The sequence below is a fragment of the Procambarus clarkii genome, chromosome 22 (assembly GCF_040958095.1).
Source record: "Procambarus clarkii isolate CNS0578487 chromosome 22, FALCON_Pclarkii_2.0, whole genome shotgun sequence".
NCBI classification, from domain to species: domain Eukaryota; kingdom Metazoa; phylum Arthropoda; class Malacostraca; order Decapoda; family Cambaridae; genus Procambarus; species Procambarus clarkii.
Window position 1 is genome coordinate 41,282,781 of NC_091171.1, and position 72,089 is coordinate 41,354,869.

At 50.2% G+C, this 72,089-nt stretch overlaps 4 protein-coding genes and 1 non-coding gene across 5 annotated transcripts; 3 read left to right on the forward strand and 2 right to left on the reverse strand.

Moving 5' to 3' along the window:
* Nucleotides 1–3,607: 3,607 nt before the first annotated feature.
* LOC138367544 (filaggrin-like) lies at nucleotides 3,608–18,605 on the reverse strand. The gene is made up of 2 exons (XM_069329237.1): nucleotides 18,586–18,605; nucleotides 3,608–5,144 (listed from the first exon to the last, which is right to left on the reverse strand). The coding sequence occupies exons 1-2, from the start codon at nucleotides 18,603–18,605 to the stop codon at nucleotides 3,608–3,610; spliced, it is 1,557 nt and encodes a 518-aa protein (XP_069185338.1).
* A 5,219-nt stretch (nucleotides 18,606–23,824) lies between these two features.
* Nucleotides 23,825–24,457, forward strand: LOC123761404 (A-kinase anchor protein 5-like). The gene has a single exon (XM_045747426.2). It carries the CDS (start codon nucleotides 23,825–23,827, stop codon nucleotides 24,455–24,457), a length of 633 nt encoding a protein of 210 aa, XP_045603382.2.
* A 28,102-nt stretch (nucleotides 24,458–52,559) lies between these two features.
* On the forward strand, nucleotides 52,560–53,933 carry LOC138367545 (uncharacterized). Its single transcript, XM_069329238.1, has one exon. The coding sequence runs from the start codon at nucleotides 52,560–52,562 to the stop codon at nucleotides 53,931–53,933; it is 1,374 nt and encodes a 457-aa protein (XP_069185339.1).
* A 909-nt stretch (nucleotides 53,934–54,842) lies between these two features.
* Nucleotides 54,843–57,834, reverse strand: LOC138367546 (serine-rich adhesin for platelets-like). The gene is made up of 2 exons (XM_069329239.1): nucleotides 57,782–57,834; nucleotides 54,843–57,486 (listed from the first exon to the last, which is right to left on the reverse strand). Exons 1-2 carry the CDS (start codon nucleotides 57,832–57,834, stop codon nucleotides 54,843–54,845), a joined length of 2,697 nt encoding a protein of 898 aa, XP_069185340.1.
* Nucleotides 57,835–59,873: 2,039 nt separating this feature from the next.
* On the forward strand, nucleotides 59,874–70,039 carry LOC123761396 (uncharacterized). The gene is made up of 5 exons (XR_011229378.1): nucleotides 59,874–60,052; nucleotides 63,465–64,823; nucleotides 67,204–67,314; nucleotides 68,551–68,635; nucleotides 68,792–70,039. It is a non-coding gene; the product is annotated as an uncharacterized protein (transcript).
* Nucleotides 70,040–72,089: the final 2,050 nt, after the last annotated feature.

Sequence of the window (72,089 nt, forward strand, 5' to 3'; positions counted from 1 at the left end):
CAGGAACCTGTACACCTGTTGATTGACGGTTGAGAGGCGGGACCAAAGAGCCAGAGCTCAACCCCCGCAAACACAACTAGGTGAGTACACACCTAGGCGTCAGACCAACTAGGTAACTAGGTAAGGACACCCACTTCCTCAAGGACTTATTAGACACGGGCGGACAATTAAGAGGAAACACGGCCAGATACACACACTGTGGGACCCACTAGGTATCTGAAACCTGTCCTGACGGGCGTAAAGTTGCCTCCTGCCAACTCCTATTATATATATATATATATATATATATATATATGCGCTTCAACCTTAATGTCTATTAGATGTCCATTAGATCATTAGTTGTGAAGATTGTATATAAGATAATTACAAATTATATATATATGTGTGTGATGTCTGACATGTTAAGGTCACCTTGATGCTCACCTGTTCTGAGGGGCGTCTTATGCTCATCACAAACTCTCACAATCAATGCTCATCATTCTCACCTCAACAACCACTCATAATACTCATCATTCTCACCTCAACAACCACTCATAATACTCATCATTCTCACCTCAACAACCACTGATAATACTCATCATTCTCACCTCAACAACCACTGATAATACTCATCATTCTCACCTCAACAACCACTCATAATACTCATCATTCTCAACAATATAGTCATTGACAAGTATTTCTCAGTCTTCCTTCTCTCCCTCTCACTTTCACACCTAAATTTCTCTCCTCCTCCTCCCTCCCTCTCTCTCTCTCTCTCTCTCTCTCTCTCTCTCTCTCTCTCTCTCTCTCTCTCTCTCTCTCTCTCTCTCTCTCTCTCTCTCTCCTGGTTTTTCCTGGTTAAGGAAAAACGTAAACAAACGCACCTTGACGTAGATCAACGCAGGAAGAGACGAGAGTGAAGACACAGACACAGACGTTGAGGAAGAAGGAAGATTTTCTAGTATCAGGAGACTCGGGTATACTGACTCGGGTATACTGAGAGGAGCGAAAATCCTGAGCCGCAGCCAAATAGGACAGAAATTGGACGGGTTGGCAGATAACCCGCAGGAAATGTGGTCAATAATGTCTAAGGGGAGGTAATCCTCCCTACCCCTCCCCCCCCGGGGAGTTTATCTAGCCGAGCGGAAGAGTCTGATAAACTCATTGACAGTGATCACCATTCTCCAGTCAGAGATGTAAGGGAGATGGAGGAGGATGGTGTGGGTATAGTGACACCACCCCCCAGAATCGAGGGTTGTGAGGGGAGGGAGGGATAGTGATATCCTCAGAGTTAAGAGAGGTGAGAGAGAGAGATAGTGATAACCTCAGAGTTAAGAGAGGTGAGAGAGAGAGATAGTGATAACCTCAGAGTTAAGAGAGGTGAGAGAGAGAGATAGTGATAACCTCAGAGTTAAGAGAGGTGAGAGAGAGAGATAGTGATAACCTCAGAGTTAAGAGAGGTGAGAGAGATAGTGATAACCTCAGAGTTAAGAGAGGTGAGAGAGAGAGATAGTGATAACCTCAGAGTTAAGAGAGGTGAGAGAGATAGTGATAACCTCAGAGTTAAGAGAGGTGAGAGAGATAGTGATAACCTCAGAGTTAAGAGAGGTGAGAGAGAGAGATAGTGATAACCTCAGAGTTAAGAGAGGTGAGAGATAGTGATAACCTCAGAGTTAAGAGAGGTGAGAGATAGTGATAACCTCAGAGTTAAGAGAGGTGAGAGATAGTGATAACCTCAGAGTTATAAGTCATGTGGGAAAGTCTTTGCTATAACCAACATTGTTCAAGATAACCCAAAACATTTCTAACCATTTTTACGTATTAGAATAAAACTGCCCAGCTCCTGCGCCATGTAAGCTACGGGCTCACCATAGCCCGTGCTACTTGCAACTTGTTGCGAGTAGCTGAATCTATAACAACAACAACAACGTATTGTAATATAGTTCCTCATTATTATTGCCATCGGCGTCTTGAGACGGAGATGAATAACTGGGCGCCTGATAGCTGAGTGGACAGCGCTTTGGATTCGTAGTCCTGAGGTTCCGGGTTCGATCCCTGTTGGAGGCGGAGACAAATGGGCAAAATGTTTCTTTCACCCTGATGCACTTGTTCCCTAGGAGTAAATAGGTACCTGGGAGTTAGACAGCTGCTACGGGCTGCTTCCTTGGGGGGGGGGGGGGGGGGGTTGTAACAAAAAAGGAGGGCGTGTCGAGGACCGGGCCGCAGGGACGCTAAGCCCCGAAATCATCTCAAGATAAGGTCGCTCAGATACAGATAGAGATGAGCATCCACCTGATAAGAGCATGTTACATGCAGCATCCATTGAATACTAAAGCAAAGTAGGCGGACAGACAAGGGCTGACAGACAAGGGCTGACAGACAAGGGCTGAACAGATCACAGGCAGGTTTTCTCCCTAAAAAAAAAAAGGCTTCCACCCACCCCAAAAAATCTTTCAATCAAATATATATGTTTACCCAAGAAAGCATTCTTCCAAGAATGTCTACAACCAAGAAAGTTACCATGCAAGAGGAGGGAATATCCACACAAGAAGATTTACACATAAAATTTCCCACCCCAAAAAAGGCCTCCTCCCCCCCCCTCCCCCCCCACGAAACACTTCCACGCGAAGCTATTCACCTCCACATCGAACTGGGCTGCAAGTTTCACTTTACACACAAGCACCAGAAAGCCAGCCGGAGCGGAGTGCATTCAAGATAAAAATAATGTCGTGTAATTGTTTGCGAGAGAAAATAAGCCGTGTATAATGGCTTAAGTTCCCCTCCCCCCCCTCCCCCCCCCCTCCAACGTTCCCCTGCACGGTGCCGGGTCGCAACAGCAGAAGACCAAGGGGCCAGATTCACGAAAGCACTTACGCAAGCACTTACGAACGTGTACATCTTTCCTCAATCTTTGACGGCTTTGGTTACATTTATTAAACAGTTTACAAGCATGAAAACTTCCCAATCAACTGTTGTTATTGGTATAAGCAGCCTCCTGGTGCTTCGGAGCTCATTAACTGTTTAATAATTGTAAACAAAGCCGCCAAAGATTGAGAAAAGATGTACAGGTTCGTAAGTGCTTTGGTGAATCTGGCCCCTGGAGCCTCGTGACACTAGTATCTTATATCTCTACGCCCAAAGGAGATAATTCGCAACTAGAGACAGCATATACTCCAAGCTTGAGAAGACACAGAGACCCTGGGGCATTATCTTCAGTAATCATTCAAAACTAAACCTTTACAAACATGTGACTACGAACCTTTGGGAGCCAGATATATATACCTGATACACTGGGAACTCGATTGAATAGAATGGGAGGGAGGGAATTATCAGGGGGGAAAGCGCCAAGCCAACCACTCACCACACACTGACAGGGGAAGATTGTGAACGCCTGTACCATACAGTGACTGGAGGTGTTTAAGATTCGCTACTTGAAACAAAAAGTTCCAAGTAGCACGGGCTATGGTGAGCCCGTAGTGGACTTGAGGTGTCACCGCCACACACATTAAGAATCAATGAACTAATCCACAATGACCTTGATGAGCAGGAGCCGAACCTGTGTACTGGAAGTTCCCAGATGAAGTTGTTCATTGATATAACACGTTATTGGGAGTTCTGTGGATAAGAATCAAGATACTGAACGGGACGGGGAAAGACTCAGGCAGTAAAGAAATACCTGAGTGAGTCTGATACTTGAGCGAGTCTGACACCTGAGTGTGTCTGACAGCTGAGTGAGTCTGACACCCGAGTGAGTCTGACACCTGAGTGAGTCTGACACCTGAGTGTGTCTGACACCTGAGCGAGTCTGACACCTGAGTGAGTCTGACACCTGAGTGTGTCTGTCACCTGAGTGAGTCTGACACCTGAGTGAGTCTGTCACCTGAGTGAGTCTGACACCTGAGTGAGTCTGATACTTGAGTGTGTCTGACACCTGAGTGTGTCTGACACCTGAGCGAGTCTGACACCTGAGTGAGTCTGACACCTGAGTGTGTCTGACACCTGAGTGAGTCTGACACCTGAGTGAGTCTGTCACCTGAGTGAGTCTGACACCTGAGTGAGTCTGACACCTGAGTGAGTCTGACACCTGAGCGAGTCTGACACCTGAGCGAGTCTGACACCTGAGTGAGTCTGACACCTGAGTGAGTCTGTCACCTGAGTGAGTCTGACACCCGAGTGAGTCTGACACCTGAGTGAGTCTGACACCTGAGTGAGTCTGACACCTAAGTGAGTCTGACACCTGAGTGAGTCTGACAGCTGAGTGAGTCTGACACCTGAGTGAGTCTGACACCTGAGTGAGTCTGACACCTGAGTGAGTCTGACACCTGAGTGAGTCTGACACCTGAGCGAGTCTGACACCTGAGTGTGTCTGACACCTGAGTGAGTCTGACACCTGAGTGAGTCTGACACCTGAGTGTGTCTGACACCTGAGTGAGTCTGACACCTGAGTGAGTCTGACACCTGAGTGAGTCTGACACCTGAGCGAGTCTGACACCTGAGTGTGTCTGACACCTGAGTGAGTCTGACACCTGAGTGTGTCTGACACCTGAGTGAGTCTGTCACCTGAGTGTGTCTGACACCTGAGTGAGTCTGACACCTGAGTGAGTCTGACACCTGAGTGAGTCTGACACCTGAGTGAGTCTGACACCTGAGCGAGTCTGACACCTGAGTGAGTCTGACACCCGAGTGAGTCTGACACCTGAGTGAGTCTGACACCTGAGTGAGTCTGACACCTGAGTGAGTCTGTCACCTGAGTGAGTCTGACACCTGAGCGAGTCTGATACCTGAGTGAGTCTGTCACCTGAGTGTGTCTGACACCTGAGTGAGTCTGACACCTGAGTGAGTCTGACACCTGAGTGAGTCTGTCACCTGAGTGAGTCTGACACCTGAGTGTGTCTGACACCTGAGTGAGTCTGACACCTGAGTGAATCTGACACCTGAGTGAGTCTGACACCTGAGTGAGTCTGACACCTGAGTGAGTCTGACACCTGAGTGAGTCTGACACCTGAGTGAGTCTGACACCTGAGTGAGTCTGACACCTGAGTGAGTCTGACACCTGAGTGAGTCTGACACCTGAGTGAGTCTGACACCTGAGTGAGTCTGACACCCGAGTGAGTCTGACACCTGAGTGAGTCTGACACCTGAGTGAGTCTGACACCTGAGTGAGTCTGACACGTGGAAGGTGTCACCCAGATACACATAAACAGTCTCAGACAATCTTTACCAAATGTTTACACAACACAGCCTCACCACTCACAAGTCAGGAGAGTTGCTACACTCGAGGAGAACTACAAATTTAAACCCAACATAAATTGTACCAGAATGAATAAGTAAGAGACTTTAAACTTAACTCCAACGTCACAGCCACCCATTCCTTGGAAGATACCGGGACAAAACAAAACAAAATAAGAAACAGCTTAGTGGAAACATACAGAAGATAAACAACCAATTATAAAATCAAAGCCGGATAGAGAAGGATAGTCAGTCCTGTTTAACTAACCTAAGTGACTTGCACGACCGGATACCGCTAGCAAGGCTAGATAAACACGTTTGGGCGATCTACACCTTTATCTATACCCCCTCGAGTCCTCCGCCCGCCGCCCAAACTCCAGCATTAAACCTAGATCTATGCTACTGAGAGGTGTATGCTAAGGAACGGTAATCTAGTAGATATTCTAGGATATAGAGCAGCAGGAAGGAGGCGGGGGGGGGGGGGGACGAATGGAAAGTTGACGTTAGGAGTTACTGGTATACATAAAGGTATATACGCATCCACAGAGTCACTTGTTTAGCAGGTGTGATAGGCACACACGTGGCGCCGTCCTCCTGCCACAGCTTGTACAGTATGACGGGGTGGTAGGTGGAGCAGGAGGGGGGGGGGGGTAGGGGTGCGGTAGTGGTAGTAATTGGTCACTGCTGTGGCGGGGCCCAAGGGTTTAAACTCATCTCTGTAGAAACAAATTGGTAAGCAAATATACGTGAACATGTACACGCGCGGACACACACACACACACACACATTTGATAGGGAAATAGGACAGGAGTCATTGCTGTAAACAACCGATGGCTGGAAAGGCGGGATCCAAGAGTCAATGCTCGATCCTGCAAGCACAAATAGGTGAGTACAAATAGGTGAGTACACACACACACACACACACACATGCAAGTTGATGGAGAAGATTGTGCGAAGAAAGCTAGTGGAACATCTGGAGCGAAAGAACTTTGTAACACAGCATCAACATGGATTCAGGGATGGCAGGTCCTGCCTCACAGGGTTACTTGAATTCTACGACCAGGCAACAAAAATAAGGCAAGAAAGAGAAGGGTGGGCAGACTGCATATTTTTGGATTGTCAGAAAGCCTTTGACACAGTGCCACACAAGAGGCTAGTGAAAAAACTGGAGATGCAGGCTGGAGTGAAAGGGAAGGTACTCCGTTGGATACAGGAGTACCTAAGTAACAGGAGACAACGAGTCAGTGTGAGGGGTGAGGTCTCAGATTGGCGAGACGTTACGAGTGGAGTACCGCAGGGGTCAGTCCTTGGACCTATACTGTTTCTGATATATGTAAATGATCTTCCAGAGGGTATAGAATCGTTTCTCTCAATGTTTGCCGATGATGCAAAAATTATGAGGAGGATTGAAACTGAGGACGATAGTAGGAGGCTGCAAGATGACCTAGACAGACTGAGTGAATGGTCCAACAAATGGCTGTTGAAGTTCAACCCGAGTAAATGCAAAGTAATGAAACTAGGTGGTGGAAATAGGAGGCCAAACACAGGATACAGAATAGGAGATGAAGTACTTAATGAAACGAACAGAGAGAAAGATCTAGGAGTTGATATCACACCAAACCTGTCTCCTGAAGCCCACATAAAAAGAATAACGTCTGCGGCATATGCGAGGCTGGCTAACATCAGAACAGCGTTCAGGAACCTGTGTAAGGAATCATTCAGAATCTTGTACACCACATATGTAAGACCAATCCTGGAGTATGCGGCCCCAGCATGGAGCCCGTACCTTGTCAAGCACAAGACGAAGCTGGAAAAAGTCCAAAGGTATGCCACTAGACTAGTCCCAGAACTAAGAGGCATGAGTTACGAGGAAAGGCTGCGGGAAATGCACCTTACGACACTGGAAGACAGAAGAGTAAGGGGAGACATGATCACAACCTACAAAATCCTCAGAGGAATCGACCGGGTAAACAAGGATAAACTATTCAACACTGGTGGGACGCGAACAAGGGGACACAGGTGGAAACTGAGTACTCACATGAGCCACAGAGACGTTAGAAGGAACATTTTTAGTGTCAGAGTAGTTAACGGATGGAATGCATTAGACAGTGATGTGGTGGAGGCTGACTCCATACACAGTTTTAAATGTAGATATGATAGAGCCCAGAAGGCTCAGGAATCTGTACACCAGTTGATTGACAGTTGAGAGGCGGGACCAAAGAGCCAAAGCTCAACCCCCGCAAGCACAAATAGGTGAGTACAAATAGGTGAGTACACACACACACACACACACACACACACACACACACACACACACACACACACACACACACACACACACACACAGACACATACACACACACACACACACACACACACAGACACACACACACACAGACACAGACACACACACACACACACACACACACACACACACACACACACACACACACACACACACACACACACACACACACACACACACACACACACACACACACACACACACACACACAGACACACACACACACACCATATACAGTAAAGGTGTGATCCCCACACTTGAACATGTAGCCCCAGCATGGAACCTCTCCCAGAAACAAGACAAACTCCACCTACCAGAAACTACTCCTCCAAGGACACGAGGACACGCCAGAACATATACAAAGTCATTCAACGGGCCTCGTTCCTGAGCTGAAGGTATTAACCTCTGTTAAAAGACTGACAGACAAGACCTTATCACGCTGGAGGACTGGACAGATGGATAAGGGGAAGGGGGGACATGATAACAACATAAAAGATTCTAAGGGAAATTGACAAGGTAGGCAAAGCAGCATTTTTCAGAGCTGGGAGCAGCAGCACGAGGGGTCATAGATGAAAATTCCATAATGAAGTGAGTTATAGAAAGTTATAGAAAGTTATAGAAACGTCAGAAAGAACGTTTCCAGTGTTAGAGGTGTCAGTAAGTGTTGCAGATTAGACGTACAAGTCGCGGAAGATAATTTGATTCAAAGTTTGAAATGTAAATATGATCAAAACGTGAGAAATGTGTCACTGCATTAATCTAAGAATGTTCTAAAGGCGGGGCCAGGAGCCTAGCTCGACCCTGAAAGCATATTATATTTATATGTAAGTACATATAAATGAGTACACACACACACATTTTACATATATACAACGTACTTATAGGAGGTGAAATCCTTTAAGAATAAGGGAGACCTAAAGACCTGGGGGTTGATATCCCACCAGACCTGTCCCCTGAAGCCCACATCAAGAGGATAACATCAGCGGCATATGCCAGGTTGGCCAACATAAGAACGGTCTTTAGAAACTTGTGTAAGGAATCATTCAGAATTTTGTATACCACATACTTCAGACCAGTCATGAAGTATGCAGCTCCAGCATGAATTAAGTTCTAGTCAAACACAAGACTAAAGTGAAAAAAGTTCAAGGGTATGCCACCAGACTAGTACTCGAAGTGAGGGATATGAGCTACGAGGAAAGACTACAAGAACTAAACCTTATGCCGCTGGAAGACAGAGTTAGGGGGAGACATGATCATCACATTCAAAATTCTCATGAATTGATAGAGTAGATAAAGACAGATTATTTATCACAGGGGGCACACGAATAAGGGGACTTAGGTTAGGTTATCTTGAGGTTATCTTGAGATGATTTCGGGGCTTTTTAGTGTCCCCGCGGCCCGGTCCTCGACCAGGCCTCCACCCCCAGGAAGCAGCCCGTGACAGCTGACTAACACCCAGGTACCTATTTTACTGCTAGGTAACAGGGGCATAGGGTGAAAGAAACTCTGCCCGTTGTTTCTCGCCGGTGCCTGGGATCGAACCCAGGACCACAGGATCACAAGTCCAGTGTGCTGTCCGCTCGGTCGACCGGCTCCCTGTCGTGGAGACAGAGGTGGAGGTGGAGACAGAGTACCCACATGAGCCACAGGGACGTTAGAAAGAACTTTTTCAGTGTCAGAGTAGTTAACAAATGGAATGCATTAGGCAGTGATGTGGTGGAGGCTGACTCCATACACAGTTTCAATAGTAGATATGATAGAGCCCAGTAAGCTCAGTAACCTGTACACCAGTTGATTGACAGTTGAGAGGCGGGACCAAAGAGCCAGAGCTCAACCTTCGCAAGCACAATGAGGTGAGTACACACGTGTCTGCTCACCTCACTGAGCATATATATGTGTGTACACACACACATTATATTATACATATATATATATATATATATGTGTGTGTATATATATATATATATATATATATATATATATATATATATATATATATATATATATGTGTGTGTATATATATATATATATATATATATATATATATATGTGTGTGTATATATATATATATATATATATATATATATATATATATATATATATATATATATATATATATATAAAGGCTGAGTAAGTTTAGTATGGAGCCAGACTTCGTGAGCTCCTGCCGCCGACTCATCACTTTCCTGCAGTTTACTATGAAAAAGTTTCACTCTACCTCCAGGAAAGAAAAGCGAAAACATTCGCTTGAACAAACACCGAGATTTCATGGGACGATATTTTCTTGTTATCTCGACCAGCTCCTTCCAGCTTACACCAGGCAGCCGGGCCCCTGGTGTGTGTGGGGCCCCTGGTGTGTGTGGGGCCCCTGGTGTGTGTGGCCCTGGTGTGTGTGGCCCCCTGGTGTGTGTGGGGCCCCTGGTGTGTGTGGGGCTCCTGGTGTATGTGGGGCCCCTGGTGTGTGTGGGGCCCCTGGTGTGTGTGGGGGCCCTGGTGTGTGTGTGGGGCCCCTGGTGTGTGTGGGGCCCTGGTGTGTGTGGGGCCCTGGTGTGTGTGGGGCCCTGGTGTATGTGGGGCCCTGGTGTGTGTGGCCCCCTGGTGTGTGTGGGGCCCCTGGTGTGTGTGGGGCCCCTGGTGTGTGTGGGGCCCCTGGTGTGTGTGGGGCCCCTGGTGTGTGTGGGGCCCTGGTGTGTCTGGGGCCCCTGGTGTGTGTGGGGGCCCTGGTGTGTGTGTGGGGCCCCCTGGTGTGTGTGGGGCCCTGGTGTGTGTGGGGCCCTGGTGTGTGTGGGGCCCTGGTGTATGTGGGGCCCTGGTGTGTGTGGCCCCCTGGTGTGTGTGGGGCCCCTGGTGTGTGTGGGGCCCCTGGTGTGTGTGGGGCCCTGGTGTATGTGGGGCCCTGGTGTGTGTGGGGCCCTGGTGTGTGTGGGCCCCTGGTGTATGAGGCATCTCTCATGAACCACTCACTACCCAGAGAGATAGTGAAATATGGGTAGTGGCTCCCGTAGACATTTTGACCGTCTCGGCCAAAGTTCACCAGTGCCGGATACAACTGACCACACGCTTCTCTAGTGTTGTAGAGGAGCTCCTCTAGTGTTGTAGAGGAGCTCCTCTAGTGTTGTAAAGGAGCTCCTCTAGTGTTGTAGTGGAGCTCCTCTAGTGTTGTAGAGGAGCGTCTATAACTAACTTCTGTAAGAAGGGGGACTTTGTGTATCACACAGGTAGCTCACGATAAACAACACTCCCTTAATATAGTCTACCGCAGCTGCAAACATGCCCACGAAACCAGTTTTAATAACAATTATTTTATTTTTTGCCTGTGAATTTTTTTGTGTATTGACCGTACTTTTGCTGTATTTTTTTTTAATCAACATATTAGGCTTTCGATATTGAATGATCACTTGATTATTTAATATCGGTTGATGTTGACAAAAGTGTCGGGGAGATGTAGATCTATTTAGGCGAGTTGAGGATGTTACGTTAGTGTGTGGCGTCTCCCCACCACCAGAAGACCACCACAACCCCTCCCCACCACCACAAGACCACCACAACCCCTCCCCACCACCACAACCCCTCCCCACCACCACAAGACCACCACAACCCCTCCCCACCACCACAAGACCACCACAACCCCTCCCCACCACCACAAGACCACCACAACCCCTCCCCACCACCACAAGACCACCACAACCCCTCCCCACCACCACAAGACCACCACAACCCCTCCCCACCACCACAAGACCACCACAACCCCTCCCCACCACCACAAGACCACCACAACCCCTCCCCACCACCACAAGACCACCACAACCCCTCCCCACCACCACAAGACCACCACAACCCCTCCCCACCACCACAAGACCACCACAACCCCTCCCCACCACCACAAGACCACCACAACCCCTCCCCACCACCACAAGACCACCACAACCCCTCCCCACCACCACAAGTCCACCACAACCCCTCCCCACCACCACAAGACCACCACAACCCCTCCCCACCACCACAAGACCACCACAACCCCTCCCCACCACCACAAGACCACCACAACCCCTCCCCACCACCACAAGACCACCACAACCCCTCCCCACCACCACAAGACCACCACAACCCCTCCCCACCACCACAAGACCACCACAACCCCTCCCCACCACCACAAGACCACCACAACCCCTCCCCACCACCACAAGACCACCACAACCCCTCCCCACCACCACAAGACCACCACAACCCCTCCCCACCACCACAAGACCACCACAACCCCTCCCCACCACCACAAGACCACCACAACCCCTCCCCACCACCACAAGACCACCACAACCCCTCCCCACCACCACAAGACCACCACAACCCCTCCCCACCACCACAAGACCACCACAACCCCTCCCCACCACCACAAGTCCACCACAACCCCTCCCCACCACCACAAGACCACCACAACCCCTCCCCACCACCACAAGACCACCACAACCCCTCCCCACCACCACAAGACCACCACAACCCCTCCCCACCACCACAAGACCACCACAACCCCTCCCCACCACCACAAGACCACCACAACCCCTCCCCACCACCACAAGACCACCACAACCCCTCCCCACCACCACAAGACCACCACAACCCCTCCCCACCACCACAAGACCACCACAACCCCTCCCCACCACCACAAGACCACCACAACCCCTCCCCACCACCACAAGACCACCACAACCCCTCCCCACCACCACAAGACCACCACAACCCCTCCCCACCACCACAAGACCACCACAACCCCTCCCCGTTCACAATCACTCCCCACCATCTCCAGACTCGCACAGTATCTCGTCTCGTCAAACCACTGTAGCAACAACACCAACACCCACAAACTCCCCCACATAAACCCCCACAATCACAAACCCCCCCCCACATCAGCTCCAGCAATCACCAAACACCAACGATTAATCCCAAGATCCAGAACCCATCCCGTCAGCACGTCCAGTCACAATCACCCGAAGAACCACAGCCAACCCCCCAGCAACTCCGCACTGTAACCCCCCTCCAACCATAACTACCCCAGCAAGCCCTCCCCCCACCACCGAACCGCTGGTCCCCAGCAAGAGGGAGACAGAGGAACCAATAATAAGATGTTAACCAAATACATTATCTTTCAGTAGGGGACTAAACGTTCCTTTTTTCCTGTTATCGAGTCGTTGGTCAACGACTTGTCGCGTCGATTACTGCCGCGCTGCGACAGTGTCCTGGTGGACCACGCTTGGGGAGCCGGTGGCTGAGCGGACAGAACACTGGACGCGTGATCCTGTGTGTCCCGGGTTCGATCCCGGGCGTCGGCGAGAAACAATGGGCAGAGTTTCTTTCACCCCTGATGCCCCTGTTACCTAGCAGTAAAATAGGTACCTGGGAGTTAGTGAGCTGTCACGGGCTGCTTCCTGGGGGTGGAGGCCTGGTCGAGGACCGGGCCGCGGGGACACTAAGCCCCGAAATCATCTCAAGAAAACCTCAAGATTGCATTTCTCTTGTATTGCTCTAACACATTTCTGACTGTATATGCAAAGGATGTTATACTCTACAAGTAACTGAAGATTACAGATAGACAAAATTACCGGCCGAGTAGTTACACCGGATACATCACCTCAAACCATTGACCAGAAGCACACACACACACACGAACAGGCTAACATCAGCAGCGTATGCAAACGAAGCTAACACAAAAATCGCCCTTTTGGAAAATAAACATGTGATATCCTTCACAACACACAGCTATCAACCTACACAAGACCATTTCCTTGAACATGCATCGCCTGGCCTGCAGCCACACATTAATCAGAAGAGAATATTGGGAAGGGTAATGAGAAACATCACTAGATCATCATCATTTCGACAGCTTAACGCTAAGGAAAGACCTAAAAACACTATCTTGAGATGAGGTTATCTTGAGATGATTTCGGGGCTTTAGTGTCCCCGCGGCCCGGTCCTTGACCAGGCCTCCACCCCCAGGAATCAGCCCGTGACAGCTGACTAACACCCAGGTACCTATTTTACTGCTAGGTAACAGGGGCATAGGGTGAAAGAAACTCTGCCCTTTGTTTCTATCCGGCGCCCGGGATCGAACCCGGGACCACAGGATCACAAGTCCAGCGTGCTGTCCGCTCGGCCGACCGGCTCCCTCACTAAGAACAATATGAAAGTTGATAAGGACCGAGTGAGGACAAGATAAACAGGAAGAGAAAGAAAAGCAACTGTCAGGAGAAAGCGCAAAGCCATTAAGACTATATAGCACTTGGAAGGAGTCAGGATAAGGATTTGGGATGGGACGGAGGGAAAGGAATGGTGCCCCAACCACTTGAGGACAGTCGGGGATTGAACGCCGACCTGCATGAAGCGAGACCGTCGCACTACCGTCCAGGCCAAGTGGTTGGGTTTAGATAGAGAGGTTAGGAGTGGAAGCTGGAGATACAGATGACACTTAAGATCTTTGGAGACTTACCTTGAGGTTACCTTGAGGTGCTTCCGGGGCTTAGCGTCCCCGCGGCCCGGTCGTCGACTAGGCCTCCTGGTTGCCTGACTGATCAACCAGGCTGTTAGACGTGGCTGCTCGCAGCCTGACGTATGAGTCACAGCCTGGTTGATCAGGTATCCTTTGGAGGTGCTTCCTTAGACTTAGGAAAATACATTATATTGTTTTTGTTGTTGTTGTTTAAGATTCGCTACCAGGAACAAAAAGTTCCAAGTAGCACGGGCTATGGTGACCCCGTACTGGACTATCACCAAATCATAGATCTACTACGAGTAAAGTTGAATTAGTTACTAGAGTCTCTAGGTTAATGCTTTCCAAAAATAAATTTGTGCTATAACCTGGAAACACAAACCGAAACTGTCTCTATTTTCCGCTTGTTACAACTTGTAATAAAGTTGTTACATCTTGGCTTAACGTGTTTATGACGTATTAGAACGTTGTTATAACTTGTACTAAAGTTGTTACATCTTGGCTTAACGTGTTTATGACGTATTAGAACGTTGTTACAACTTGCTATATTGGTTGTTATAACTAGTTAGGAGGTGTTAAAACTTGTTCGAACGTTGTACCAACGTCGTAGTTTCGGTGTGTGTTTTGCGGGATATATCCCGCGGGGAGAACTGTATTTTGTATCGCGACTGAGTGCGTCTGTCTGTAACAACTCACACACACAAACTGTGAATTTTGCTCCTTTATATACTATTATAAATGCATATTTATAGATGAAACTAATTCATTTAACTTACATATTTATATTTTTAGGAAGAATATACAAAAATATAGAAAATCCTTTTGCATGAAGTTCTAGGAAAAAAAAAAACCAGTAAACAACATTAAAACAAAAACAGAGCTCCTTTAGGGATGTGCTTGTTTGTCTGTAAGTAGTTGTTTTGTTTGCCACTTGGAACAAGACAGGAAGATAATGCTACACTACACTACACTACACTACGCTACACTACGCTACACTACACTACACTACACTACACTACACCACACTACACTACACTACACTACACTACACTACGCTACACTACACCACACTACACCACGCTACACTACGCTACACTACACTACGCTACACTACGCTACACTACACTACACTACACTACACTACACTACGCTACACTACGCTACGCTACACTACGCTACACTACGCTACACTACGCTACACTACGCTACACTACGCTACACTACGCTACACTACGCTACACTACGCTACACTACACTACACTACACTACACCACACTACACCACACTACACCACACTACACCACACTACACCACACTACACCACACTACACCACACTACACCACACTACACCACACTACACCACACCACACCACACCACACTACACTACACTACACTACACTACACCACACTACGCCACACTACACTACACTACACTACACTACACTACACCACACTACACTACACTACACTACACTACACTACACTACACTACACTACACTACACCACACCACACCACACCACACTACACTACACTACACTACACTACACCACACTACACTACACTACACTACACTACACTACACTACACCACACCACACTACACTACACTACACTACAAGTCTGGGACAGTGTTGAGCTTGGTTCTAGCATTCGTGTTTAATTGACTTGACGTGAACAACCCTAGCACACACACACAAGTATAGGTAGTATACTTGGTATACTAGTATACCAAGTATACTAGTATATATTAGTATATACTTGGTAGTATAGGTAGTGGTTAGCTTAGCATTTTAAAAGCACCGAATCACCTTCTGTGGTTGATTGTTCAATAAACCCTTGAACTATATGTTTAACACATCTCTAACCCTGTCCATGGAGGACAGAAGAAAATGTATATATGTTGGTTAGCATTGTAAATGTCTGGCCACGTCTGTGGTAGACAAATAATAATAATAATAATAATAAAGTATAAGTAGTGGTGAACGATGATTGTACCCAGATAGCCCCTTATACTTAAAAGTGAAAATGGTGACATATTGAATTGCTCAGAATCATTCTTCAGAATAAATGAGACGTATTAAGAGGCATTAAAGTATTATTAAATGAAGTATGTGGAGTATTATTATTAAAAATCCATAATTATTAATAAATAAAATGTTATTAAATGCCATATGCAGAGAGGAATTAAAAACCAGTCGATTGACTGACAGTTGAGAGGCGGGACCAAAGAGCCAGAGCTCAACCCCCGCAAACACAATATACAAACATCTTCTCCCAGGAGACGAAGACATACAAGCACATGACCGGGATATTTGTTGTTAGAATTTAGCAAGGGAAAAAAAAATTGGAGAAAAGGTGAGATTTATGTTTCGAAAATAATTGAAAAGGTAAGAGAAAAAAAAACAGTGGGACATCATTTTTTTTTCTTTTGGTGCAAGAAATAAGTTGGTGTTGGAGAGAGGCGGAAATAAATATGGCTGGTGAAGAGTATGGGATTGACGGGAGGGAGGGAGGGAGGGGGAGAGAGAGAGAGAGAGAGAGAGGGAGGGAGAGAGAGAGAGAGAGGGAGGGAGAGAGAGAGAGAGTGAGAGAGAGAGAGAGAGTGAGTGAGTTTAAGCATACGCGTGAGCCCACGCACGCACACACACACACACACACACGCACACACACACACACACACACACACACACACACACACACACACACACACACACACAGTAGTTTTAAAGGGAGTGTCTGGAAGCAAAGCAAAAGAGCATGAAAGAATTATAGATAACACAGAACAGTAGGAACTCACAATGTATACAAAGAGGTCAGAAACGAGAACACAGAAACTACGAGCGTGACAAACAGAGCGAGACTTACACTGCGTGCCAGGCTAAATCTGAGCCTAAACTGTTCCGCAGTCATCTCAGTCGCAGCAAGATGACTGTGAGCCTAAACTGTTCCGCAGTCATCTCAGTCGCAGCAAGATGACTGTGAGCCTAAACTGTTCCGCAGTCATCTCAGTCGCAGGAAGATGACTGTGAGCCTGAACTGTTCCGCAGTCATCTCAGTCGCAGGAAGATGACTGTGAGCCTGAACTGTTCCGCAGTCATCTCAGTCGCAGCAAGATGACTGTGAGCCTGAACTGTTCCGCAGTCATCTCAGTCGCAGCAAGATGACTGTGAATGAGTTGGTTATCAGATTTGACAAAAGTGAGGGAGGACACACAGAGAATGATAAGGAGGTGTGTGATGAACTTAACAAAAGCTTGCAGGAAGTATTTAAGCTGAAACCTGACTTGCCACTAGATCTTACCTGGTTGATACCTGGTGATGGGGTTCTGGGAGTTCTTCTACTCCCCAAGCCCGGCCCGAGGCCAGGCTTGACTTGTGAGAGCTTGGTCCACCAGGCTGTTGCTTGGAGCGGCCCGCAGGCCCACATACCCACCACAGCCCGGTTGGTGCGGCACTCCTTGGAGAAAACTATCTAGGTGTTTGAAGATGTCCACGGTTGTTCCGGTAAAATTTCTTATGCTCGCTGGGAGGATGTTGAACAACATTGGACCTCTGATGTTTATACAGTGTTCCCTGATTGTGCCTATGGCCCCTTTGCTCTTCACTGGTTCTATTCTGCATTTTCTTTCATATCGTTCACTCCAGTACTTGTTATTTTACTGTGCAAATTTACTGAGCAGATATTTCTCTCGTCTCCTTTCTAGTGAGTACATTTGGAGAGCTTTCAGACGATCCCAATAATTTAGGTGCTTTATCTCGTCTATGCGTGCAGTATATGTTCTCTGTATTCCCTCTATTTCAGCAATCTCTCCTACTCTGAAGGGGGAAGTGAGTACTGAGCAGTACTCAAGACGGGACAGCACCAGTAATATGAATAGTACAACCATTGTGATGGGATCACTGGATTTGAAAGTTCTTGCAATTCATCCTATATTTTTTCTAACTGACGCAATACTTGCTTGGTTATGCTCCCTAAACGTTAGATCGTCAGACATCATTATTCCCAAATAAAATCATACTGACCTTATAGCTCAAATCGGACGGGCAATTCGACAGAAAAGCCTCAATGAAATAGCAGTGACGCCAGAAGAAGTAAAGAAGGAACTGCAGGAACTGGACGCGTGAAAAGTCGTGGGCCAAGACAAAATATCGTCATGAATACTGAAAAGAAGCAGGTGAAGCCTCCTGCAGCCCGAGTGTCGTAACATGTATCTCCTATTAAGAAACGGGAGAACTTCCTGAAAGCCGGAAGAGGGCTAATGTGGTGCTAAAATACTAGAAAGAAGGAATGACAGCAACTTTAAACTACCGACGACACGCGTTACTAACAAGCACCACTAGCTAGTTACAACAGCGTAACAGGTTCGTGTTGTACAGGTTCGAATCGGATCCCGAGTCGAACCTGTACAGCACGACCCATTTCCTAACCAGGCTACAAAAGCACGACTATAGGCAAAGAAAATCTTGCTTGGGGGTGATGTCACGAGGACATCAGTGAAGGGGTGATGATGACTGTAGGGGCATCGAAGTCGAGTGACATCACTCTGTGACGTCCTACATGCAAATGAGAGCCCTCTAGACCCACTCACCGGTGGGCCCAGTCACTCATGACGTCATGGGTTGTCTCCCATTCACCCACACACACACACATTAGGTCACGTGATCCTTACAGTGACGTCCATGGATGTGACGTCAGAGTTTCACTTGAGGGGGCCATCTTATCTGGCCATAATAATGCATTACAATACAAAAAACAATCCGTCATTACCCTCATTATATAAGTTTCGGTCCGTTCTAGACCATTATCAAGTGACAACATTTCGGCCTGCCCTGGCCATTCATCAAACTGTGCAACAAGGCTTGCCGCCAGACCTTAAGGGACTCGACTACAACAAGCGCCTGGTAGCAGTGTGCAGGTTAAGAGTAGACATGTGTATGTGTGTGTTGGTGGGATGATTGGCGTGTCTTGAGGCGCAGCGCACGACGCAGCGCGCTGACAACACTTGCCGCCCCCCCCCCTCCCACACCTGTACACTGACCAAGCCTCACCTGGCTTAGGTACTGACGTGTTGGGAGGCGTCGCTCAACAAGGTCCTCATGACGAGGTTGAGGGCGGGGCGGGGGTCGAACCCTCACACACAGCCAGTTATCGATTCCTTGTCCACGAACAGTCTGTGGTTGACAACAATGCTGAGAAGAACAGGTAGAGAGGGCTGTGAGGAGATGTGTTGAGGACAATGAGTAAAGGAAGAGAGGGCTGTGAGGAGATGTGTTGAGGACAATGAGTAAAGGAAGAGAGGGCTGTGAGGAGATGTGTTGAGGACAATGAGTAAAGGAAGAGAGGGCTGTGAGGAGATGTGTTGAGGACAATGAGTAAAGGAAGAGAGGGCTGTGAGGAGATGTGTTGAGGACAATGAGTAAAGGAAGAGAGGGCTGTGAGGAGATGTGTTGAGGACAATGAGTAAAGGAAGAGAGGGCTGTGAGGAGATGTGTTGAGGACAATGAGTAAAGGAAGAGAGGCTGTGAGATGTGCTTGAACATCTTCAACACGTTGCAGAGCTGATCCGACAAATGGGTGCTAGAGTTCAACACCAGCAAGTGAACAGCCCCAGCGTAAGGTGATGGAGATGGGCTCAGGAGCCAGGAGACCAAAAGGTCAATTCATGATGAAGGGAAACTACCTTGCTATAACGACTAGATAACAAGACCTGGGCGTGGACATAATCCAGGAGTTCTTCACACACTTCCCTGTCATTCTCTGTGTACCTGTTCTCCCATATTTTTTTTTAAGTTTCATAACTTATTTCCTTATTGCTAATGAAGAACTAAATAGTTCTACCTCAGACGCCCTTATTTCAATACACACATATTTGATTGACAGAGCCCGAGTACATAGGAAGGGGGGGGGGGGGAAAGGGAGATTATGTGAAACCCTGTGTAGGCTTCAGTGGAAGCCTCGGGACCCTCGTGGGGGCAGTAGCACTCCAGGTTGCAATTCTTTTGACCATGTTGTGGTACAGTTCACTAGAGCGCGTCTGGGAACACTCAGCACATAGGTTCGAACCCTCATCAAGACCCTTGTGGAAACAGAACGTCGACAGGATAACAGGTATATGTCTACCATCGAGTGCCGGACCAACCGGGCTGTGATGGGAATGTGGGCCTGCGGGCCGCTCCAAGCAACAGCCTGGTGGACCAAGTCAAGTCTGGTCTCGGGCCGGGCTTGGGGAGTAGAAGAACTCCCAGAACCCCATCAACCAGGTATCAACCAGGTAACCAGGTATCGACATGCTTGACATTCGAAGTCATTTATGGCTGCTATCAACAGTATACACGACACTGATGACACAGGCAGACAGATGTCAACATTGCATACAGTGTATGTACCGAGAGTATCAACAGTTATATCCAGGATACAAGAGTTATCCTTCCCACACACTCCAGGATACAAGAGTTATCCTCCCCTCACACTCCAGGATACAAGAGTTATCCTCCCCTCACACTCCAGGATACAAGAGTTATCCTCCCCTCACACTCCAGGATACAAGAGTTATCCTCCCCTCACACTCCAGGATACAAGAGTTATCCTTCCCACACACTCCAGGATACAAGAGTTATCCTCCCCTCACACTCCAGGATACAAGAGTTATCCTTCCCACACACTCCAGGATACAAGAGTTATCCTCCCCTCACACTCCAGGATACAAGAGTTATCCTCCCCTCACACTCCAGGATACAAGAGTTATCCTTCCCTCACACTCCAGGATACAAGAGTTACCCATCCTTCACACTCCAGGATACAAGAGTTACCCATCCTTCACACTCCAGGATACACGAGTTACCCATCCTTCACACTCCAGGATACAAGAGTTACCCATCTTTCACACTCCAGGATACAAGAGTTACCCATCCTTCACACTCCAGGATACAAGAGTTACCCATCCTTCACACTCCAGGATACAAGAGTTACCCATCCTTCACACTCCAGGATACAAGAGTTACCCTTCCTTCACACTCCAGGATACAAGAGTTACCCTTCCTTCACACACCAGAATACAAGAGTTACCCTTCCTTCACACTCCAGGATACAAGAGTTACCCATCCTTCACACTCCAGGATACAAGAGTTACCCATCCTTCACACTCCAGGATACAAGAGTTACCCATCCTTCACACTCCAGGATACAAGAGTTACCCTTCCTTCACACTCCAGGATACAAGAGTTACCCATCCTTCACACTCCAGGATACAAGAGTTACCCTTCCCACACACTCCAGGATACAAGAGTTACCCTTCCCACACACTCCAGGATACAAGAGTTATCCTTCCCACACACTCCAGGATACAAGAGTTATCCTTCCCACACACTCCAGGATACAAGAGTTATCCTTCCCTCACACTCCAGGATACAAGAGTTATCCTTCCCACACACTCCAGGATACAAGAGTTATCCTTCCCACACACTCCAGGATACAAGAGTTATCCTTCCCACACACTCCAGGATACAAGAGTTATCCTTCCCTCACACTCCAGGATACAAGAGTTATCCTTCCCTCACACTCCAGGATACAAGAGTTATCCTTCCCTCACACTCCAGGATACAAGAGTTATCCTTCCTTCACACTCCAGGATACAAGAGTTATCCTTCCCTCACACTCCAGGATACAAGAGTTATCCTTCCTTCACACTCCAGGATACAAGAGTTATCCTTCCCTCACACTCCAGGATACAAGAGTTATCCTTCCCACACACTCCAGGATACAAGAGTTACCCATCCTTCACACTCCAGGATACAAGAGTTACCCATCCTTCACACTCCAGGATACAAGAGTTACCCTTCCCACACACTCCAGGATACAAGAGTTACCCTTCCCACACACTCCAGGATACAAGAGTTATCCTTCCCACACACTCCAGGATACAAGAGTTACCCTTCCCACACACTCCAGGATACAAGAGTTATCCTTCCCACACACTCCAGGATACAAGAGTTATCCTTCCTTCACACTCCAGGATACAAGAGTTATCCTTCCCTCACACTCCAGGATACAAGAGTTACCCTTCCCTCACACTCCAGGATACAAGAGTTACCCTTCCCACACACTCCAGGATACAAGAGTTATCCTTCCCACACACTCCAGGATACAAGAGTTATCCTTCCCACACACTCCAGGATACAAGAGTTACCCTTCCCACACACTCCAGGATACAAGAGTTATCCTTCCCACACACTCCAGGATACAAGACTTACCCTTCCCACACACTCCAGGATACAAGAGTTATCTTTCCCTCACACTCCAGGATACAAGAGTTACCCTTCCCTCACACTCCAGGATACAAGAGTTATCCTTCCCTCACACTCCAGGATACAAGAGTTATCTTTCCCTCACACTCCAGGATGCAAGAGTTATCTTTCCCTCACACTCCAGGATACAAGAGTTATCCTTCCCTCACACTCCAGGATACAAGAGTTATCCTCCCCTCACACTCCAGGATACAAGAGTTATCCTTCCCTCACACTCCAGGATACAAGAGTTATCCTTCCCTCACACTCCAGGATACAAGAGTTATCCTCCCCTCACACTCCAGGATACAAGAGTTATCCTCCCCTCACACTCCAGGATACAAGAGTTATCCTCCCCTCACACTCCAGGATACAAGAGTTATCTTCCCACACACTTAAACTCTCAACTCTTAATACATGATAATAATCTGACGATTTTGCATATGATCTATTGCACTAATCTCTATGCAAAGTGTAAGAAAACTTGTAACCTAAAAAAACAGGATATCTAATCTTAAACAACAGCCCAATTTTTCCTAGTACATTCTAGCATAGGCCTATAATAGAATTGGCATACACTATTCCAAATGAAAAACTGACACGTCGATCTGTAAACAGGTCAATATGTCTAATTATTTTCATGGTACCTAACTACATATCAGCATATGCTCAAGGAGAAATCAGCATACCTGTTCGCGCTACACAGTATAGAATAAGCGACACAAATAATTATGCTTGGGTATATTATATAAATATGCTGAGGATAAAAGCGTAGTCATTTTTTTCAGGGATATTCTAGGGCGGGTCCTAAGGCTTTAGCTGGCCCACTAAGTGTTTAATAATGCCAAATTGGCATGGGTAGTGGAGACTGAGGATGGCACTTGGCACTACTTGGTACTGACGGCATTATAGAGTTGCCTGTCCCTTAGTACTACCCCAGGGCACTCAGAGCCTCTGTAATCATACCCTGTAGAGCGCTCAGAGAACCACCCCTCTACAGCTCTATCTAAATGCTCAGGAATTATCTTATTAATTCTTGTTCATACGGTATTTAGACAGATTTATCAAGAATTATTACCATGTATACAACTGGGTGAGAAACTCTGCAATTTTACTAGTTTGGAAGTTTTAGCTATTAATTCATAGACGCGGTGCCGCTAGGTTGTTTCAAGTGAAGGCTACACACGGCTATGAATAAGTTTGAGTGGGCAGGAACTGATTCTCATGGGCCAATAGCCCTTCTGCGTAGCTCACTTTGTTCCAGTGTTCTTAATCGCTCTAATGCCTTTATCTTTAATATCAAAATATTAAAATAATTGTTTTTACGAATATTAGGCACAAAGGTCACAGGTTATAAAACATTTATTTCTTCTTTCCAGATTTTTTGTCGGGAAAAGGTCGGACCTTCTCTCTCTCGTCTTGTCCACCCTCTATTTTCTTCGCCACGAGAGGGGGACATGAGCCTCCACTCTCCAGCGCCACGATGCTTCTAATCACTTACTCCCGAGCTAGACCATTGTTACACTCACCCTTCAGGTCATAACAATGATTAGCACCTCCACAGACCAGCCTGGCCCCAGCCCGTACCACAGATCGTCGGTAAAGCCTGAAAGGAGAGAACGTCGCCACAGACAGACAGACAAGGCCACAGCTGGCACCACAGACGAAGTCACAGCTGGCACCACAGACGAAGCCACAGCTGGCACCACAGACGAAGTCACAGCTGGCACCATAGACAAAGCCACAGCTGGCACCAAAGACGTGGCCACAGCTGGCACCACAGACGAAGTCACAGCTGGCACCATAGACGAGGCCACAGCTGGCACCATAGACGAAGCCACAGCTGGCACCACAGACAGAGCCACAGCTGGCACCACAGACGAAGCCACAGCTGGCACCACAGACGAAGCCACAGCTGGCACCACAGACGAAGCCACAGCTGGCACCACAGACGAAGCCACAGCTGGCACCACAGACGAAGCCACAGCTGGCACCACAGACGAAGCCACAGCTGGCACCACAGACGAGGCCACAGCTGGCACCACAGACGAAGCCACAGCTGGCACCACAGACGAAGCCACAGCTGGCACCACAAACGAAGCCACAGACGCAGCCACAGACGGGGCCACAGCCGGCACCGCGGGCCACCGCCAAGCCAGACAATGCCCAGCAGGGTGAAGTAATCTACAACCTGCCACAGTGTCTCCTTCTGCCACACACATGGCGGCGAAAACTTCTCACGCGAAGTCTAAGTTTAAATCTCCAGTGATTTCTTCTCTCCAAGAATGTTTTCACTCCTAATGCCGCGCTGACTAAGTGAAATAGCACATGACGAACCGCCCCAGAAAGACAACGTCTTGGGACGTCGTCACATTCACTTAGCATCTTCGTGAAAAATTTTTTTCTGTAAAAGATGCCCAATAACACAATAGAGAGATCCTTAAGTAGTAGAAAACTTAGATATATGGCTTGAGGGACACTGGAGTGCCAGTTTCAAAGACACTGGAGTGCCAGTTTGAGAGACACTAGAGTGCCAGCTTCAGAGACACTGGAGTGCCAGCTTTAGAGACACTGGAGTGCCAGCCTAAGAGTCACTGGAGTGCTAGCTTGAGTGTCACTGAAGTGCCAGCTTGAGAAACACTGAAGGACTGCCATCTGAACAGGCACTATAGGAGGGCCAGTTTGAGAGGCGCGATCCATGTAGAGGGAAATGAGAAGCGAGTAAGGAGGAGAGGCAAGAGCGAAGAGGAAGAGCAAGGTCCTGGAGGAGGAAGACAAGGCCGTGGAAGGAGGAGGAGGAGGAGGTATAACGGTGGCAGGAGTAAGCAAAGCCCTGGACGATAAGGGAAGGGTCCTTGAAGAAGCCAGCGGCACCCTGGGAGGAGGCGACGCGGCCCTAAGACAAGCAGGAAGAAGTTTTTTGTTTAAAGGAGGAAGTTGGACTGCTGGAGGCGGGAGCATGGGGCTCCACCACCACCACGACTACCACCATCTTCACTACCACGGTAAGTACGGCACGACCACCACGACTACCACCACCATCATCACCTCAGTAACCATAGTACCACCGCAATTACCACCACGAACACCACCTCAACCACAGCACAATCACAACTACCACCACCACCACCTCAACCACAGCCCAACCACCACCACCACCTCAACCACAGCCCAACCACCACCACCACCTCAACCACAGCCCAACCACCACCACCACCTCAACCACAGCCCAACCACCACCACCACCTCCGTCACAGAATAACAACAATCTCCAGTGCTCACTGAATGACAGAGAACACCTTAGACACGCGGCACTAAATTAACATCAAATTTTCCGGAATCCTGAATGAAAAAAAAAATATCTCATCTCTCAAAACATTCAAGTTCGATATCATTTTGAGGGCTTAATTATACCAGCGTCTTCTCAATTTCCTCTAAATTAAAATATGCACATTTAGGAACATGTATATGTATGTAGCAGCCCTAGACTACATGCAGGGGCTACATAGGGAGTCCAGAGCCGAGTCCGTGAGGCTAAACCCTGCCCATCTCATAGGATATATATAGACCACATGGTCTACAGACCACATGGCTATGTGGTCTGTAGCTCGGATGCAGTATGAGGACAACATAAAAGTATATGAGGCAGTATTGATACGAGAAAAAAGGCCACTATTTCGAAGGAATGGTTATCCATACCGGGGTATTGACCAACGCAACAGCCTGTCCTTGTGGGTGTATTATGAGGATATCCTCCATGACCACGAGAGGTAATAAAGTGATTGAAAAGTTCCCGGTTCGTCATGCCTGTGAAAATAACTCCACGGGGATCACCCTTCACATTTCACTTACCCGTCAAACGTCCTGCTCGTGGTGCAACTATAGTGCACAGCTACTATTTTTATCAATTATAAATAACTCCCTGATTTGTAAATATATTTACCACTCTCTCAGTATAATAAGTTACAGGGAGATCGTTCCAGAACATCGGCAAAATTTTGTTTGATCAGCTCTGAATACAACAATATATATATATATATATACTCTCTACCCTCCAGTCATTAGGTACACGCGATTCTATCACTATATATATATATATATATATATATATATATATATATATATATATATATATATATATATATAGATAGAATCGCGTGTACCTAATGACTGGAGGGTAGAGAGCCGTGATATGACTGACGAGTGAAAAAGCAGGAGAGTGAGGGAGGCCGGAGAGGGAGGGAGGCCAGAGAGGGAGGGAGGCCGGAGAAAGTGACCAGTACAATGTGTGTGGACAAAGAGCGGGGACGCAAGCCGAGGAGTTATGTAATGATGCCAGAGCTGATGTAAGACAACAGCTCTTGCTTGCATTTTCGCTAAGAACTTTAATGACATACCTAATGAACTCTAGTGTTAGTTCAAGAGAGAGAGAGAGAGAGAGAGAGAGAGAGAGAGAGAGAGAGAGAGAGAGAGAGAGAGAGAGAGAGAGAGAGAGAGAGAGAGAGAGAGAGAGAGAGAGAGAGAGAGAGAGAGAGAGAGAGAGAGAGAGAGAGAGAGAGAGAGAGAGAGAGCGAGAGAGCGAGAGAGCGAGAGAGCGAGAGAGAGAGAGAGAGAGAGAGAGAGAGAGAGAGAGAGAGAGAGAGAGAGAGAGAGAGAGCGAGAGCGAGAGCGAGAGAGAGAGAGAGAGAGACAGAGAGAGCAGAAGAGATATACCTAAGATCATCAACTACTATCAGTTCCACTGCAACAGATCTGGGCAAGCCAAATGACATTTGACTGATCTCTTGGCCAGTTGACGGCAGGGAGGGTCCGGGCCAGCCAAAGATAACCACCTCAATCAATGAACAGGGACCAAATTTCCCTGCAGTAATTACAGTCTAGTAATTCCTCTTAGAACAGGTGGCGAGGGAAGGGCAAGCTGGGATCAAGTATATTAATTTCATTAGATATATAATTATTGTCATTAGTATAATTATTAAAAATATTATTATTATTTGACATTCGTCAATGTATGTATGGCTGGGCCATCAAAAGGCTCAAGATAAAATATTAGAACAAATATGTATCTAGTTTAATGTATGGGTTACTTATGAGTAATTAGAGTATACAGAATTTGATGTATGTTCACCATACAATACGTATGATAGAGCGGGAGAGATTTACGGGGACTCGTTGAGACTATTGTGTATGAGAGACAAGAATGATAACACTGAAGGTGGACAGGAGTAATGTTATGGTGGGGAGAGACGGATGTTGTGATGCTGGAAGATGTCGCACCTCCAACATCACACATCCCAGGATCTAAGACGTGTGGGGTGCGGGAGAGAGGCGTCGTGTCAGCACATCCCAGGATCTAAGACGTGTGGGGTGCGGGAGAGAGGCGTCGTGTCAGCACATCCCAGGATCTAAGACGTGTGGGGTGCGGGAGAGAGGCGTCGTGTCAGCATACCTTAAGGGTAAGGCAAGAACAGTACCTGGGGACAAGGAAAGCTAGGCTAAACAAAATACTTCATTAGTAATATAAATAAATAGGTAGAGAGGTGAGCATTGAGTGGCGGTGTCAACCATGAATGTGATGGTTGCCATGATGCAGGATGAGAGGGAACAATCAAGAAATACAGCAGTATACATACACTATCTAAGAAGCAAGTGCGCTGTAAAAAAAAAGGAATATATAATGAAATGAAAACAAATGGTAGTGAGAGATAAAGTGCGCAATAAGTCGATAAATCACAAGATTGGGCGGCGCTTACAGAGATCGTTTGGCCACGTTGAACGACTGAACGATGATAGACTGACATAGAGAGTATATTCGAGCGTTATGCGCGGGAGAGGAAGGTGTGTGTCGACACAGTGTGTGTGGTTACAGCAGCGTGTACAACACCCGGGATACGGGGGGTACAAACACAATCTTCTGAAAGCAGTTTAGGCGGGTACAGAATCTCTTCCGTAACCCCTAAACTGGGAGTGAATATGTTCCTCAGTACTATCAGGCGAGGGTGAATATGTTTATCTGGGAGAATGTGTTGATAACTGAGCTGAATGTGATCATGTCTCCGAATCTGTTGTGAGTTGTGTGTGATATAATGTTCCTGTTTCTCTCCGGAGTGACGTCTACCCGCCTCATGCAAGTGTGAGGGACCAACTACTGTTGACCATGTGGATAAGTACTATTGGCATAAATGCTTGTATTTGCTGTAGCAAAGAGACACAAAAGCGATTATGCTGCAGCAGAATTGTTATTGTGATTATGCAGCATAGACAAGGTTAAATGCAGATTTGTGATAGCAAGACCCGGGTCATAGATGACAGGACCACGATTATAGTCCTTACTGAATAGTGGTAGCACACAGGCCCCGCTCCTCGCGTACGATGACGTCTGGTTGACCAGACCACACACTAGAAGGTGAAGGGACGTCGACGTTTCGGTCCGTCCTGGGACCATTCTCAAGTCGATTGTGAGACGTCTGACAATCGTCCCAGATGACGTCTGGGTTCGAGCCCCTAGCCAAGGAGGAGTGATTGGGCGTGCCAATCAATAACTAATGCGTGTCAAAGAAACAGTTTTTTTATATAACGATTCAAATATTACACATGAATTGTCAAAGAAAACTTGACCAAAGAAAAACATGCGATCTTACCAAGTAATAAGCAACTGTGTCCAAAAATGTTTAAAACTTTGTTAAAAAGAATTCTGCCATAGATTGTACCAAATGTAACAATACTGGAAAGAACAATTGCGTCAAACAGAAATTCGTAATGGTAATTGTCCCAAAGGCCTGCCAAACAGGATTGTGTCAAACAGGACTGTGTCAAACATGGACTGTGTCAAACAGGACTGTGTCGAACAGGACTGTGTCAAACATGGACTGTGTCAAACAGGACTGTATCAAACAGGACTGTGTCAAACAGGACTGTGTCAAACAGGACTGTGTCGAACAGGACTGTGTCGAACAGGACTGTATCAAACAGGACTGTATGAACAGGACTGTGCCAAACAGGACTGTATCAAACAGGACTGTGTCGGGGGTAGGAGGGGGGTAGGGAGTGGGACGGGGGATGGTGAGGGGGGGGGTAGGGAGGAAGGTGGGGAGGAGGGGGGAAGGGAAAGGTGCTGTGGTGGGGTGGTGGAGTTGAAATTGAAATTGAAATAAGTTTATTGAGGTAAAATACACACAAAGGGATGAGGTAGCTCAAGCTATTCTCACCCCGTTCAGTACATCGTGTTAATACATACATACACACACATCACAAACAATAAACATATTACCAAACATTCTGAGAGATAAACATATACATTTCCTCCTTTACACAAGTAGTATGGTACCAGACGTACACACAAATACTTTTATGACCTAGGTATACTGTATACACAACTTGCAAGAGTCATGCAGATAATTCAACAAATACAGTGGAGTTGAGGTGTTGTGGTGGAGTACTGGAGGCGGAGTAGAGGGTGGTGTGGTGTCGTTATGATGGGGGGGGGGGAAGGATTCAGGTGTGGTAAATATGGAGGAGGGAAGTAGTTAGTTGAGTGAGAGGGAAGATGGTAGGGAAGGAGGCGTGGGGGGAGGGGGTGGCGACCTGGTTGTAAGCCGATAGGTGGATCGTATTCCAAGGAAAAATTAGTAGGTTAAGACTATGGGAAGGGAAAGTTCTCAGCCTGCTCCCCTGAGTCAGACGTCGTCGGGTCCTGGACCATTTTTGTAACAAAATGATAAGGGAGGATAACGATAAATTAAGTCAAAGCGAGAAGGGGTTTAATAAATTAGTAAGGCAGAGAGGGAGGGAGGTAGGGAGGTAGGGATGGAGGGAGGGAGGCAAGAGAGGGAGGGAGGTAGGGAGGTAGGGATGGAGGGAGGGAGGCAAGAGAGGGAGAGAGGGAAGGGTGAGGAGAAGCAGAAGTGGTTGAGCCGCAGGTTATCACAACTTGGGTAAATATAGAGGTGATCTTGCTTAATTGTTAATGGAATTCTTAACAACTTCTCGAGGGGGGGAGCCAAGAATATTCCCCGGGTGAGGACTCTTACTGCATCATGCTGGCTCGTTGCAGCACTGGTGCGATGGTCAGAGTCATTGGCTACTGCATCACTCACCACAGCCCGCCCCCCCCCTCATCAATGATGAGGGGGGGGGCCGGGCTGTGGTGAGGGAGGCCGGGCTGTGGTGGGGGGGCCGGGCTGTGGGGGGGGGGGTGGCGGGCTGTGGGGGAAGGGCCGGGCTGTGGTGGGGGGGCCGGGCCGTGGTGGGGGGGCCGGGCTGTGGTGAGGGAGACCGGGCTGTGGTGGGGGGGGGCCGGGCTGTGGTGGGGGGGCCGGGCTGTGGTGAGGGAGACCGGGCTGTGGTGGGGGGGGCGGGCTGTGGTGGGGGGGCCGGGCTGTGGTGGGGGGGCCGGGCTGTGGTGGGGGGGCCGGGCTGTGGTGGGGGGGGGGCCGGGCTGTGGGGGGGGGGGGGCTTTGGTGGGGGGGGGCGGGCTTGTGTCTCCGTCAGTGCATCATATATATGTAAATGAAGTCGCTGTGTAATACCTTCGTCAAGTTATGAGTTTTTCATATAAGTGCTAACTACCGGCACGCGCGTGCACACACACACACACACACACACACACACACACACACACACACACACACACATTCAGAAGCTTGTGTAAAGAATCATTCAGAACTTTGTATACCACATATGTCAGGCCAATCCTGGAGTATGCAGCCCCAGCATGGAGTCCATATCTAGTCAAGGATAAGACTAAACTGGAAAAGGTTCAAAGGTTTGCCACCAGACTAGTACCCGAGCTGAGAGGTATGAGCTACGAAGAGGCTATGGGAATTAAACCTCACTTCGCTGGAAGACAGAAGATTTAGGGGGTACATGATCACCACATTCAAAATTCTCAAGGAAATTGGTAGGGTAGATAAAGACAGTCTATTTAACACAAGGGGAACACGCACAAGGGGACACAGGTGGAAACTGAGTGCCCAAATGAGCCACAGAGATATTTGAAAGAACTTTTTTAGTGTCAGAGTGGTTGACAAATGGAATGCATTAGGAAGTGATGTGGTGGAGGCTGACTCCATACACAGTTTCAAGTGTAGATATGATAGAGCCCAATAGGCTCAGGAACCTGTACACCAGTTGACGGTTGAGAGGCGGGACCAAAGAGCTAGAGCTCAACCCCCGCAAGCACAAATAGGTGAGTACACACGCACACGCACAGAGTGTGTGTTCAGAGTTCAGAGTTCAGAGTTCAGAGTGCGGCTATTATGTCATAAAATGCCTCCATGTGTTAGCGGAGGAGAGAAAATATTACTGGAGCGCGGCCCAGGCAATGGTTGGGTGGAAGTTCAGAGTTCAGAGACTACATAGCAGGCACCATGACGATAGGAGGGACCAAGAGTAGTAGTAGCAGTAATATATTACCCTCCACCAAACGACTGAAGACCCAGGCAACAGTATGACAACAACAACATGGCAGTTAACACTATAATTGAGAGGGCAGCCTCTGCTGCCTGTAGAAATAGATCCCACCTGCTCATCATGAGCGACTTCAATCACGGAAGGATAGACTGGGAGCACAAGGAACCGCATGGAGGTGAGGATACACGGACAGCTAAACTATTGGAGGTGGTGACAGAAAACATTTTAAGCCAGCATGTCAAGGAACCCACAGGAATGAGAGGCAACGAAGAAGTCGGTCTCAGAGGGCGAGGCGTCACCAGTGGAGTCCCGCAGGGGTCAGTCCTTGGACCTATACTGTTTCTGATATATGCAAATGATCTCCCAGAGGGTACAGAATCGTTCCTCTCATTGCTTGCTGATGATTCAAAAATCACGAGGAGGATTATGACAAAGGAAGATAGTATATGGCTACAAGAGGACCTAGACAAACTGAATGAATGGTCCAACAATTGGCTACTAAAGTTTAACCCGAGTAAATGTAAGGTAATGAAACTAGGATGTGGAAACTGGAGGCCAGACACAGGATACAGAATAGGAGATGAAGTCCTTCACTAAACGGACAGAGAGAAAGATCTAGATGATATCACGCCAAACCTGTCTCCTGAAGCCTACATAAAAAAATAACATCTGTGGCGTATGCGAGGCTGGCTAACATCAGAACAGCCTTCAGGAACCTGTGTAAGGAATCATTCAGAATCTTGTATACCACATATGTAAGACCAATCCTGGAGTATGCGGCCCCAGAATTGGAGCCCGTACCTTGTCAAGCACAAGACGAAGCTGGAAAAAGTTCAAAGGTATGCCAATAGGCTAGTCCCAGAACTAAGAGGCATGAACTACGAGGAAAGGCAGCGTGAAATGCACCTGACGACTCTGGAAGACAAAAGAGTAAGGGGAGACATGATCACTACCTACAAAATCTTCAGAGGAATTGACAGGGTTGAAAAGGATAAATTGTTTAACATGGGTGGTACGCGAACAAAGGGACACAGGTGGAGACTGAGTACCCAAATGAGCCACAGGGACGTTAGAAAGAACTTTTTCAGTGTCAGAGTAGTTAACGGATAGAATGCATTAGGCAGTGATGTGGTGGAGGCTGACTCCATACACAGTTTCAAACGTAGATATGATAGAGCCCAATAGGCTCAGGAATCGGTACACCAGTTGATTGACAGTTGAGAAGTGGGACCATAGAGCCAGAGCTCAACCCCCGCAAGCACAACTAGGTGATAACATCTAGGTGATACACAAAAACACACACACACACACACACACACACACACACACACACACACACACACACAGGAAAGGTTCAAAGGTTTGCCACCAGACTAGTACCCGAGCTGAGAGGTAGGAGCTACGAGGAGAGACTACGGGAATTAAACCTCACTTCGCTGGAAGACAGAAGAGTTAGGGGGGACATGATCACCACATTCAAGATTCTGAAGGGGATTGATAGGGTAGATAAAGACAGTCTATTTAACACAAGGGGCACACGTACTAGGGGACACAGGTGGAAACTGAGTGCCCAAATGAGCCACAGAGATATTAGAAAGAACTTTTTTAGTGTCAGAGTGGTTGACAAATGGAATGCATTAGGAAGTGATGTGGTGGAGGCTGACTCCATACACAGTTTCAAGTGTAGATATGACAGAGCCCGATAGGCTCAGGAATCTGTACACCTGTTGATTGACGGTTGAGAGGCGGGACCAAAGAGCCAGAGCTCAACCCCCGCAAACACAACTAGGTGAGTACAACTAGGTGAGTACACACACACACACACACACACACACACACACACACACACACACACACACACACACACACACACACACTCTCTCTCTCCAGAAAGATAGAAAGATCGTGTTATTAGATAATATATTACGGAATAAATATTAAAGAAACTTGTTAAAACAATAATAACTTTAACGTTGCGACAAATTAGTGAGACAAGACGTGTTCACAACACGCCACGACGGCCCCTCACCGGAGACATATTACCTCGCTAATGATATACGAAATGTTAATTTTGAAGACATTAATTTGTTAAGACAAGTGAAAGTTTGCACAGAGGTTGCCTGGATCTTCGAGAGCGTGGCGAGGACCACTACACCTGTACCAGAACCCCATCAAACATTTACGAAACCTGTGCATCTTCCCTTAATGATGGAGGATTTGTTTATATATTTTCCAAACCCTTTACGAGCTTCTAACACAACCCATGATCATTATTGTTGAAGCAAGATGTACAGGTTTCGTTAGTGGTTACAAAAATCTTGGCCCTGGCAGACAGTAGCGCACTCCTTTCTTCCTTCAGCCTCAGGGAAGGTGATCTGGACGGTTGGGTGGTGTGGTGTTGTGTAGGGTGGTGTGGTGTAGTGTAGGGTGGTGTGGTGTTGTGTAGGGTGGTGTGGTGTTGTGTAGGGTGGTGTGGTGTTGTGTAGGGTGGTGTGGTGTTGTGTAGGGTGGTGTGGTGTAGTGTAGGGTGGTGTGGTGTTGTGTAGAGTGGTGTGGTGTTGTGTAGGGTGGTGTGGTGTTGTGTAGGGTGGTGTGGTGTTGTGTAGAGTGGTGTGGTGTTGTGTAGGGTGGTGTGGTGTTGTGTAGGGTGGTGTGGTGTTGTGTAGGGTGGTGTGGTGTTGTGTAGAGTGGTGTGGTGTTGTGTAGGGTGGTGTGGTGTTGTGTAGGGTGGTGTGGTGTTGTGTAGGGTGGTGTGGTGTTGTGTAGAGTGGTGTGGTGTTGTGTAGGGTGGTGTGGTGTTGTGTAGGGTGGTGTGGTGTTGTGTAGGGTGGTGTGGTGTTGTGTAGAGTGGTGTGGTGTTGTGTAGGGTGGTGTGGTGTTGTGTTGGGTGGTGTGGTGTTGTGTAGGGTGGTGTGGTGTTGTGTAGAGTGGTGTGGTGTTGTGTAGGGTGGTGTGGTGTTGTGTAGGGTGGTGTGGTGTTGTGTAGGGTGGTGTGGTGTTGTGTAGGGTGGTGTGGTGTTGTGTTGGGTGGTGTGGTGTTGTGTAGGGTGGTGTGGTGTTGTGTTGGGTGGTGTGGTGTTGTGTAGGGTGGTGTGGTGTTGTGTAGGGCGGTGTGGTGTTGTGTAGGGTGGTGTGGTGTTGTGTAGGGTGGTGTGGTGTTGTGTAGGGTGGTGTGGTGTAGTGTAGGGTGGTGTGGTGTTGTGTAGGGTGGTGTGGTGTTGTGTAGGGTGGTGTGGTGTTGTGTAGGGTGGTGTGGTGTAGTGTAGGGTGGTGTGGTGTTGTGTAGGGTGGTGTGGTGTTGTGTAGGGTGGTGTGGTGTTGTGTAGGGTGGTGTGGTGTTGTGTAGGGTGGTGTGGTGTTGTGTAGGGTGGTGTGGTGTAGTGTAGGGTGGTGTGGTGTAGTGTAGGGTGGTGTGGTGTTGTGTAGGGTGGTGTGGTGTTGTGTAGGGTGGTGTGGTGTTGTGTAGGGTGGTGTGGTGTAGTGTAGGGTGGTGTGGTGTTGTGTAGGGTGGTGTGGTGTTGTGTAGGGTGGTGTGGTGTTGTGTAGGGTGGTGTGGTGTTGTGTAGGGTGGTGTGGTGTAGTGTAGGGTGGTGTGGTGTTGTGTAGGGTGGTGTGGTGTTGTGTAGGGTGGTGTGGTGTTGTGTAGGGTGGTGTGGTGTTGTGTAGGGTGGTGTGGTGTTGTGTAGGGTGGTGTGGTGTTGTGTAGGGTGGTGTGGTGTTGTGTAGGGTGGTGTGGTGTTGTGTAGGGTGGTGTGGTGTTGTGTAGGGTGGTGTGGTGTAGTGTAGGGTGGTGTGGTGTTGTGTAGGGTGGTGTGGTGTAGTGTAGGGTGGTGTGGTGTTGTGTAGGGTGGTGTGGTGTTGTGTAGGGTGGTGTGGTGTTGTGTAGGGTGGTGTGGTGTTGTGTAGGGTGGTGTGGTGTTGTGTAGGGTGGTGTGGTGTTGTGTAGGGTGGTGTGGTGTTGTGTAGGGTGGTGTGGTGTTGTGTAGGGTGGTGTGGTGTTGTGTAGGGTGGTGTGGTGTTGTGTAGGGTGGTGTGGTGTAGTGTAGGGTGGTGTGGTGTTGTGTAGGGTGGTGTGGTGTTGTGTAGGGTGGTGTGGTGTTGTGTAGGGTGGTGTGGTGTTGTGTAGGGTGGTGTGGTGTAGTGTAGGGTGGTGTGGTGTTGTGTAGGGTGGTGTGGTGTAGTGTAGGGTGGTGTGGTGTTGTGTAGGGTGGTGTGGTGTTGTGTAGGGTGGTGTGGTGTAGTGTAGGGTGGTGTGGTGTAGTGTAGGGTGGTGTGGTGTTGTGTAGGGTGGTGTGGTGTTGTGTAGGGTGGTGTGGTGTTGTGTAGGGTGGTGTGGTGTTGTGTAGGGTGGTGTGGTGTTGTGTAGGGTGGTGTGGTGTAGTGTAGGGTGGTGTGGTGTTGTGTAGGGTGGTGTGGTGTTGTGTAGGGTGGTGTGGTGTTGTGTAGGGTGGTGTGGTGTTGTGTAGGGTGGTGTGGTGTTGTGTAGGGTGGTGTTGTGTAGGGTGGTGTGGTGTTGTGTAGGGTGGTGTTGTGTAGGGTGGTGTGGTGTTGTGTAGGGCGGTGTGGTGTTGTGTAGGGTGGTGTGGTGTTGTGTAGGGTGGTGTGGTGTTGTGTAGGGTGGTGTGGTGTTGTGTAGGGTGGTGTGGTGTTGTGTAGGGTGGTGTGGTGTAGTGTAGGGTGGTGTGGTGTAGTGTAGGGTGGTGTGGTGTTGTGTAGGGTGGTGTGGTGTTGTGTAGGGTGGTGTGGTGTTGTGTAGGGTGGTGTGGTGTTGTGTAGGGTGGTGTGGTGTTGTGTAGGGTGGTGTGGTGTAGTGTAGGGTGGTGTGGTGTAGTGTAGGGTGGTGTGGTGTTGTGTAGGGTGGTGTGGTGTTGTGTAGGGTGGTGTGGTGTTGTGTAGGGTGGTGTGGTGTTGTGTAGGGTGGTGTGGTGTTGTGTAGGGTGGTGTGGTGTTGTGTAGGGTGGTGTGGTGTTGTGTAGGGTGGTGTGGTGTTGTGTAGGGTGGTGTGGTGTTGTGTAGGGTGGTGTGGTGTTGTGTAGGGTGGTGTGGTGTTGTGTAGGGTGGTGTGGTGTTGTGTAGGGTGGTGTGGTGTTGTGTAGGGTGGTGTGGTGTAGTGTAGGGTGGTGTGGTGTAGTGTAGGGTGGTGTGGTGTTGTGTAGGGTGGTGTGGTGTTGTGTAGGGTGGTGTGGTGTTGTGTAGGGTGGTGTGGTGTTGTGTAGGGTGGTGTGGTGTTGTGTAGGGTGGTGTGGTGTTGTGTAGGGTGGTGTGGTGTTGTGTAGGGCGGTGTGGTGTTGTGTAGGGTGGTGTGGTGTTGTGTAGGGTGGTGTGGTGTTGTGTAGGGTGGTGTGGTGTTGTGTAGGGTGGTGTGGTGTTGTGTAGGGTGGTGTGGTGTTGTGCAGGGCGGTGTGGTGTTGTGTAGGGTGGTGTGGTGTTGTGTAGGGTGGTGTGGTGTTGTGTAGGGTGGTGTGGTGTTGTGTAGGGTGGTGTGGTGTTGTGTAGGGTGGTGTGGTGTTGTGTAGGGTGGTGTGGTGTTGTGTAGGGCGGTGTGGTGTAGTGTAGGGTGGTGTGGTGTTGTGTAGGGTGGTGTGGTGTTGTGTAGGGTGGTGTGGTGTTGTGTAGGGTGGTGTGGTGTTGTGTAGGGCGGTGTGGTGTAGTGTAGGGTGGTGTGGTGTTGTGTAGGGTGGTGTGGTGTTGTGTAGGGTGGTGTGGTGTTGTGTAGGGTGGTGTGGTGTTGTGTAGGGTGGTGTGGTGTTGTGTAGGGTGGTGTGGTGTTGTGTAGGGTGGTGTGGTGTTGTGTAGGGTGGTGTGGTGTAGTGTAGGGTGGTGTGGTGTTGTGTAGGGTGGTGTGGTGTTGTGTAGGGTGGTGTGGTGTAGTGTAGGGTGGTGTTGTGTAGGGTGGTGTGGTGTTGTGTAGGGTGGTGTGGTGTTGTGTAGGGTGGTGTGGTGTTGTGTAGGGTGGTGTGGTGTTGTGTAGGGTGGTGTGGTGTTGTGTAGGGTGGTGTGGTGTTGTGTAGGGTGGTGTGGTGTAGTGTAGGGTGGTGTGGTGTTGTGTAGGGTGGTGTGGTGTTGTGTAGGGTGGTGTGGTGTTGTGTAGGGTGGTGTGGTGTTGTGTAGGGTGGTGTGGTGTAGTGTAGGGTGGTGTGGTGTTGTGTAGGGTGGTGTGGTGTTGTGTAGGGTGGTGTGGTGTTGTGTAGGGTGATGTGGTGTTGTGTAGGGTGGTGTGGTGTTGTGTAGGGTGATGTGGTGTTGTGTAGGGTGGTGTGGTGTTGTGTAGGGTGGTGTGGTGTTGTGTAGGGTGGTGTGGTGTTGTGTAAGGTGGTGTGGTGTTGTGTAGGGTGGTGTGGTGTTGTGTAGGGTGATGTGGTGTTGTGTAGGGTGGTGTGGTGTTGTGTAGGGTGATGTGGTGTTGTGTAGGGTGGTGTGGTGTTGTGTAGGGTGGTGTGGTGTTGTGTAGGGTGGTGTGGTGTTGTGTAGGGTGGTGTGGTGTTGTGTAGGGTGGTGTGGTGTAGTGTAGGGTGGTGTGGTGTTGTGTAGGGTGGTGTGGTGTTGTGTAGGGCGGTGTGGTGTAGTGTAGGGTGGTGTGGTGTTGTGTAGGGTGGTGTGGTGTTGTGTAGGGTGGTGTGGTGTAGTGTAGGGTGGTGTGGTGTTGTGTAGGGTGGTGTGGTGTAGTGTAGGGTGGTGTGGTGTTGTGTAGGGTGGTGTGGTGTTGTGTAGGGTGGTGTGGTGTAGTGTAGGGTGGTGTGCTGTAGTGTAGGGTGGTGTGGTGTTGTGTTGGGTGGTGTGGTGTGGTGTTGTGTAGGGTGGTGTGGTGTAGGGTGGTGTGGTGTAGTGTAGGGTGGTGTAGTGTAGGGTGGTGTAGTGTAGGGTGGTGTGGTGTTGTGTAGGGTGGTGTGGTGTAGGGTGGTGTGGTGTTGTGTAGGGTGGTGTGGTGTAGGGTGGTGTGGTGTTGTGTAGGGTGGTGTGGTGTTGTGTAGGGTGGTGTGGTGTTGTGTAGGGTGGTGTGGTGTTGTGTAGGGTGGTGTGGTGTTGTGTAGGGTGGTGTGGTGTTGTGTAGAGTGGTGTGGTGTTGTGTAGGGTGGTGTTGTGTAGGGTGGTGTGGTGTAGTGTAGGGTGGTGTGGTGTTGTGTAGGGTGGTGTGGTGTAGTGCAGGGTGGTGTGGTGTTGTGTAGGGTGGTGTTGTGTAGGGTGGTGTGGTGTTGTGTAGGGTGGTGTGGTGTTGTGTAGGGTGGTGTGGTGTTGTGGAGGGTGGTGTGGTGTTGTGTAGGGTGGTGTTGTGTAGGGTGGTGTTGTGTAGGGTGGTGTGGTGTTGTGTAGGGTGGTGTGGTGTTGTGTAGGGTGGTGTGGTGTAGTGTGGGGTGGTGTGGTGTTGTGTAGGGTGGTGTTGTGTAGGGTGGTGTGGTGTTGTGTAGGGTGGTGTTGTGTAGGGTGGTGTTGTGTAGGGTGATGTGGTGTTGTGTAGGGTGGTGTGGTGTTGTGTAGGGTGGTGTGGTGTTGTGTAGGGTGGTGTGGTGTTGTGTAGGGTGGTGTGGTGTTGTGTAGGGTGGTGTGGTGTTGTGTAGGGTGGTGTGGTGTTGTGTAGGGCGGTGTGGTGTTGTGTAGGGTGGTGTGGTGTTGTGTAGGGTGGTGTTGTGTAGGGTGGTGTGGTGTTGTGTTGTGTAGGGTGGTGTGGTGGTGTGTAGGGTGGTGTGGTGTTGTGTTGGGTGGTGTGGTGTAGTGTAGGGTGGTGTGGTGTTGTGTAGGGTGGTGTTGTGTAGGGTGGTGTGGTGTAGTGTAGGGTGGTGTGGTGTAGTGTAGGGTGGTGTGGTGTTGTGTAGGGTGGTGTAGTGTAGGGTGGTGTGGTGTTGTGTAGGGTGGTGTGGTGTTGTGTAGGGTGGTGTGGTGTTGTGTAGGGTGGTGTGGTGTAGTGTAGGGTGGTGTGGTGTTGTGTAGGGTGGTGTGGTGTTGTGTTGGGTGGTGTGGTGTTGTGTTGGGTGGTGTGGTGTTGTGTAAGGTGGTGTGGTGTTGTGTTGGGTGGTGTGGTGTTGTGTTGGGTGGTGTGGTGTTGTGTAGGGTGGTGTGGTGTTGTGTAGGGTGGTGTGGTGTTGTGTAGGGTGGTGTGGTGGTGTGTAGGGTGGTGTGGTGTTGTGTTGGGTGGTGTGGTGTTGTGTTGGGTGGTGTGGTGTTGTGTAGGGTGGTGTTGTGTAGGGTGGTGTGGTGTTGTGTAGGGTGGTGTTGTGTAGGGTGGTGTTGTGTAGGGTGGTGTGGTGTTGTGTAGGGTGGTGTGGTGTTGTGTAGGGTGGTGTGGTGTTGTGTAGGGTGGTGTGGTGTAGTGTAGGGTGGTGTGGTGTTGTGTAGGGTGGTGTGGTGTTGTGTAGGGTGGTGTGGTGTTGTGTAGGGTGGTGTAGTGTAGGGTGGTGTAGTGTAGGGTGGTGTGGTGTTGTGTAGGGTGGTGTGGTGTTGTGTAGGGTGGTGTGGTGTTGTGTAGGGTGGTGTGGTGTTGTGTAGGGTGGTGTGGTGTTGTGTAGGGTGGTGTGGTGTTGTGTAGGGTGGTGTGGTGTTGTGTAGGGTGGGTGTGGTGTAGTGTAGGGTGGTGTGGTGTAGTGTAGGGTGGTGTGGTGTTGTGTAGGGTGGTGTGGTGTTGTGTAGGGTGGTGTGGTGCTGTGTAGGGTGATGTGGTGTTGTGTAGGGTGGTGTAGTGTTGTTTAGGGTGGTGTGGTGTTGTGTAGGGTGGTGTGGTGTTGTGTAGGGTGGTGTGGTGTTGTGTAGGGTGGTGTGGTGTTGTGTAGGGTGGTGTGGTGTTGTGTAGGGTGGTGTAGTGTTGTTTAGGGTGGTGTGGTGCTGTGTAGGGTGGTGTGGTGCTGTGTAGGGTGGTGTAGTGTAGTGTAGGGTGGTGTGGTGCTGTGTAGGGTGGTGTGGTGTTGTGTAGGGTGGTGTGGTGTTGTGTAGGGTGGTGTGGTGTTGTGTAGGGTGGTGTGGTGTTGTGTAGGGTGGTGTAGTGTAGGGTGGTGTAGTGTAGGGTGGTGTGGTGTTGTGTAGGGTGGTGTGGTGTTGTGTAGGGTGGTGTGGTGCTGTGTAGGGTGGTGTGGTGTTGTGTAGGGTGGTGTGGTGTTGTGTAGGGTGGTGTGGTGTAGTGTAGGGTGGTGTGGTGTTGTGTAGGGTGGTGTGGTGTAGTGTAGGGGGGTGTGGTGCTGTGTAGGGTGGTGTGGTGTTGTGTAGGGTGGTGTGGTGTTGTGTAGGGTGGTGTGGTGTAGTGTAGGGTGGTGTGGTGTAGTGTAGGGTGGTGTGGTGTTGTGGTGTTGTGTAGGGTGGTGTGGTGTAGTGTAGGGTGGTGTGGTGTTGTGTAGGGTGGTGTGGTGTAGTGTAGGGTGGTGTAGTGTTGTTTAGGGTGGTGTGGTGTTGTGTAGGGGGGTGTGGTGTTGTGTAGGGTGGTGTGGTGCTGTGTAGGGTGGTGTAGTGTTGTTTAGGGTGGTGTGGTGTAGTGTAGGGTGGTGTGGTGTAGTGTAGGGTGGTGTAGTGTTGTTTAGGGTGGTGTGGTGTAGTGTAGGGTGGTGTGGTGTAGTGTAGGGTGGTGTAGTGTTGTTTAGGGTGGTGTGGTGTAGTGTAGGGTGGTGTGGTGTAGTGTAGGGTGGTGTGGTGTAGTGTAGGGTGGTGTGGTGTAGTGTAGGGTGGTGTAGTGTTGTTTAGGGTGGTGTGGTGTAGTGTAGGGTGGTGTGGTGTAGTGTAGGGTGGTGTGGTGTAGTGTAGGGTGGTGTGGTGTAGTGTAGGGTGGTGTAGTGTTGTGTAGGGTGGTGTGGTGTTGTGTAGGGTGGTGTGGTGTTGTGTAGGGTGGTGTGGTGTAGTGTAGGGTGGTGTGGTGTTGTGTAGGGTGGTGTGGTGTAGTGTAGGGTGGTGTGGTGTTGTGTAGGGTGGTGTAGTGTAGTGTAGGGTGGTGTGGTGTTGTGTAGGGTGGTGTAGTGTAGTGTAGGGTGGTGTAGTGTTGTTTAGGGTGGTAATATGTAGGGTACGATATTTTTACAGCAAATTATCTATATTTTATTTACGTAACATTTATTGTATTCTGTTCAGTGTTTCAGGAATTTACCCGAAAACAATCCGTAGGGCTACACGGTGCTTCAAGCACACATAGAACCCAGTAGGCTCCGTAATCTGTATACCAGTTGATTGACAGCTGAGAGGCGGAACCAAAGAGCCAAAGCTCAACCCCCCGCAAGCACAATTGTTGAGCCTCGCTACTAAAGGTCCCTTTTAGTACCCCAAGTATGGCAGTGGCTCCTGGGGACGGCTGCCGGCTGATGTCAGATGATATACTTAACTTTTCTTGTTTTTATGTGAGCTGGGACCAGGTGTGTCGCATACCTGCACATATATGGTCGAATAAATAGTTCTGCTTCTCTCTCTCTCTCTCTCTCTCTCTCTCTCTCTCTCTCTCTCTCTCTCTCTCTCTCTCTCTCTCTCCCCCTCTCTCTCTCTCTCTCTCTCTCTCTCTCCCCCTCTCTCTCTCTCTATTTCTCCCTCTATTTCTCTCTCTCTCTCTCTCTCTCTCTCTCTCTCTCTCTCTCTCTCTCTCTCTCTCTCTCTCTCTCTCTCTCTCTCTCTTATAGTTTTCTCGGGGTACCAACTTTCTCGTCTCTGGAGCCAGCAAAATGGGGCCACATCCAGAGCAGATGAGTGATACCCTCCACACGCTGCACTTTTTGTCAGCCTGGGGCTTGATCAGCCCTCGTACCAGAGCTACTGGGAACAACACAGTTGTGAGAGAGAGAGAGAGAGAGAGAGAGAGAGAGAGAGAGAGAGAGAGAGAGAGAGAGAGAGAGAGAGAGAGAGAGAGAGAGAGAGAGAGAGAGAGAGAGAGGACCAGCAACTCTCATATTGCTGCCAGCTCAGCAGCAAAAGACTGGTGGGAATCTGACAGACCTAAATCTTTACAGGGAATTAGGGCCCACATCTCCAACGCCGGAAATCACTCTGCAGGACTCTCTGGGCTGCTGGCCGCATCTGCTCCCACACACACACACACACACATCAAGCACGCACACACACACACACACACACACACACACACACACACACACACACACACACACACACACACACACACACACACACACACACATATACACACACACACACACACACACACACACATACCCTTGGAAACTGAGTGCCCAAATGAGCCACAGAGATATTAGAAAGAACTTTTTTAGTGTCAGAGTGGTTGACAAATGGAATGCATTAGGGGGTGATGTGGTGGAGGCTGACTCCATACACAGTTTCAAGTGTAGATATGACAGAGCCCGATAGGCTCAGGAATCTGTACACCTGTTGATTGACGGTTGAGAGGCGGGACCAAAGAGCCAGAGCTCAACCCCCGCAAACACAACTAGGTGAGTACAACTAGGTGAGTACACACACACACACACACACACACACACACAACTAGGTGAGTACATACATACACACACACACACACACACACACACACACACACACACACACACACACACACACAGACAGTCACAGAAAACTCACACGGCCCACAGTTTCCACTCACCTGTGCCCGGAGCGAGACCAACCCGGACCCTCAGTCACCTGCAGCTCAAACAACTGAGGATGAACCCGCCGGACCCTCACCAGGACTAACCCAAAACACTAAGAGTGGAGATAGAGCTCTTATACGGCTTGATGATGTCAGAGGCTCACCGCCCTCAGCCTCCACCTTCACACGCACATCGCCAGCCACACCGTCGACCCGAACAACATCAACATCGCTCTCAACTACCAAATCAACGATCACGAGATGACCAAACAAGCCAACCGCTGCTAACTAACTCCTGCGTTAAACAAGGCAGCAGAAATAATCAGATGTGAAATCAATTCCGTTGGAAACGCTGTCAGACACAAGAGACAGGACGTCAGGCCCTGTTGTGTGCCATGGGCCTCGGCGCGAGTCCACGGGTCACTTCCAACTCTCACGTTATCTTGAGGTTATCTTGAGATGATTTCGGGGCTTTAGTGTCCCCGCGGCCCGGTCCTCGACCAGGCCTCCAACCCCAGGAAGCAGCCCGTGACAGCTGACTAACACCCAGGTACCTATTTTACTGCTAGGTAACAGGGGCATAGGGTGAAAGAAACTGCCCATTGTTTCTCGCCGGCGCCTGGGATCGAACCCAGGACCACAGGATCACAAGTCCAGCGTGCTGTCCGCTCGGCCGACCGGCTCCCCCTGACTACAAAGGACAGTCAGAAAAAACGCGAACACTCACGCGGAAAGATAGAACGACGCAAAGATAACGCGAAACCACTGCTCTTCCACAGTAGGGGACAAACGCGGGTGACTTCACTTAATACGGACCAGCCCAAACAACCCATAATGACAAAAGAGGTTCTTTGAGGGACTTTGAGGGACTTTGAGGGCGAAAGATATCAATAAGTGGTCAATGGCTCACCTTAGGTATTGAGAGCGCTCAATGGCCACTTAGTGTAACACACACACACACACCTGTGCTGTTGAAGTCAATGATTATATTCATCTTTATTCAACACTTAACTGTTGACTTCCCACACAGACACATTCCTCATCTTCTGTGTCACCAAAAGATGAGGAATGTGTCCTTATCAACTGAGTACAGAAGTTCAGACAATGTCTTACACTTTCAGCTTAAAATTGTATTCAACTGATACATTTATGTACTGAACACATCCTAAAATATCTGGCAAAATTATTTTGGTAAATAATTTGGTTATGAGTATTTTAATATTTTCTCTTGTTGTGATATTTGTTTATGTATGTGACCTCTAGCTGTGTGTATGTGACCTCTAGCTGTGTGTATGTGACCTCTAGCTGTGTGTATGTGACCTCTAGCTGTGTGTATGTGACCTCTAGCTGTGTGTATGTGACCTCTAGCTGTGTGTATGTGACCTCTAGCTGTGTGTATATGACCTCTAGCTGTGTGTATGTGACCTCTAGCTGTGTGTATGTGACCTCTAGCTGTGTGTATGTGACCTCTAGCTGTGTGTATGTGACCTCTAGCTGTGTGAATATGACCTCTAGCTGTGTGTATGTGACCTCTAGCTGTGTGTATGTGACCTCTAGCTGTGTTTATGTGACCTCTAGCTGTGTGTATGTGACCTCTAGCTGTGTGTATGTGACCTCTAGCTGTGTGTATGTGACCTCTAGCTGTGTGTATGTGACCTCTAGCTGTGTTTATGTGACCTCTAGGTGTGTGTATGTGACCTCTAGCTGTGTGTATGTGACCTCTAGCTGTGTGTATGTGACCTCTAGCTGTGTTTATGTGACCTCTAGCTGTGTGTATGTGACCTCTAGCTGTGTTTATGTGACCTCTAGCTGTGTGTATGTGACCTCTAGCTGTGTGTATGTGACCTCTAGCTGTGTGTATGTGACCTCTAGCTGTGTGTATGTGACCTCTAGCTGTGTGTATGTGACCTCTAGCTGTGTGTATGTGACCTCTAGCTGTGTGTATGTGACCTCTAGCTGTGTGTATGTGACCTCTAGCTGTGTGTATGTGACCTCTAGCTGTGTGTATGTGACCTCTAGGTGTGTGTATGTGACCTCTAGCTGTGTGTATGTGACCTCTAGCTGTGTGTATGTGACCTCTAGCTGTGTGTATGTGACCTCTAGCTGTGTGTATGTGACCTCTAGCTGTGTTTATGTGACCTCTAGCTCTGTGTATGTGACCTCTAGCTGTGTGTATGTGACCTCTAGCTGTGTGTATGTGACCTCTAGCTGTGTGTATGTGACCTCTAGGTGTGTGTATGTGACCTCTAGCTGTGTTTATGTGACCTCTAGCTGTGTGTATGTGACCTCTAGCTGTGTGTATGTGACCTCTAGCTGTGTTTATGTGACCTCTAGCTGTGTGTATGTGACCTCTAGCTGTGTTTATGTGACCTCTATCTGTGTGTATGTGACCTCTAGCTGTGTGTATGTGACCTCTAGCTGTGTTTATGTGACCTCTAGGTGTGTTTATGTGACCTCTAGCTGTGTGTATGTGACCTCTAGGTGTGTGTATGTGACCTCTAGCTGTGTGTATGTGACCTCTAGGTGTGTTTATGTGACCTCTAGGTGTGTGTATATGACCTCTAGCTGTGTGTATGTGACCTCTAGCTGTGTTTATGTGACCTTCAGCTGTGTGTATGTGACCTCTAGCTGTGTTTATGTGACCTTCAGCTGTGTGTATGTGACCTCTAGCTGTGTGTATGTGACCTCTAGCTGTGTGTATATGACCTCTTGCTGTGTGTATATGACCTCTAGCTGTGTTTATGTGACCTCTAGCTGTGTTTATGTGACCTCTAGCTGTGTGTATGTGACCTCTAGCTGTGTTTATGTGACCTCTAGCTGTGTGTATGTGACCTCTAGCTGTGTGTATGTGACCTCTAGCTGTGTGTATGTGACCTTCAGCTGTGTGTATGTGACCTCTAGCTGTGTGTATGTGACCTCTAGCTGTGTGTATGTGACCTCTAGCTGTGTGTATGTGACCTCTAGCTGTGTATGTCACCTCTAGCTGTATGTATGTGACCTCTAGCTGTGTGTATATGACCTCTAGCTGTGTGTATATGACCTCTAGCTGTGTGTATATGACCTCTAGCTGTGTGTATATGACCTCTAGCTGTGTGTATGTGACCTCTAGCTGTGTTTATGTGACCTCTAGCTGTGTGTATATGACCTCTAGCTGTGTGTATATGACCTCTAGCTGTGTGTATATGACCTCTAGCTGTGTGTATATGACCTCTAGCTGTGTGTATATGACCTCTAGCTGTGTGTATATGACCTCTAGCTGTGTGTATATGACCTCTAGCTGTGTGTATATGACCTCTAGCTGTGTGTATGTGACCTCTAGCTGTGTGTATATGACCTCTAGCTGTGTGTATATGACCTCTAGCTGTGTGTATATGACCTCTAGCTGTGTGTATATGACCTCTAGCTGTGTGTATATGACCTCTAGCTGTGTGTATATGACCTCTAGCTGTGTGTATATGACCTCTAGCTGTGTGTATATGACCTCTAGCTGTGTGTATATGACCTCTAGCTGTGTGTATATGACCTCTAGCTGTGTGTATATGACCTCTAGCTGTGTGTATATGACCTCTAGCTGTGTGTATATGACCTCTAGCTGTGTGTATATGACCTCTAGCTGTGTGTATATGACCTCTAGCTGTGTGTATATGACCTCTAGCTGTGTGTATATGACCTCTAGCTGTGTGTATATGACCTCTAGCTGTGTGTATATGACCTCTAGCTGTGTGTACGTGACTTCTAGCTCTGGATATATGGCTTCAACTTTATGTGGCTTCCATATCTTGATGCTTAACCTTTCACTCGAGGTGCCTGGCTCCCTTCTTCGCAAGTGTCTACTTATTATGTAAGCAAATTATTGCACAGCAACATCGGGAGAAAGACAAGAGTGAAGGAACAGGTAATGAAACTGAGGATAGGGGGCAGACAGACTCACTACAAACGACAAAGAAGTGTGCGAGGAATTCAATAGGAAATTCCAGGAAGTCTTCACAATCGAGCAAGAAGTTCCAGAGATAAGGGAAGGAATAGTTAAGCAGGCACCACTAGAGAAATTTGAGATTATCAGTGGGGATGTAAGGAAGCTTTTGCTAGAGTTGGATGTGACAAAGGCTATAGGCCCGGATGGAATATCGCCATGGATACTAAAGGAAGGAGCAGAAGCTCTGTGCCTACCACTCTTCACGGTGTATAAGAAATCACTGGTAACAGGTGAACTGCCAAAAATTTGGAAGACGGCGAACGTAGTCCCGATATACAAGAAGGGGGATAGACAGAAGGCACTGAACTACAGGCCAGTGTCCCTAACTTGCATACTATGCAAGATAATGGAGAAAATTTTGCGAAAAAAGCTAGTGGAACATCTGGAGCGAAGGAACTTTGAGTCACAACACCAACATGGGTTCAGGGATGGCAAGTCATGCCTCACAGGATTAATTAAATTCTACGATCAGGCAACAAGAATCAGGCAAGAAAGAGAGGGGTGGGCAGACTGCATATTTTTGGATTGCCAGAAAGCCTTTGACACAGTTCCATACCAGAGACTAGTGCGAAAGCTGGAGATGCAGGCAAGAGTGAAAGGGAAGGTACTCCATTGGATAAGGGAGTACCTAAGTAACAGAAGGCAGCGAGTCAGTGTGAGTGGTGAGATCTCAGATTGGCGCGACGTTACCAGTGGAGTCCCGCAGGGTTCAGTCATTGGATCCATACTGTTTCTTATATATGTAAATGATCTTCCAGATGGTATAGAATCATTCCTCTCATTGTTTGCTGATGATGCAAAAATTATGAGGAGAATTAAGACGGAGGAAGATAGTATGAGGCCACAAGATGACCTAGACAGATTGAATGAATGGTCCAACAAATGGCTGTTAAGGTTCAACCCGAGTAAATGTAAGGTAATGAAACTAGGCAGTGGACACAGGAGGCCAGACACGGGATACCGAATGGGGGATGAAGTCCTTCATGAAACGGACAGAGAGAAAGATCTAGGAGTTGATATCACACCAAACCTGTCTCCTGAAGCCCACATAAAAAAATAACATCTGCGGCGTATGCGAGGCTGGCTAACATCAGAACAGCTTTCAGGAACCTGTGTAAGGAATCATTCAGAACCTTGTATACAACATATGTAAGACCAATCCTGGAGTATGCGGCCCCAGCATGGAGCCCGTACCTTGTCAAGCACAAGGCGAAGCTAGAAAAAGTTCAGAGGTATGTCACTCGGCTAGTCCCAGAACTAAGAAGCATGAGTTACGAGGAAAGGTTGCGGGAAATGCACCTCACGACACTGGAAGACAGAAGAATAAGGGAAGACATGATCACTACCTACAAAATTCCTAGAGGAATTGACAGGGCAGATAAAGATAAACTGTTTAACACGGGTGGGACGCGAACAAGGGAACACAGGTGGAAACTGAGTACCCACATGAGCCACAGAGACGTTAGAAAGAACTTTTTCAGTGTCAGAGTAGTTAACAGATGGAATGCATTAGGCAGTGATGTGGTGGAGGCTGACTCCATACACAGTTTCAAATGTAGATATGACAGAGCCCAATAGGCTCAGGAACCTGTACACCAGTTGATTGACAGTTGAGAAGCGGGACCAAAGAGCCAGAGCTCAACCCTTTAGCACAACTAGGTGAGTACACTAATAACAACCCCAAGCCTCCTCACGGGACAGGCAGGGGGGGGAAGGGAGCTAAAAGCAATGATTACTATTTTCTAGTTAGTCTCTGTCTCACTGTCAGCCTGTCTGTCTAGGTTTTTCTGTCTCTCTCCGTGTCTCTCCTCCCTCTTTCCATCTCTCCCTCTCCCTCCCTCCCTCTCTCTATCCCTCCCTCCCTCCCTCTCTTTAACAACGCCATTCCCATTCTACTCGGCCCAGTTTCCCTTTATCACTCTCTGTGTTGCACCACTTTATATTCACTTTACGTTCCTTAGTAAAATATCCGCGACCTACCCCACTGTCGGTGTCTAGGACGAGCCAGTGTTCCTCCTGACCCCTGACTGCCTTCCCTGACCCCTGGCTGCCTTCCCTGACCCCTGGCTGCCCTCCCTGACCCCTGGCTGCCCTCCCTGACCCCTGGCTGCCCTCCCTGACCCCTGGCTGCCCTCCCTGACCCCTGGCTGCCTTCTCTGACCCCTGGCTGCCCTCCCTGACCCCTGGCTGCCTTCCCTGACCCCTGGCTGCCCTCCCTGACCCCTGGCTGCCCTCCCTGACCCCTGGCTGCCCTACCTGACCCCTGGCTGCCCTCCCTGACCCCTGGCTGCCCTCCCTGACCCCTGGCTGCCTTCCCTGACCCCTGGCTGCCCTCCCTGACCCCTGGCTGCCCTCCCTGACCCCTGGCTGCCCTCTCTGACCCCCTGGCTGCCCTTCCTGGCCCCCTGGCTGCCCTCCCTGGCCCCTGGCTGCCCTCCCTGGCCCATGGCTGCCCTCCCTGACCCCTGGCTGCCCTCCCTGACCCCCTGGCTGCCCTCTCTGACCCCCTGGCTGCCCTCCCTGACCCCTGGCTGCCCTCTCTGACCCCCTGGCTGCCCTTCCTGGCCCCCTGGCTGCCCTCCCTGGCCCCTGGCTGCCATCCCTGGCCCCTGGCTGCCCTCTCTGACCCCCTGGCTGCCCTCCCTGGCCCCCTGGCTGCCCTCCCTGGCCCCTGGCTGCCCTCCCTGACCCCTGGCTGCCCTCCCTGACCCCTGGCTGCCCTCTCTGACCCCTGGCTGCCCTCCCTGACCCCTGGTTGCCCTCCCTGACCTTTGGCTGCCCTCTCTGACCCCTGGCTAACCTCCCTGACCCCTGGCTACCCTCTCTGACCCCCTCTCTGCCCTCCCTGACCCCTGGCTGCCCTCTCTGACCCCTGGCTGCCCTTCCTGGCCCCTGGCTGCCCTCCCTGGCCCCTGGCTGCCCTCCCTGACCCCTGGCTGCCCCCCTGACCCCCTGGCTGCCCTCCCTGACCCCTGGCTGCCTTCCCCTGACCCCTGGCAGCCCTCCCTGACCCCCTGGCTGCCCTCCCCTGACCCCTGGCTGCCCTCCCCTGACCCCTGGCAGCCCTTCCTGACCCCTGGCTGCCCTCCGTGGCCCCTGGCTGCCCTCCCTGACCCCTGGCTGCCCCCCTGCCCCTCTGGCTGCCCTCCCTGACCCCTGGCTGCCCTCCCCTGACCCCTGGCAGCCCTCCCTGACCCCCTGGCTGCCCTCCCCTGACCCCTGGCTGCCCTCCCCTGACCCCTGACAGCCCTCCCTGACCCCTGGCTGCCCACCCTATTACATGCAATTATCAGCCAAGGTGAGAAGCTCTAGTCATAACAGTTAATTGTAATTAACTCAAATTTAGCAAAGTAACCGCCCCCCCCCAATCTTATTTCTGTGTGGTTATTTTGAAGGAGTTGACGCAAGGGCCTGGTGAGGTCTGAGACAGGTTAAAGGGTTGACGCAAGGGCCTGGTAAGGTCTGAGACAGGTTGAGGGGTTGACGCAAGGGCCTGGTGAGGTCTGAGACAGGTTGAGGGGTTGACGCAAGGGCCTGGTGAGGTCTGGGGGAAGGTTAAAGGGTTGACGCAAGGGCCTGGTGAGGTCTAAGACAGGTTAAAGGGTTGACGCAAGGTCCTGGTGAGGTCTAAGACAGGTTAAAGGGTTGACGCAAGGGCCTGGTGAGGTCTAAGACAGGTTAAAGGGTTGACGCAAGGTCCTGGTGAGGTCTAAGACAGGTTAAAGGGTTGACGCAAGGGCCTGGTGAGGTCTAAGGCAGGTTAAAGGGTTGACGCAAGGTCCTGGTGAGGTCTGATGCAGTTTAAGGGGTTGACGCAAGGGGAGGTATGGGAGAGCTGGATGCCAATACCATCTCAAGCAGGGATGACGGTTACCAAACCAACTATCTATTTTCACAGCTGAATTATATGCCTTATATCAAGCTCTCCAAATAATCGCAACATTACCAATCGGGACATGTACAATCTGCAGTGACTCCAAGAGTACGATTCAAGCCATTACGTACTCTTCAACAACGTGCAAAGAGTTTGTTTACCCATGTCTTGAACTTCTTCATGAACATCGATTGAACGGCTATGATACCTGTATCTAATGGGTCCCAGCGCATTGTGGTATTCTCCATAATGAACTAGTAGACCAACTAGCCAAAGCGATGCACAACACGCCTCACATTACCCGTCATCCAGTTCCCCATGTTGCACGTAAAGGAGCCTTCAAAGATACCATCATCCAAGATTTTGTAATGAAATGGAAAACGTCATGCTCTGTATTATGGGTCCATTAAAAAGATATGGGAAACTTGGAAACATATCAGATATAAAAGCAGAGAAATTGACTTAATGATGACCAGATTAAGGCTGGGACACACCACACTAGCAGCACACAGCTCTAAGTACAGAACAGACATCAACGAACTCTGCATCCACTGTCACGTGCCTGAAACAGTCGAACACTATCTCCTTCACTGTTTCCGACATCACAGTGCCAGAATAAACTTCAGACAAGTATTTATCTCACTTAAAATACCCTTTACCATCGAGCATATATAAGAAGGAGGTGACCTCTCGTTACAGGATAAATATCAAGTAGTCAAAGCACTGGCTAAATGTCTCCAGTCGACCAACAAATTGGGCCACGTGTGACCCGCGCCACCAGCAGCCGACCACAGAAAACAAATGCCTGATCGCAGCACCAAGAATCAGCTGACGCCATAAACACAACACCTCCGCCCTACGGTGCGGCAAGTCTCCCTCTCACACACACACACCGACTTAGTCGCCGCTCTTCTATCTACACCACAACACAAGAAACACTTGAACCCTCAACATTCTCAACATTAACGCGTCTCGCAACATTGGTACTGGTGCAGTCATCGGGTGGATAAACCCACCATGCAAACTGCACCTGCCATCAAGAAGAAGAATAGTACAACCATTGTGATGGGATCCCTGGATTTGAAAGTTCTCAACTACATACCACTGAGTACTTTGTATGTCTAGATCCATGTACTTTCTCCTCCTCGTCTTGTTTTCAATTTATCTCCTCAATTCTTAAAACAGTCTTTTGAAAAATTAAATGTACTTTTCATTTTTTGTTTTGAGGCGAGGGGCTCCATGCCGGTGACACGTACTCTAGCCACAGGCCAATATATGCTGCCAATAGCGTTTTGAAGTCGTTTTTGTCAAGGTTCCTGATAGTTATCCTGATGTTGGCCAGGTTGGCACCAGGTTGGCACCAGGTTGGCACCAGGGATTCTACTGACACTCGCCTCCGGTGACTGGCTGACTGGTGCGTCCCGTCTCAGAGTGCTGTCGCTCGCTGAGCCTTCAACTCCCGTCCTCTCTCTCTCTATGTGTCGTTGTTGGTGATCTTCCTGCTGTCATGGCTGCCACCTGGCTGCTGTCATGGCTGCCACCTGGCTGCTGTCATGGCTGCCACCTGGCTGCTGTCATGGCTGCCACCTGGCTGCTGTCACGGCTGCCACCTGGCTGCTGTCATGGCTGCCACCTGGCTGCTGTCATGGCTGCCACCTGGCTGCTGTCACGGCTGCCACCTGGCTGCTGTCATGGCTGCCACCTGGCTGCTGTCACGGCTGCCACCTGGCTGCTGTCACGGCTGCCACCTGGCTGCTGTCATGGCTGCCACCTGGCTGCTGTCACGGCTGCCACCTGGCGGGTGTCACGGCTGCCACCTGGCTGCTGTCACGGCTGCCACCTGGCTGCTGTCATGGCTGCCACCTGGCTGCTGTCACGGCTGCCACCTGGCTGCTGTCATGGCTGCCACCTGGCTGCTGTCACGGCTGCCACCTGGCGGGTGTCACGGCTGCCACCTGGCTGCTGTCATGGCTGCCACCTGGCGGGTGTCACGGCTGCCACCTGGCTGCTGTCATGGCTGCCACCTGGCGGGTGTCACGGCTGCCACCTGGCTGCTGTCATGGCTGCCACCTGGCGGGTGTCACGGCTGCCACCTGGCTGCTGTCATGGCTGCCACCTGGCGGGTGTCACGGCTGCCACCTGGCTGCTGTCATGGCTGCCACCTGGCGGGTGTCACGGCTGCCACCTGGCTGCTGTCACGGCTGCCACCTGGCTGCTGTCACGGCTGCCACCTGGCGGGTGTCACGGCTGCCACCTGGCTGCTGTCACGGCTGCCACCTGGCTGCTGTCACGGCTGCCACCTGGCTGCTGTCACGGCTGCCACCTGGCTGCTGTCATGGCTGCCACCTGGCGGGTGTCACGGCTGCCACCTGGCGGGTGTCACGGCTGCCACCTGGCTGCTGTCACGGCTGCCACCTGGCGGGTGTCACGGCTGCCACCTGGCTGCTGTCACGGCTGCCACCTGGCTGCTGTCACGGCTGCCACCTGGCTGCTGTCACGGCTGCCACCTGGCTGCTGTCATGGCTGCCACCTGGCGGGTGTCACGGCTGCCACCTGGCTGCTGTCACGGCTGCCACCTGGCTGCTGTCACGGCTGCCACCTGGCTGCTGTCACGGCTGCCACCTGGCGGGTGTCACGGCTGCCACCTGGCTGCTGTCACGGCTGCCACCTGGCTGCTGTCACGGCTGCCACCTGGCTGCTGTCACGGCTGCCACCTGGCTGCTGTCACGGCTGCCACCTGGCTGCTGTCACGGCTGCCACCTGGCTGCTGTCATGGCTGCCACCTGGCTGCTGTCACGGCTGCCACCTGGCGGGTGTCTGGGTGGTGTGTTGTGGCGGCTGTTGGTCCCACCCAAGTCTTCCCGAGGTGTCGTGCGGCTGAGCCAAGTCTTCACCATCATTATCACTATCACCACCACCACAACCACCATCACCATCCCCACAACCCCCCATCACCATCGTCACCATCACCACCACCACCGTCACCATCACCGTCACCACCCCCCATCACCACAGCCCCGTCTCCCACCACCACCACCACCACCACCACCACCACACCCTGGTGGCATGATAGCCTGCCACGTTTTACCGTCAGTTGTGTCACAAAGGTAAAATTCAGGTGACCTTTCCAGCCTTGACATGACCTTCGCCCGCTCCTCCAGATGATCTTCCGGCCATGTTGTCTCCGCTACCCCCCCCCCCCTTTCCCACCCCCCCTTCCCTTCCTTCCTTCCTTCCTTCCTTCCTTCCTTCCTTCCTTCCTTCCTTCCTTCCTTCCTTCCTTCCTTCCTTCTCACGTCTTAAGTCTTCCAGTGCATACCTATTTCTCCACTTCTCTCCTATGCTTCTCTCTCTCTCTCTATCTCTCTCTCGCTCTCTCTCTCTCTCTCTCTCTCTCTCTCTCTCTCTCTCTCGCTCTCTCTCTCTCGCTCTCTCTCGCTCTCTCTCTCTCTCTCTCTCTCTCTCTCTCTCTCTCTCTCTCTCTCTCTCTCTCTCTCTCTCTCTCTCTCTCTCTCTCTCTCTCTCTCTCGCTCTCTCTCTCTCTCTTTCTTTCTCTCTCTCTCTCTCTCTCTCTCTCTCTCTCTCTCTCTCTCTCTCTCTCTCTCTCTCTCTCTCTCTCTCTCTCTCTCTCTCTCTCTCTCGCTCTCTCTCTCTCGCTCTCTCTCTCTCTCTCTCTCACTCTCTCTCTCACTCTCTCGGTACATGTGGCAGTGGAGAGAGTGAGAGTAATTGTCATATGACAGTGACACAGCAGGACACGACTTCTCGTTAAGATGGTGAAGTGAGCTGTTTATCCCTGACACGCTGTGGCACGTCTGAGGAGACGCAGTGGCACGTCTGAGGAGACGCTGTGGCACGTCTGAGGAGACTGTGGCACGTCTGAGGAGACTGTGGCACGTCTGAGGAGACGCTGTGGCACGTCTGAGGACACGCTGTGGCACGTCTGAGGACACGCTGTGGCACGTCTGAGGAGACTGTGACACGTCTGAGGAGACTGTGGCACGTCTGAGGAGACTGTGGCACGTCTGAGAAGACTGTGGCACGTCTGAGGAGACTGTGGCACGTCTGAGAAGACTGTGGCACGTCTGAGAAGACTGTGGCACGTCTGAGGAGACGCTGTGGCACGTCTGAGGAGACTGGCACGTCTGAGGAGACTGGCACGTCTGAGGAGACTGTGGCACGTCTGAGGAGACTGTGGCACGTCTGAGGAGACGCTGTGGCACGTCTGAGGAGACTGTGGCACGTCTGAGGAGACTGTGGCACGTCTGAGGAGACTGTGGCACGTCTGAGGAGACTGTGGCACGTCTGAGAAGACTGTGGCACGTCTGAGGAGACGCTGTGGCACGTCTGAAGTGACGCTGTGGCACGTCTGAGGAAATGCTGTGGCACGTCTGAGGAGACTGGCACGTCTGAGGAGACTGGCACGTCTGAGGAGACTGGCACGTCTGAGGAGACTGGCACGTCTGAGGAGACTGGCACGTCTGAGGAGACTGTGGCACGTCTGAGAAGACTGTGGCACGTCTGAGGAGACTGGCACGTCTGAGGAGACTGGCACGTCTGAGGAGACTGGCACGTCTGAGGAGACTGGCACGTCTGAGGAGACTGTGGCACGTCTGAGAAGACTGTGGCACGTCTGAGGAGACGCTGTGGCACGTCTGAAGTGACGCTGTGGCACGTCTGAGGAAATGCTGTGGCACGTCTGAGGAGACTGGCACGTCTGAGGAGACTGGCACGTCTGAGGAGACTGGCACGTCTGAGGAGACTGGCACGTCTGAGGAGACTGGCACGTCTGAGGAGACTGTGGCACGTCTGAGAAGACTGTGGCACGTCTGAGGAGACTGGCACGTCTGAGGAGACTGGCACGTCTGAGGAGACTGGCACGTCTGAGGAGACTGGCACGTCTGAGGAGACTGTGGCACGTCTGAGAAGACTGTGGCACGTCTGAGGAGACTGTGGCACGTCTGAGAAGACTGTGGCACGTCTGAGGAGACGCTGTGGCACGTCTGAAGTGACGCTGTGGCACGTCTGAGGAGACGCTGTGGCACGTCTGAGGAGACTGTGACACGTCTGAGGAGACTGTGGCACGTCTGAGGAGACTGTGGCACGTCTGAGAAGACTGTGGCACGTCTGAGGAGACTGTGGCACGTCTGAGAAGACTGTGGCACGTCTGAGAAGACTGTGGCACGTCTGAGGAGACGCTGTGGCACGTCTGAGGAGACTGGCACGTCTGAGGAGACTGGCACGTCTGAGGAGACTGTGGCACGTCTGAGGAGACTGTGGCACGTCTGAGGAGACGCTGTGGCACGTCTGAGGAGACTGTGGCACGTCTGAGGAGACTGTGGCACGTCTGAGGAGACTGTGGCACGTCTGAGGAGACTGTGGCACGTCTGAGAAGACTGTGGCACGTCTGAGGAGACGCTGTGGCACGTCTGAAGTGACGCTGTGGCACGTCTGAGGAAATGCTGTGGCACGTCTGAGGAGACTGGCACGTCTGAGGAGACTGGCACGTCTGAGGAGACTGGCACGTCTGAGGAGACTGGCACGTCTGAGGAGACTGGCACGTCTGAGGAGACTGTGGCACGTCTGAGAAGACTGTGGCACGTCTGAGGAGACTGGCACGTCTGAGGAGACTGGCACGTCTGAGGAGACTGGCACGTCTGAGGAGACTGGCACGTCTGAGGAGACTGTGGCACGTCTGAGAAGACTGTGGCACGTCTGAGGAGACGCTGTGGCACGTCTGAAGTGACGCTGTGGCACGTCTGAGGAAATGCTGTGGCACGTCTGAGGAGACTGGCACGTCTGAGGAGACTGGCACGTCTGAGGAGACTGGCACGTCTGAGGAGACTGGCACGTCTGAGGAGACTGGCACGTCTGAGGAGACTGTGGCACGTCTGAGAAGACTGTGGCACGTCTGAGGAGACTGGCACGTCTGAGGAGACTGGCACGTCTGAGGAGACTGGCACGTCTGAGGAGACTGGCACGTCTGAGGAGACTGTGGCACGTCTGAGAAGACTGTGGCACGTCTGAGGAGACTGTGGCACGTCTGAGAAGACTGTGGCACGTCTGAGGAGACGCTGTGGCACGTCTGAAGTGACGCTGTGGCACGTCTGAGGAGACGCTGTGGCACGTCTGAGGAGACTGGCACGTCTGGGAAGACTGTGGCACGTCTGAGGAGACTGGCACGTCTGGGAAGACTGTGGCACGTCTGAGGAGACTGGCACGTCTGAGAAGACTGTGGCACGTCTGAGGAGACTGGCACGTCTGGGAAGACTGTGGCACGTCTGAGGAGACTGGCACGTCTGAGAAGACTGTGGCACGTCTGAGGAGACTGGCACGTCAGGGAAGACTGTGGCACGTCTGAGGAGACTGGCACGTCTGGGAAGACTGTGGCACGTCTGAGGAGACTGGCACGTCCGGGGAAGACTGTGGCACGTCTGAGGAGACTGTGGCACGTCTGAGGACACTATGGACCAGGAGGCGGGACACAGGCACCAGCTAGATACTGTACCTGAGTCACCGCTGTGTGTACTCATCTAGTTGTTCTTGCGGGGGTTGAGTTTCGGCTCTTTGGTCCCGCCTTATATTTCACCTGCCAATCAACTGGTGTGTGTGTGTGTGTGTGTGTGTGCGTGTGTGTGTGTGTGTGCGTGTGTGTGTGTGTGCGTGTGTGTGTATAAACACCGACGGACAGTGTCCCGATCGTCACTATAACAAACTTGACAGCCTCACTCAGTGCTCGCTGCCGTCACCACCCCGTCCTCGGTGGTGACGGCAGCGTCCATCACCGCAGGTGATGACTCCTGACACGTAACAGAGACAATGAATACTGTCTCATCATATTCAAGGTGCCAGGCTGTTAGCCAGGATTCGAACTTATGCGGTGGGTGTTCCCAGACGCTCTGGGGCTTTTTTCGTAGTGATACATCACGTTACCTTGAGGAGCTTCCGGGGCTTAGCGTCCCCGCGGCCCGGTCGTCGACCAGGCCTCCTCGCGTTACTGTGATTTCTGTGTGTAATGAAATAAGTTATACAAACACAGCAACCAACACTATACACAAGTACACAATACAGCTGGGGATATAGAGATACATAATAAAGTGAGCTTAAGACAGAGCCATACACACGAACAAGGGGACACAGGTGGAAACTGAGTGCCCAAATGAGCCACAGAGATATTAGAAAGAACTTTTTTAGTGTCAGAGTGGTTGACAAATGGAATGCATTAGGAAGTGATGTGGTGGAGGCTGACTCCATACACAGTTTCAAGTGTAGATATGACAGAGCCCAATAGGCTCAGGAATCTGTACACCTGTTGAATGACGGTTGAGAGGCGGGACCAAAGAGCCAGAGCTCAACCCCCGCAAACACAACTAGGTGAGTACACACACACACACACACACACACACACACACACACACACACACACACACACACACACACACACACACACACACACACACACACACACACAGGGGCGAGTCACACACGTGTCACACTCGCTCTACCCATGTAACGTAACACTTACTCCTGTGGACCATCACATCCGCCTCGGCCAGCATAAGGAGAAGGGAGAAACTATGGTAATATGTGAGAGGGAGGGGCGAGCCAGCCACCTGCGGCGTCTGCACCTGGGGTAAGATCCCCTCCCACGTCCCCCCCCCCACACTCCCCCCTCCCCCCACAACGTTCCGTCCCCACTTCCCCCACCCCCTCCCCTCCCCACCACCCTCCTGATTAGGGCCTTGAGCATCTTCATCTCCCTCTCTCCCTCCTGCCCCTCGCACGCAAGGACTTCCTGGTGTATATGGCAATGATAATAGCAACATTTCTTGAGATAATGTTAATGGAGAGCGGCGCTCCTCACTCCCCAGGCGCCTCCTCCGCCACACCTGGCCTCCGCCGCTTGACTTAATAACTCGCAGGAAGACGACTAAGTGTCTCAGTATCTTAGGAACACCGGAGAAGATAATTAATACACATGGTGTTAATCTTACAGAGGCTGGCTGGCTGGCTCTCTGGGGCCACCAGCGGCCTGGAGTGCCAGATATGATGCCACACTCAGCACATGTGACACCGTTACAAACATGTTATTATAGGGATGCTGACAACTCTGCTTCAGCAAAAGGTATTTTCCCACCCTTAACCACACCCTTGACCCCAAGATCCTGTGCAGCCAATCACAGTTGACCTTGACCCCTCCCCACCCCCCCCTTCCCTCAGCGAATCACGTACAATCCTCCAAAGGTCATATTTACTTAATGCATCATGTTTGGTACGCATCCATACATATACAGCTGTATCAAGTCTGAGGACAAGTGTGTATTTTATTTCACCCCCCAAAAAAACATTTGAACTAATAAGACAGGTGAGGGCAGACACCCACACACACCTGAGACCACTACCCTGTGCTTGCTCAAACAGCTTAGTTGCTCACACGCTAATAAGAAGGTACAGATAACGGTACACTAACGCCAGTGGCCGCGTTAGGGTTATCACCTTCACGGCTCCTGAGGTAGTGGTTAACAGTCGTAGTTACTGCGAGTGTCTTATCTTCCTCCTTGTGAGCTGTTTACCACCGTGGCTAGCCTGTGTTCTGGGGCTTGTATAGTGGATAGTGTGGCGTGGATAGTGTGGCGTGGATAGTGTGGCGTGGATAGTGTGGCGTGGATAGTGCAGCGTGGATAGTGAGCCGTGTACAGGGTGTAGAGAGCATGGACAGTAACCTCAGGCGACCGTCATATGCTGCTACCGTCACTCACTCTCAACACTCCCGTCAACCCCCCCCCCCCCCCTGTCATATCTTCCTTCCTGTATTCCGTGGACAGATGCGGGCATGGAGAGCGGGTGGTGCCGCGGGCGTGGGCGGTGCGGGCGTGGGTGGTGTTCCCGGGAGACGCGGCAGGCGGGCGTACAACTGGTGCTGCTGTGTGTAGCATCCTGCTCCTGGACTCTCCTGCTCATCTCCCTCACCCTCACCTCAACCACCACACCAGCCCACAGGTAAGCCGGCTCCTGAACTTCTAAGCAACAGCGAGCCAGCCACGGGTTCCAGCATCCCCTCCAGCAATAACAAAGCTATGTATGTTATAAATTTATAATCTTCCAGTGTCTTCCAGGCGAGAGTGGACATAGCAAATAATTACGAACTGGAAACAGGTGATTAATACTCTTTATAATAGAATTGTAGTGACTATATTTTTTGTATAATAAAAGGAGTATTTGTGCAATTTTCAGGACAACATGGAAGCCAGGAGCTGAAGCTGCTCACTTGTGCATGTATATATATATGACTAGATGGTTATCTTGAGGTTATCTTGAGATTACCTTGAGATGATTCCGGGGCTTAGCGTCCCCGCGGCCCGGTCCTCGACCAGGCTTCCTTTATGTTACACAGCCCCCCAGAAAGCAGCCCGTAGCAGCTGTCTAACTCCCAGGTACTTATTTACTGCTAGGTGAACAGGGACATCAGGGTGAAAGAAAGCGCTGTTCACTGAGACGTCAGGCCCCTTGAACAGACCTATGATGACCGAGATTCTCTCAATAAAATTTACGTTATCACAAGGCTACTGGGGATCATTTATGCCCAGACGCGAACATGGCTCCACTCACCGGGTCAGGTAATGCTTATACTCACAGCCACTGTACACACCAGATACACACAGAATACACAGCCACTATACACACCAGATACACACAGAATACACGGCCACTATACACAGCAGATACACACAGAATACACAGCCACTATACACAGCAGATACACACAGAATACACAGCCACTATACACACCAGATACACACAGAATACACAGCCACTATACACACCAGATACACACAGAATACACAGCCACTATACACAGCAGATACACACAGAATACACAGCCACTATACACAGCAGATACACACAGAATACACAGCCACTATACACAGCAGATACACACAGAATACACAGCCACTATACACAGCAGATACACACAGAATACACAGCCACTATACACACCAGATACACACAGAATACACAGCCACTATACACAGCAGATACACACAGAATACACAGCCACTATACACAGCAGATACACACAGAATACACAGCCACTATACACACCAGATACACACAGAATGCACAGCCACTATACACACCAGATACACACAGAATACACAGCCACTATACACACCAGATACACACAGAATACACAGCCACTATACACAGCAGATACACACAGAATACACAGCCACTATACACACCAGATACACACAGAATACACAGCCACTATACACAGCAGATACACACAGAATACACAGCCACTATACACAGCAGATACACACAGAATACACAGCCACTATACACACCAGATACACACAGAATACACAGCCACTATACACAGCAGATACACACAGAATACACAGCCACTATGCACACCAGATGCACACAGAATACACAGCCACTATACACAGCAGATACACACAGAATACACAGCCACTATACACACCAGATACACAGAATACACAGCCACTATACACACCAGATACACACAGAATACACAGCCACTATACACAGCAGATACACACAGAATACACAGCCACTATACACACCAGATACACACAGAATACACAGCCACTATACACACCAGATACACACAGAATACACAGCCACTATACACAGCAGATACACACAGAATACACAGCCACTATACACAGCAGATACACACAGAATACACAGCCACTATACACACCAGATGCACACAGAATACACAGCCACTATACACAGCAGATACACACAGAATACACAGCCACTATACACACCAGATACACACAGAATACACAGCCACTATACACAGCAGATACACACAGAATACACAGCCACTATACACACCAGATACACACAGAATACACGGCCACTATACACAGCAGATACACACAGAATACACAGCCACTATACACAGCAGATACACACAGAATACACAGCCACTATACACACCAGATACACACAGAATACACAGCCACTATACACAGCAGATACACACAGAATACACAGCCACTATACACACCAGATACACACAGAATACACAGCCACTATACACACCAGATACACACAGAATACACAGCCACTATACACAGCAGATACACACAGAATACACAGCCACTATACACACCAGATACACACAGAATACACAGCCACTATACACAGCAGATACACACAGAATACACAGCCACTATACACACCAGATACACACAGAATACACAGCCACTATACACACCAGATACACACAGAATACACAGCCACTATACACAGCAGATACACACAGAATACACAGCCACTATACACAGCAGATACACACAGAATACACAGCCACTATACACAGCAGATACACACAGAATACACAGCCACTATACACACCAGATACACAGCCACTATACACAGCAGATACACACAGAATACACAGCCACTATACACACCAGATACACACAGAATACACAGCCACTATACACAGCAGATACACACAGAATACACAGCCACTATACACACCAGATACACACAGAATACACAGCCACTATACACACCAGATACACACAGAATACACAGCCACTATACACAGCAGATACACCCAGAATACACAGCCACTATACACAGCAGATACACACAGAATACACAGCCACTATACACAGCAGATACACACAGAATACACAGCCACTATACACAGCAGATACACACAGAATACACAGCCACTATACACAGCAGATACACCCAGAATACACAGCCACTATACACAGCAGATACACACAGAATACACAGCCACTATACACAGCAGATACACCCAGAATACACAGCCACTATACACACTAAATACACCCAGAATCAAACCATCAACTTCAACAAACCTCACATTAAGTATATTTAATGTGTGACCACAACAACAACCTCAGCTGGCAGCTACGAATCAACACCGAGACGGATGAGTTCACTCTCAATGTAACATAATAGTTTACCCCTACAACACAAATGGAAAAAATATAGAAAAGGTTATATTTCAGCAAATAATAAAGACCCTCCAGCAAGATGATGATGATAATACAAGCCGTTGATGCCACCTTGAAGTTACTCTGAGATGGTTCCTAGGATCAATGTCCCCGCGGCCCGATCTCTGACCATCCTTGTAAACAAAAAACATGAATCAGCGATCCACCATTTTAGTAAACTCAGCACAATATGAAATATGTTTCTGACAGCCGTCTTATCTATTCAGTTAAATGTACAGTTACGTGAAGATAACTTTTAAGTCACTTCCAGTCTCCTTGGTCAGTTGTGGCTCAGGAGGAGCAGAATGGTGTTGCGGTCTGCTGCAGGATCGAACTATAGATGATATAACCAAAATACTTGATTATAAATGGTTTAATTTTTCTTTGCCCTGCAGGCAGGTGGTGGAGGTTGTTGGTGGGTCAGGGCCCCAGTGGTCGGGGGGCAGTGCCGGGGCCTGCGAGGAGTGCCTGGCCAGACGAGGGCCCCCACACTCCTACTGGAGGGTGTTCGAGAGGCCGCTGCGGCAGGTGGTGGCCGCCCTCACCCGCCTGGACCGCCCCCTGGCGCCACCTGCCTTCCGCGCTCACCTCCTCGGCACCAGAACCTTACTGCGTCACCTGGCTTCCGTCCTGCACCTGCGGGTCATGGACGGTGCTGACGGCGGCACCGACAGACGGGAGACAGAGGCGGCGGTGCTGGCGGCGCCGGGGCAGCCACACGGACGGCTGGCGTGCCCGGAGCGCTTCCTAGGGCTCCAAAGTGGGTTACCCGCGCTACGCGCAAGGCTTCTCCCGCGTCAACTGTTCCGCTCTGGCGCTGAAGGAGGCGGTGACGGCCGTGGTGTGGGACGTCGACCACGGCCGCCTCGCCGGCCTCCTCTCGGACTTCAGGCGGATATACCCGGGTGTGTCCGTGGCGGTGGTGGCGGCGGGCGCCACGCCGGGGCTGCGGGCCCAGCCGCCCACGCCCTCACTGGCGCACGCAATAACCAGAATTTTGAGTGGCGTGACGACGCCGTACGTGCTCCTCGCTCCGCGTCTGTCCCAGTTGAGTGGACACGCGCGTCTGGAGAGACTGTTGTGGGTGGCCGAGTGGGCGGGGGTGTGGGCGGTGGGCGGCTCGGTGAGGGGCGTGGACGGGCGGTGGCGAGCCGGATGTGTCCAGGCGGTGGAGGGGGGCGGGCAGCTGGCGTACGGGAGGGGTTACGACGCCTCGGTGTACGAGTGCCAGCTGTGCCACACGCTGGAGGGCCCGCTGGTCATGCGCACCGCCGCCCTCGCCGCCCTCAAGTGGCCCAGCCACACCTCGCCCGACCACCTCCTCCTCCCGGAGCTCTTCCTGGAGGCTCACGCCGGCGCCGCCCCTCACCAGCACGCCGCAGCCGCGTGCCCGGACGCCATGTTCCTGCAGGCGACGCTGGAGCCGCCGTGGGAGGTGGCGGCGTCGCCCCGCCACCGCCAGAGGGAGCTGCGGCGGGTGGCGGCGCTGTGGCGGCCGCTGGCCAGGCGGCGCCACCTGGCCCGCCTTCACCTGCCCTCAGGGGTCACCATCAACTACCCCTGTGACTACCTCCCGGCCGCCCGCCCACTGTACCCCGCGCCCATCACGCCCACAGACACCACCAGCCTGGCGGCGTGGGCGTGCGAGGGGCGGGAGCTGGCCACTATACTGTCAGCACTGGTGCGGGCGTGTGACTCCCTGCAGGTGAAGTGCTTCCTGCGGGACCCTACGGTATCAGGTGAGTCTTGGCCACGCCCTCAGGTGTCACCATCACCCTCCCTCCCTCCCTCAGGTGTCACCATCACCCTCCCTCCCTCCCTCAGGTGTCACCATCACCCTCCCTCCCTCCCTCAGGTGTCACCATCACCCTCCCTCCCTACCTCAGGTGTCACAATCACCCTCCCTCCCTCAGGTGTCACCATCACCCTCCCTCCCTCCCTCAGGTGTCACAATCACCCTCCCTCCCTACCTCAGGTGTCACCATCACCCTCCCTCCCTCAGGTGTCACCATCACCCTCCCTCCCTCCCTCAGGTGTCACAATCACCCTCCCTCCCTCAGGTGTCACCATCACCCTCCCTCCCTACCTCAGGTGTCACCATCACCCTCCCTCCCTCAGGTGTCACCATCACCCTCCCTCCCTCCCTCAGGTGTCACCATCACCCTCCCTCCATCCCTCAGGTGTCACAATCACCCTCCCTCCCTCCCTCAGGTGTCACAATCACCCTCCCTCCCTCAGGTGTCACCATCACCCTCCCTCCCTCCCTCCCTCCCTCAGGAGTCACCATCACCCTCCCTCAGGTGTCACCATCACCCTCCCTCCCTCCCTCCCTCAGGTGTCACCATCACCCTCCCTCAGGTGTCACCATCACCCTCCCTCAGGTGTCACCATCACCCTCCTTCCTCCCTCACAACCACCACAATCATCTGGTCAAATTTAAATCAAATTTTTGTTCTTATATACAACGTTAATATTAAATGGTAATAATTTATCAACTTCATAAAGGGTCATCATGAAATAGCAGAATTAGTGTTCTTTTCCCGTCATGTTTCGTTTAATTCTTCGTACATCATTACGGTTAATAAGTGTACAGCTGGCGCGCCAGAACACATCGTCTAGTTCCCTCATACCTTCGTTCACACTTCGCCTCTATGGCGCCTCCTCAGTCACTCATACGAAATGAAATAACTTGATCCAAAACTAACTAAAAAAAAATTAATTATAATTTATGCAACACCGACCCCACCAAAGACAAATAAATAAAATAAATAAATCGATTCACGTGAATATATATATATATATATATATATATATATATATATATATATATATATATATATATATATATATATATATATATATATGTCGTACCTAGTAGCCAGAACGCACTTCTCGGCCTACTATGCAAGGCCCGATTTGCCTAATAATCAAAGTTTTCATGAATTAATTGCTTTTCGACTACCTAACCTAACCTAACTTTTTCGGCTACCTAACCTAACCTAACCTATAAAGATAGGTTAGGTTAGGTTAGGTAGGGTTGGTTAGGTTCGGTCATATATCTACGTTAATTTTAACTCCAATAAAAAAAAATTGACCTCATACATAATGAAATGGGTAGCTTTATCATTTCATAAGAAAAAAATTATAGAAAATATATTAATTCATGAAAACTTGGCTTATTAGGCAAATCGGGCCTTGCATTGTAGGCTGAGAAGTGAGTTCTGGCTACTAGGTACGACATATATATATATATATATATATATATATATATATATATATATATATATATATATATATATATATATATATATATCTTCATCATTACAATCTTAGTGAAGATGGAGTCTTTTCCTTAGAGAGACTGGAATGGTTTGTATGATTTGCCATTTCATGGATTGGGCTGAGGCTCGACCGTAATCTTCCCGTGACCATCCCCAACCCAACACCAGTCACCCTGCATAGTTTGGTGAGACTTGCCTCTAGCGTCAGTCCTCGAACAGAGACATTCTCTCCTATAGATATATACAGAGAAGAACAACACCGTTTGTTGCTCTATTAGATCACCGATTATATATCCTTCCCGCCGTCACTATCTCCTTCCTTTATCTGTCACCTCATTCTCATCTCTCTCCATCCTTTCTCCCTTTTACCTTCCCTCCAACATTCTCTCACGTTCCTCTTCCACTTTTCTCCCCCACTGTTACAGTCTCCATTCCATCTCTCCCACATCCACTGTCCTTGCCAGAGCGTGTCTCGCCCCACCAACACCGTCTAGACAGGTGAGGATGCTGTCAGGTGGGGGGAGGGTGACGGAAAATGGCGCCGTGTCGCGTAAACACATTAATCACACTCCTACGCCAAGCTAACAGCGCCGGGGAATGGTTCTCGCGTCACCCCGGGAAGGATTGAGCGCGGGCCACTCTCCTCTACCCCCGCTGGTCGCGGTGGCGGGGCTCCGGCCACGGTAGCTGTGCTCACGGTGCTCACAATGAGGCGCTCACGGGTCAAGTGACATGAGGACCGGTGTTACCCGTGACGCAGCCCTGAGTGACGCGTGACGCAGCCCTGAGTGACCCGTGACGCAGTCCCGAGTGACGCGAGCCAGATGTAACTGTTCATCTTGCTGGTTTTCAGGAGCGGTGTGGGAGTTGGAGGGGAGGACGGTGGAGCTAGGGGTGGGCTCCGGGGAGGTGCTGCCCAGTATCCTGCACGTCGCTAACATGTCCCACTACGGTACCTCCCTCGGTCAGTGTCTCAGTCTCTCTCTCTCTCTTTCTCTCTCTCTCTCATTATTTAGTAGTAAGCAAATGTTTTCCTTCATTTTATATTATATCGTATAGTTATGATTATTAATATGATGCTCACCACGACACACTCCACCACGACACACTCCTCCACGACCCACTCCTCCACGACACACTCCTCCACGACACATCCCTCCACGACACACTCCTCCACGACACATCCCTCCACGACACACTCCACCACGACACACTCCTCCACGACACACTCCACCACGACACACTCCACCACGACACACTCCTCCACGACCCACTCCTCCACGACACACTCCTCCACGACACATCCCTCCACGACACACTCCTCCACGACACATCCCTCCACGACACACTCCACCACGACACACTCCTCCACGACACATCCCTCCACGACACACTCCTCCACGACACATCCCTCCACGACACACTCCTCCACGACACATCCCTCCACGACACACTCCACCACGACACACTCCTCCACGACACACTCCTCCACGACACACTCCACCACGACACACTCCACCACGACACACTCCACCACGACACACTCCACCACGACACACTCCTCCACGACACACTCCACCACGACACACTCCTCCACGACACACTCCTCCACGACACACTCCTCCACGACACACTCCACCACGACACACTCCACCACGACACACTCCTCCACGACACACTCCACCACGTCACACTCCTCCACGACACACTCCTCCACGACACACTCCACCACGACACACTCCACCACGATACACTCCTCCACGACACATCCCTCCACGACACACTCCTCCACGACACATCCCTCCACGACACACTCCACCACGACACACTCCTCCACGACACACTCCACCACGACACACTCCACCACGACACACTCCACCACGACACACCCCTCCACGACACACTCCTCCACGACACACTCCTCCACGACACACTCCTCCAAGACACACTCCTCCACGACACACTCCACCACGACACACTCCTCCACGACACACCCCTCCACGACACACTCCTCCACGACACACTCCTCCACGACACACTCCTCCACGACACACTCCTCCACGACACACTCCACCACGACACACTCCTCCACGACACACCCCTCCACGACACACTCCACCACGACACACTCCTCCACGACACACTCTTCCACGACACACGGTGTAGCCATTAACTCTGTGCATTATATCCCCTGTTTCAGAGGGAGGAGGTCTGCGGGTGGAGGGCAGGTGGTGGGCGGTGACCATTACGCCCACACAACACCCTTCCCACGCCCACTGGTCCAGGTAAGACTCCCACGCCCACCTGCCCAGGTACACACACTCGTATATTCTTGTATTAAATGCAAATATAGCCACCGTGATTACGGAAAGATGTACAGGTTTCGTTAAGTGGCTGTTCAAATGATGACTCCTACGCCAGACTCATTTTTTTTCTTGTAGGGTGGAGGTGGTGGCGGAGGTGTGGGTGTGGGCGGCGCTGCCGACCGCGGAAGATATGGGCGTGCGGGCGGACGCCCTCCCACACACGCTGGACATTCTGGATACCTCGGAGGTCGAGGCCATGGCTCTGCTCACCTCTCCAAGATGTGCTCAGGGGCGCAGCTCCCACCTCGCCCTCAGCTCACCCTAACCCCACCCTTCTAAGGTCGTCTTTACCCACCCTTTACGACGTCTTAAATTGGCCCCCTTAGCTCGTCTTGAACTACCTCTTAAACCCTGTTGACCTCCATTTTATATCTGAATGACACCTTAGATAATCCTTAACTACTCTTTAGAGCTAAATTGCCATTTTGAGGTCAACTGTTACCCCTATTAGGTTACCCCTAAGGTCACCTATTGCCCCAATTTGGTCACCAATTACCCATATTAGATCACTAGTTAGGTTACATTTTGAACTTATCTTAAGAATTTTTGGTAATATTTAAAGCGCTCTAAAATTACCTTATACAAATATAACTTCCAATTGTTCCCATAACTTAGTCCTGTACTGACCTAAGCTGACCCCAAGCTGGCTCCTGCTGACCCCAAGCTGATCAATCTGACCCCAAGCTGATCAAGCTGACCCCAAGTTGATCAAGCTGACCCCAAGCTGATCAAGCTGACCCCAAGCTGATCAAGCTGACCCCAAGTTGATCAAGCTGACCCCAAGCTGATCAAGCTGACCCCAAGCTGGCTCCTGCTGACCCCAAGCTGATCAATCTGACCCCAAGCTGATCAAGCTGACCCCCAAGCTGATCAAGCTGACCCCCAAGCTGATCAAGCTGACCCCAAGCTGATCAAGCTGACCCCAAGCTGATCAAGCTGACCCCAAGCTGATCAAACTGACCCCAAGCTGATCAATCTGATCAAGCTGACCCCCAAGCTGATCAAGCTGATCAAGCTGACCCCAAGCAGACCCCCAAGCTGATCAAGCTGACCCCCAAGCTGATCAAGCTGACCCCAATGTGATCAAGCGTATGAAGGGCGTCAACAAAGAGGACGTCCAGTGTCAGACGTCACTACATTCACTTCTCTATGCAAGCCGTTGAAGCGTGTGTGTGTGTGTGTGTCCAGGTGGTGGTGGTCACGCTGCCCCACACTACACCAAGCTTCTTATTCCGTCAAGGAGTGCGTCAAGGGGCTGCGTTTATGCTTAAGCTTTGTACTTGGGAGAATTTGTTCAGTATTTTATTACCTTAAAAGCCTAAGATTGTAAACAACACAAATATATATATATATATATAAATATATATATATATATATATATATATATATATATATATATATATATATATATATATATATATATATATGTGTAAATATACATTTACATGCACTAATATATAAATATAAGTCAAGTATATCATTGTAGTACATTTGTAATTGGCAAAGTGTACATAAAGTGTAGAATATATTAATTCATAATTATATGTTAATATAGCACAAACGGTTTAAATCAATGATTCAAGACGAATCTTTTTCTATTTTTAGTTACGTTTTCATTCACTTGAAAAGTTGAAAATTTAACCCTCCAAAGTTCCTTGTACCATTAAAGGCCTGACGCTTAAAAACGCGTTTTCTTAACGCTTGTCAACATTATCAAAGTAAGAGTTCAAGTGGATACAAGTTTTGTTTGATGAAGATTACCGTGCCACCGAGAGGTGGCACGGGCATGAATAGCCCCGTGATACAAGTTTTTGAGCAGCCGGGAATGAGGGGAGGGTGAAGCACTTATGATAATGATGACAAGGGTCAATGAAACGCATCTGTAAGAGTCAGCCATAATAATATTTGCAAAATTAACTTTGGTGAGTTACTTTTTCAACTACCTTCTCAAGTGTAAAAAAACCTTAAGAAAAATAGAGAAGATTCGTCCAGAATCATTGATCTCACCTTCCTGCCATATTCAATAATGTATTTCAACTAAATATAGTTGGGGGACTAACTATAGTATAGTGAAATTTGTCTGATATATAATGAGAGAGAGAGAGAGAGAGAGAGAGAGAGAGAGAGAGAGAGAGAGAGAGAGAGAGAGAGAGAGAGAGAGAGAGAGACAGAGAGAGAGAGACAGAGAGAGAGAGAGAGAGAGAGAAAGAGAGAGAGAGCGAGAGAGAGAGCGAGAGAGAGAGCGAGAGAGAGAAACAGAGAGACAGAGAGAGAGAGACAGAGAGAGAGAGAGAGAGAAAGAGAGAGAGAGCGAGAGAGAGAGCGAGAGAGAGAGCGAGAGAGAGAAACAGAGAGACAGAGACAGAGTAAGAACAGGAGAAAGTTACAGTCAAAATTGCAGGTATTCCCTGTGGACGGAGCGGGTCATGGACCTTTCCTCAGACCCCCAGAGCACGTCCTAGTGGTGTGGTGGAGGTCGTAGTGGTGTGGTGGAGGTCGTGGTGGTGTGGTGGAGGTCGTAGTGGTGTGGTGGAGGTCGTGGTGGTGTGGTGGAGGTCGTGGTGGTGTGGTGGAGGTCGTAGTGGTGTGGTGGAGGTCGTGGTGGTGTGGTGGAGGTCGTAGCAGTGTGTGGTACAAACAAAAGCTATTCAATATCTAGTGAGCTTTATTTTTACCACTTACTGACATTTTCCTGCTAATGGAGCAAGGCGTTTAGATGGTCATGGCACCTGCAAATGACCATGGCAACTGTAGATGGTCATGGCAACTGTAGATGGTCATGGCACCTGTTGATGGCCATGGCACCTGTAGATGGCTCTGGCACCTGTAGATGACTCTGGCACCTGTAGATGACCATGGCAACTGTAGATGGCCATGGCATCTGTAGATGGCTCTGGCACCTGTAGATGACTCTGGCACTTGTTGATGGCCATGGCACCTGTAGATGGCCATGGCACCTGTAGATGGCTCTGGCACCTGTAGATGGCCATGGCACCTGTTGATGGCCATGGCACCTGTAGATGACCATGGCACCTGTAGATGGCTCTGGCACCTGTAGATGGCTCTGGCACCTGTTGATGGCCATGGCACCTGTAGATGGCTCTGGCACCTGTTGATGGCAATGGCAACTGTAGATGGACATGGCACCTGTAAATGGCTCTGGCACCTGTAGATGGCCATGGCACCTGTAGATGGCTCTGGCACCTGTAGATGACTCTGGCACCTGTAGATGACCATGGCAACTGTAGATGGCCATGGCAACTGTAGATGGCCATGGCACCTGTAGATGGCCATGGCACCTGTAGATGGCCATGGCACCTGTAGATGGGCATGGCAACTGTAGATGGCCATGGCACCTGTAGATGGGCATGGC

What these genes read in the sequence shown, in the direction of transcription:
- LOC138367544 (XM_069329237.1), bottom strand. Translation starts at nt 18,605, where the DNA reads ATGAGTGACTGGGCCCACCG. An exon ending in ATGAGTGACTGGGCCCACCG is followed by an intron (nt 5,145 to 18,585) that starts GTGAGTGGGTCT and finishes TCCACGTGTCAG; the next exon opens with ACTCACTCAGGTGTCAGACT.
- LOC123761404 (XM_045747426.2), top strand. Translation starts at nt 23,825, where the DNA reads ATGATTAGCACCTCCACAGACCAGCCTGGCCCCAGCCCGTACCACAGA.
- LOC138367545 (XM_069329238.1), top strand. Translation starts at nt 52,560, where the DNA reads ATGGCTGCCACCTGGCTGCTGTCATGGCTGCCACCTGGCTGCTGTCAT.
- LOC138367546 (XM_069329239.1), bottom strand. Translation starts at nt 57,834, where the DNA reads ATGGACGCTGCCGTCACCACCGAGGACGGGGTGGTGACGGCAGCGAGC. An exon ending in GTGACGGCAGCGAGCACTGA is followed by an intron (nt 57,487 to 57,781) that starts GTGAGGCTGTCA and finishes CAGTCTCCTCAG; the next exon opens with ACGTGCCACAGTCTTCCCCG.